Source organism: Staurois parvus, unplaced genomic scaffold (assembly GCF_062004578.1).
Source record: "Staurois parvus isolate SC_StPar_1 unplaced genomic scaffold, SC_StPar_1.0 ptg001690l, whole genome shotgun sequence".
Taxonomy (NCBI): domain Eukaryota; kingdom Metazoa; phylum Chordata; class Amphibia; order Anura; family Ranidae; genus Staurois; species Staurois parvus.
In genome coordinates this window covers 5,300-77,388 of record NW_028319486.1, presented here as the reverse complement: position 1 = coordinate 77,388, position 72,089 = coordinate 5,300, and the positions used below count along the sequence as shown (strand labels likewise).

The 72,089-nt window shown below is 49.3% G+C and overlaps 2 protein-coding genes across 2 annotated transcripts; both read right to left on the bottom strand.

The window, feature by feature from the left end:
• Positions 1–12,332: 12,332 nt before the first annotated feature.
• On the bottom strand, positions 12,333–20,341 carry LOC149434735 (uncharacterized). Its single transcript, XM_089663455.1, has 2 exons — positions 20,043–20,341; positions 12,333–16,493 (listed from the first exon to the last, which is right to left on the bottom strand). The coding sequence occupies exon 2, from the start codon at positions 16,313–16,315 to the stop codon at positions 13,997–13,999; it is 2,319 nt and encodes a 772-aa protein (XP_089519581.1). The 5' UTR covers positions 16,316–16,493; positions 20,043–20,341; the 3' UTR covers positions 12,333–13,996.
• Positions 20,342–45,360: 25,019 nt separating this feature from the next.
• On the bottom strand, positions 45,361–68,348 carry STARD10 (StAR related lipid transfer domain containing 10). The gene is made up of 5 exons (XM_089663454.1): positions 68,179–68,348; positions 64,261–64,364; positions 54,780–54,897; positions 49,811–49,863; positions 45,361–46,154 (listed from the first exon to the last, which is right to left on the bottom strand). The coding sequence occupies exons 1-5, from the start codon at positions 68,318–68,320 to the stop codon at positions 45,927–45,929; spliced, it is 645 nt and encodes a 214-aa protein (XP_089519580.1). The 5' UTR covers positions 68,321–68,348; the 3' UTR covers positions 45,361–45,926.
• Between the last annotated feature and the right edge of the window lie 3,741 nt (positions 68,349–72,089).

Genomic DNA, 72,089 nt, shown 5'->3' with positions numbered 1-72,089 from the left:
CGGACAGGAAGTGGTTAAATACACCACCTGCAATCAGCTTCAGATGTTTTGGCTGACTGCAGGGGTGAGTCTCTGATTGCTGAGAGCACCCGCTGGCCAGCCCTGGTACTGCAGCCCACAAGGCAGGTGAGTCCCACCGTTATTGGCAAGTCCATTCCTGACACTATTAGTTGGGAATGGGCAATCTTTTTCCCATCAGCTCCTATATAGCCTCTGAGAGACCATAATACACCATGGTCATACACTGTTCCATAGGCAGATTTAGAATCCGTGTAAATAGTGACAGACTGGTCTTTGTACAGTTCACATGCTCTAGTGAGAGCAATCAATTCAGCAGCCTGGGCTGATTGAAAAGGGATTGGTTTTGCTTCTTGTTTAACTACAGCATAGCCGGCATGATAAGTGTTGTCATTTGGCCTAGTGCAGGAGCCATCTACGAAAACAACATCAGCATTTGGGATTGGAATATTTGATAAATCTAGTCTGGGTGAAATATTAGCCTCAATGGATTTGAGGCAGTCATGAGCCTCGGGTCCTAGATTGTTTGACGATTTGAGACCCAATCATTGCTGGACCTGAGTTGTTTGCGCTATACTTGATATGCAACATGGGGTTGCTCATCAAGTGTTATGATCCGCCAGGTGGTGCCTCTGGCAGCCCACTTGACAGACCTACCCAAAGCGTGGAGTCTAAGTCCCGGTCTGTGCTTTCACCAGGGCCCCTGATGGTGGGGATGGACTTGAAACAGACCAGGACCAGGTCATGACCTCTGAGCAGGCCCACCAGTGGCAGAGGGAACCTCCGGGGATGAATAGGTACCGGGAGAGCCAGATGTGAGGAGGACGGCGGGACCTAGCAGGATAGGTCACGAGCAGTGGTCCCGTGGGGTAGGCGAGGTACAGAATTGGCAGGCGGAGAATCATCAGGTCACACGCAGGGTCAGCAGGATAAGTCAGTCCGTAGGTAGGTCAAAACAAGCCGGGAGTCAGGAGGGGAGAAGGCAGAGTAGTCAGGACAATCCGGGTCAAATAGAGGAGAAGGCAGCGTAGTCAGGACGATCCGGGTCAAACACAGGAGAAGGCAGCAAAATCAGGGTCAATCAGGGTCAATAACTAGGTACAGGATCCAGGAACACAGATAGACCTTGCGGCGATAGTGACAGTGCAGGGCATCTTTAAATATTGCGCCCTGCACTGTCATTGGCCGTCCAGGACACGCCCCCGGGCTGTCATTGGCCGCCCGAGGCGCGCCCGCGGCTCTTACTGTGCATGCGCGGCGTCCTGTCATCTGCAGCTCGCCGGGACCTGGTGCTTGTGTCCCGGCGTGAGCCGTCGCCAGTGCGCGTGCCCCGGCCGACAGGACGCCGCGCTTCCTGACATCAAGATGACCTCAATGCTGAATCGTTGGGAGGACATGTGCCGAGTGTGTATATTTCTTAGTAAAATAGCTACATTATCTGTAGTGTGCAATATCATGGGGTGTCCTAAGGTGAATGACATAGACATCTCCACAGTCATAACGTAAAATGCCAACGCTTTGAGACACGCAGGAATGCCTTGGACCTGAACTGGCACCATTTTGAGAAAAAAGCTACAGGGCGAAGTCTGCCTCCGTGCTCTTGGGTGAGTACACCAGCCATGGTCTTACAATTGTCCCTTGCATACACATGAAACATTTTTACATAGTCAGGAAGGCTAAGGCCTGGGGCAGTTTCCATTGCATTTTTCAAATACACATATGCATCAACCATGTCATTTGACCACTTACCAATTTCTGACATTTCCTGGGTTGTGACTTGTCATAATAGGAACAGTCAGGTGTCCACTGGCGGCAGTAACCAATGGCTCCAAGAAAGGAGAGCATGTCTTTCTTGGTTTGTGGGCGGGCAAGTTTCAGGAGAGCCACAGCTCTCTTTGGACTGACTTTCCTTTCCTCCTTTTGTGAACACAAAACCCAGATATTCAACACTTTTTTTTTTTTAAAGTCCGGAAAACGTGCAACTATAACGAAAAAAACCGTAAGTGAATCACAAAAAAAGTGCAAGTGTAAAACACCACACGAAAAAGTGCACTTAGGGGTGTGCTTTGTCCTACCCCCGAAGGGGTTGGACCACTACCCTGATCCCACGGGGCACGAAGCTCCTGACAGGGACAAGGTTCCCATTTGGTCCTCCTGGCCAAAAGGCCTGATCCTCCTGGCCAAAAGGCCATTTGGCCATTTGGTCCTCCTGGCCAAAAGGCCTGGTGGACCACCGTTCCTTGTGTCCAGCCGAAGCCAGACACCCAGTACTTGGTCAGGGGGCTCTCCCGAAGAGAAAACCCCCTAGGGACAGGGGAGGAAGGAACCAAAAGACCACACATCCTCCCCCTAAACTTCAGGGCAGGCCCGAAGTCTAGGGGGAAGCCATTTGGTCCTCCTGGCCAAAAGGCCTGGTCCTCCTGGCCAAAAGGCCTGGTGGACCACCGTTCCTTGTGTCCAGCCGAAGCCAGACACCCAGTACTTGGTCAGGGGGCTCTCCCGAAGAGAAAACCCCCTAGGGACAGGGGAGGAAGGAACCAAAAGACCACACATCCTCCCCCTAGACTTCAGGGCAGGCCCGAGGACCCACACCCTCCATCCTGTGAGGAAAACACACACATAAGTAAAGAAAAAGTGACAAAACGTGGGAGGTGTTAAATTAAATAAATAAAAAATAAAAAAGTGCACTTAGGGGTGTGCTTTTGTCCTACCCCTAAAGGGGTTGGACCGCTACCCTGATCCCCCGGGGCACGAAGCTCCTGACAGGGACAAGGTTCCCATTTGGTCCTCCTGGCCAAAAGGCCTGGTGGACCACCGTTCCTTGTGTCCAGCCGAAGCCGGACACCCAGTACTTGGTCAGGGGGCTCTCCCGAAGAGAAAACCCCCTAGGGACAGGGGAGGAAGGAACCAAAAGGCCACACATCCTCCCCCTAGACTTCAGGGCAGGCCCGAGGACCCACACCCTCCATCCTGTGAGGAAAACACACACATAAGTAAAGAAAAAGTGACAAAACGTGGGAGGTGTTAAATTAAATAAATAAAAAATAAAAAAGTGGTCGTGCCAAATAGTTCACGGACCAGGCCCTGAGGCCTGTAGCAAAAATTGCCCTGGTCCTAGCCAGAAGGCCTGGTCCTAAGGGCGCTGTGCAGAAAAAGTTTGTAAACAAGTGACCATGTGCCATTCTCACACAGTGGGGTCCCACACCCAGGTGCTACTAGTGGCACCCCTGAGGCAACTACTCAGGGGGCACTGGTTTGCGGACTCTCTGCCTTCCCGACCCCTGGCCAGACAAGGTAGACCCGTCCAAATCAGGAGGTACTGGGTCCTTCAGACGTTCCAACACTTGTTTTACACCATTGTAGTTTTTTCTTTGACACTTTGGGGTTTATTTACTAAAGCTGGAGAGTCCAAAATCAGACTCCCTTCTGCATAGAAACCAATCAGCTTCCAGGTTTCATTGCCAAAGCTTCATTGAACAAGCTGAGGTTAGAAGCTGATTGGTTTCTATGCAGAAGAGAGTCTGATTTTGGACTCTCCAGCTTTAGTAAATAAACCCCTTTGTGTCCACCTTCAAAAAAACATTTCAACAAACTCTCCCCATCCCTCAGGCCGGCCCCCTTTAGTGAGACTGCAGAGGCAGATGACATCCGCGTACTGCAGCAGGACTGACCCATAGTCCGGTGTCCACCCCCTCAGAGTGGCCTGGAGAACAATTGCGTAGACGACAGAGGAATCTACAAAAACCGCGAGGCATTAAACAGAAAACAAAAATGGGCTGTCTCTGCATCAACAGGGACGCTAAAAAATGCATTTGCTAAATCAATTACTGAAAAACATTCAGCATCAGACGGTATGGCTGTAAAAAAAACAGAATGTTAGACACCACACAGTCAATGTCCTCTATTTCCAAACATTTAATTATTAACGTGTCTCCTACAGTGAGAAATGGATATTCCTCGGTCTGTGTCGCCACCTTGTGTCTGGTTCTACCTGCCGGTCCGGGACTGAAAATTTTACCTATTCCTGCTTTATTTGCCAAGTCTACTAATAGGGACCCTGATGTCTCTTTTAACCACTTGAGCTCCAGAGGATTTACCCCCCTTAATGACCACGCCTCTTTTTGCTACTCGGCGCTGCACTAATTCAACTGATAATTGCGCGGTCATGCAACGCTGCACCCAAACAAAATTTACGTCCTTTTTTTCACACAAATAGAGCTTTCTTTCGGTGGTATTTGATCACCTGTGCACTTTTTATTTTTCACGCTATAAACAAAAAAAGGCCAAAATTTTTGAAGAAAAACAATATTTTTTACTTTCAGCTATAAAAAATATATAGTAAACTCAAAGTTGGTTATAAATTTAGGCCAAAATGTATTCTGCTCCATGTTTTTGGTAAAAAAAATCCCAATAAGTGTATATTGATTGCTTTGTGTGAAGTTATAGCGTCTACAAACTATGGGAGAGATACTGCAATTTACGCCATTTTTCTGCTATACAGCGCCGCGCTAGTTTAACGGACAATTGCGCGGTCATGCAATACGGTACATAAATGAAATTTACATTTTTTCCCCATAAACTGAGCTTTATTTGGTGGTATTTGATTGCCTGTGCGGTTTTTATATTTTGCGCTATAAAAAAAAAGGCTGACAATTTTGAGATAAAAAAAATATTTTGGACTTTTTGCTATAAAACATGTCCAGTAAAAAAAATGCAAAAATCAAATTTAGTCATAAATTTCTGCCAAAATGCATTCTGCGACATGTCTTTGCTAAAAAAAAAATACGTGTAAATTAATTGGTTTATGTGAACGTTATAGCGTTTACAAATGGCGGGAAAGATACTGGGATTTTTAGGGTTTTTTTTATACTAATAATGGCGGCGATCAGCGACTTATGGCGGCGATCAGTGACTTATGGCAGCGACTTATGGCGGGACTGCGGCGCACATTCTGACATTGGGGGGTACTGACTTGGGGTCACTGACATCCCCAAAAACACTAATACAGTGATCAGTGCAAAAAAAAAAAACACTGACACTGTACTAATGGCACTGGGGAGGAAGGGGTTAACTTTATTTTGCAGGGAAGGGTTATCTGTGTGAGGGGGAGTGTTTTACTAGGGGGCGGGGTGTGTGCTGCACGGGACACCGCTGATCGAGAGAGAAACTCTTCTTTCTCAATCAGCTCATCCTCGAGCTGTCAGGGAAGTGACAGGCATCTGTCACTGTTTGCCGCCGATCGCCAGGAAACAGCCGGTAAGGACCGGCTGTGACCCGGCGACTGACATCCGCGGCGGTGATCGGCGGGACAGATAGGGCGGCGGCGCGCCTCGGGCGCACCCCCTATCTGTTTACAAAACACACATTTTAAAACGTGGTTTTGCCTGCCTGTGCCGCCCTGCCGCCGTATTTCTACAGTGGCAGGGCGGCAAGTGGTTAATCCTTCAGCAAAAAAAGGTTCCCTCATCCTGTGTGGAATCAGGGATTGGCTGCTGTGTCCCTGGGGATTCCTTGGGTGGGGGTTCAGGTTGGTCTTCTACCGCGTCCTGGACTGGGACGGGGGATGGGGCTGTGGGTTGGATTTGCTGCTGTGCTGCAATGGCTGCAAGGAAAAATTCACATCCTCTTTGGAGAAGGAGGGATATATTCTGACAGTACGGAGCGGGTCTAGTGACACGTGACCACTTATCACTCTCAACAAAAGATAGACAATAAGAACTTGAATATTGACTCGATTTCAATGACTTCGACCCGTTCACTTACCAACCGGGTTCACTTATTTTCATAAAAAAATTATCTTATACTGATAATAGATAATAATAATAGAAGCAAAGAAAAGAAAGTTGGTTACCCACAACAGACTAGTTAAGACCCTGTAATTACACCTAGACCCCGTCTAGGTATTTGAAATGTAGACCCCGTCTACAGAAATCACCTTTCCTTATCTGAGTCTCCCGGAGACTCAATGAAGTATTCCCAGAATACTCCTGTCAGTTCAGAGATCGAGAGTTTAGTCAGAGCCCACGGACAGCCGGACAGACAGACAGATTTTGTATATCTTACCGGGTGACCGCAAACGGGTTGACCTCCCGATCTCGGTGGGACCTCCAATTGAAAGGTTGTCGCTAGCCCCTGGCTATCAGTCTTGATCAGTCTGTTGAAGATACGGACGCTTCCGGAGGATTGACTTCATCTCAGAAACAACAGACAGACACATACACACAGTGATAGGTGAAATCAATCTCACAAGTTTATTAGCGGGAAGAAAATTAATATAACAGAAAAAAGAAAGGTGGGGGGCACAGAGTATCAAAAAGCTGAGTTGTCAGTAATTGATTGGCTGAATACACATAATACAAGCATTGACGTCAATTCTGAAAAATAATGAGAAGCCGAGTTTCATTTTCCCAGGAATAAGGAAAGTTTCTACATTGTTTTAAAACACTTATCTACTACCATGGCAACAGGCTAAAACAATGTTTTAATAATGGTCCCATTATTCAGGACTGGGCATGGCCAGCATGGGGGGTCACCTCTGTATTCTTTTACATTAGGAGTCACGCATTGACTGCGAACACCAAGGGGCAGTTAACCGCCATATGCCTCCTTTTTATTAAGCTTCTCCCGCAACATAGAATTGGGAGGTCCTTGCACAATGCAGGCATCCTATTGGCCGGGAGAGGTGGGTGTCACCTCCATATTTTTTTAAATTATGAGTCTGATTGGGAATACAGAAGGAAAGATAACCGTTTCGCCCTTTTTTAAAAATTTTTTTTTACTAAGCTCCTCCCACAACATAGAAGTGGGAGGTCCTTGCACAATGCAGGCATCCTATTGGCCGGGAGAGGTGGGTGTCACCTCCGTATTTTTTTAAATTATGAGTCTGATTGGGAATACAGAAGGAAAGATAACCGTTTCGCCCTTTTTTAAAAAAAAATTTTTTACTAAGCTCCTCCCACAACATAGAAGTGGGAGGTCCTTGCACAACGCAGGCTTCCTATTGGCCGGGAGAGGGGGGTGTCACCTCCGTATTCCTTTACATTATGAGTCTGATTTGGAATACAGAGGGAAAGATAACCGTTTCGCCCTTTTTTAAAATTTTTACTAAGCTCCGCCGACAACATAGAAGTGGGAGGTCCTTGCACAACGCAGGCTTCCTATTGGCTGGGAGAGGGGGTGTCACCTCCGTATTCCTTTACATTATGAGTCTGATTTGGAATACAGAGGGAAAGATAACCGTTTCGCCCTTTTTTAAAATTTTTACTAAGCTCCTCCCACAACATAGAAGTGGGAGGTCCTTTCACAACGCAGGCTTCCTATTGGCCGGGAGAGGGGGGTGTCACCTCCGTTTTCCTTTACATTATGAGTCTGATTTGGAATACAGAGGGAAAGATAACCGTTTCGCCCTTTTTTTTAATTTTTACTAAGCTCCTCCCACAACATAGAAGTGGGAGATCCTTGCAGAACGCAAGCATCCTATTGGCCAGGAGAGGGGGGGGTGTCACCTCTATATTTTTTTTACATTATGAGTCTGATTGGGAATACAGAGGGAAAGATAACCGTTTGACCTTTTTTAAAAATAAGCTCCTCCCACAACATAGAAGTGGGAGGTCCTTGCACAACGCAGGCATCCTATTTGCCAGTTTTCGTGGTCAACGCAGAGCCCGCCGTCAAGAATATAAGATTTTATTGATGATTTATACAGATCAGCATTCAGAGAGATTCCTCGCCGTTCGCCGTGTGACATCACATCTATCATACATTGGGAGGAGAAAGCTTAAAGGGCATGTACAGCCCACATTTTTTTTTTTAATTTTGTTTTGGATGGAGCAGGAAAGGGTTTAACCCCATCGGTTTATGTTCGCCGCGTCTCTTCGGAGAGATTTTCCTTCACTTCCTGTCCTGAAGATGCAACAGGAAGTGAGAAAACGGAAATTCCCTTGTTACCGGAGCGGGTGTCCCCCATTGGAAGGTTTCCTCTCTCTTCCTGTTCTGGTGACAACTGTTTCCCGTCACTTCCTCTCTCTCTGTGGTCGCCAGGACAAACGAAGAGGGGAGATTTCTCCAGACAGAGGTCCTCCTCCTCCCCACGTTCCATCCAAAACTTTGCTGTACGCACGTTAAAGTGGATGTGATGGTCCTGTTGTGGGTGGAGTATTGAAGGGTTGTCACTGATGAGATCTCCCCTCACTTCTCTTCCAGGGACGCTGCAGGAAATAGGAGGAAATCTCCCTGTGATGTCAGAGGAGGAAACGGTCACCGGGACAGGAAGTGCTGGAAAATCCAGGAAAAAAATGGCTGAAGGTAAAACTAAAAATATAGAAACAACCGACTTGTACCTTTTATGGCGAAAGAGTCTCCCTATTGGATGAACAGGCCACACCGCCCTCCCACATGTAGACTAACATGTTACAGGCACTGGGGGTCTAGAAGGGGAGGAGCCTAAAAACACCAGGATTTGATGCACATGACACTGGGGGTCTAACATGTTTCAGGCACTGGGGGTCTAGAAGGGGAGGTGCCTGAAAACGCCAGGATTTGATGCACATGGCACTGGGGGTCTAACATGTTTCAGGGACTTGGGGTCTAGAAGGGGAGGTGCCTGAAAATGCCAGGATTTGATGCACATGGCACTGGGGGTCTAACATGTTTCAGGCACTGGGGGTCTAGAAGGGGAGGAGCCTAAAACACCAGGATTTGATGCACATGGCACTGGGGGTCTAACATGTTTCAGGGACTTGGGGTCTAGAAGGGGAGGTGCCTGAAAACGCCAGGATTTGATGCACATGGCACTGGGGGTCTAACATGTTTCAGGCACTTGGGGTCTGGAAGGGAGGCGCTTACAAATGTCAGGATTTCATGCACATGGGCCAAACCACTCTTCCACATGTAGATTAACATGTTTCAGGCACTGGGGGTCTGGAAGGGGAGGCGCCTTAAAACACCAAGTTTTGATAGATATGGCACTGGGGGTCTAACATGTTTCAGGCACTGGGGGTCTAGAAGGGGAGGTGCCTGAAAACACCAGGTTTTGATAGACATGGCACTGGGGGTCTAACATGTTTCAGGCACTGGGGGTCTAGAAAGGGAGGCACCTAAAAACACCAGGTTTTGATAGTCATGGCACTGGGGGTTTAACATGTTATAGGCACTGGGGCTCTAACATGTTTCATGCACTGGGGGTCTAGAAGGGGAGGTGCCTATAAACGTAAGGATTTGATGCACATGGGCCAAACCACTCTTACACATGTAGACTAACATGTTTCAGACACTGGGGGGTCTGGAAGGGGAGGCGCCTGAAAAGCCAGGATTTGATGCACATGGGCCAAACCACTCTTACAAATGTAAACTAGCATGTTTCAGGCTCTGGGGGTCTGGAAGGGGAGGCATCTAAAAACACCAGAATTTGATGCACATGGGCCAAACCACTCTTGCACATGTAGACTAACATGTTTCAGGCACTGGGGGTCTGGAAAGGGCGGTGTGGAGGCAGCATTCAGGAAAAAGGAGAACACAGGATGCTCACAGTTCATCTGGAAGACGGATGACACTGGGAGCTGCAAAACTGCAACAGGAAGCAGCGGTGTCACCCTGGCTAGAGGATGTGAACCTCAGCGCTGTTCCAATGTATTGGATTTGGAATTTGTGATGACTTTGTAACGTAAAGCCGCCATTTTTAAGAAAAATGCACAGACGGGGGGAAAAGTTCATTTTAATTTTTTTTTCCATTGGGGAGATTTGCCCTCACTTCCTGTCCTGAACGTGCAACAGGAAGTGAGAGGAATTGTCTGCAAAGTGAAGCGAATTCCCAACTTGTCACTTCCTGTTGTGGGGTCGGCTGTCACATTTCCCCCCCCCCCCCACTTCCTGATCATGGTCACCAGGACAAGCAGAGAGGAAGAATCGCAGAGACCTGGCAGAGGCTGCAACCCTTCCCACTCCACCCGCAACTAGAACACAAAGCTCCGCCCTCCGGAGCCCCCTTACATCAGTGTCCCCATCAGAGCCCCCCTTACATCAGTGTCCCCATCAGAGCCCCCCTTACATCAGTGTCCCCATCAGAGCCCCCCCTTACATCAGAGCCCCCCTTACATCAGTGTCCCCATCAGAGCCCCCCTTACATCAGTGTCCCCATCAGAGCCCCCCTTACATCAGTGTCCCCATCAGAGCCCCCCTTACATCAGTGTCCCCATCAGAGCCCCCCCTTACATCAGAGCCCCCCTTACATCAGTGTTCCCATCAGAGCCCCCCTTACATCAGTGTCCCCATCAGAGCCCCCCTTACATCAGTGTCCTCATCAGAGCCCCCCTTACATCAGTGTCCCCATCAGAGCCCCCCTTACATCAGTGTTCCCATCAGAGCCCCCCTTACATCAGTGTTCCCATCAGAGCCCCCCTTACATCAGTGTCCCCATCAGAGCCCCCCTTACATCAGTGTTCCCATCAGAGCCCCCCTTACATCAGTGTCCCCATCAGAGCCCCCTTTACATCAGTGTCCTCATCAGAGCCCCCCTTACATCAGTGTCCCCATCAGAGCCCCCCTTACATCAGTGTTCCCATCAGAGCCCCCCTTACATCAGTGTCCCCATCAGAGCCCCCCTTACATCAGTTTTCCCATCAGAGCCCCCCTTACATCAGTGTCACCATCAGAGCCCCCCTTACATCAGTGTCCTCATCAGAGCCCCCCTTAGATCAGTGTCCCCATCAGAGCCCCCCTTACATCAGTGTCCTCATCAGAGCCCCCCTTACATCAGTGTCCCCATCAGAGCCCCCCTTACATCAGTGTTCCCATCAGAGCCCCCCTTACATCAGTGTCCCCATCAGAGCCCCCCTTACATCAGTGTTCCCATCAGAGCCCCCCTTACATCAGTGTCCTCATCAGAGCCCCCCTTACATCAGTGTCCCCATCAGAGCCCCCCTTACATCAGTGTCCTCATCAGAGCCCCCCTTACATCAGTGTCCCCATCAGAGCCCCCCTTACATCAGTGTCCCCATCAGAGCCCCCCTTACATCAGTGTCCCCATCAGAGCCCCCCTTACATCAGTGTCCTCATCAGAGCCCCCCTTACATCAGTGTCCCCATCAGAGCCCCCCTTACATCAGTGTCACCATCAGAGCCCCCCTTACATCAGTGTCCTCATCAGAGCCCCCCTTACATCAGTGTCACCATCAGAGCCCCCCTTACATCAGTGTCCTCATCAGAGCCCCCCTTACATCAGTGTCCCCATCAGAGCCCCCCTTACATCAGAGCCCCCTTACATCAGTGTCCCCATCAGAGCCCCCCTTAGATCAGTGTCCCCATCAGAGCCCCCCTTACATCCGTGTTCCCATCAGAGCCCCCCTTACATCAGTGTCCCCATCAGAGCCCCCCTTACATCAGTGTCCCCATCAGAGCCCCCCTTACATCAGAGCCCCCTTACATCAGTGTCCTCATCAGAGCCCCCCTTAGATCAGTGTCCCCATCAGAGCCCCCCTTACATCCGTGTTCCCATCAGAGCCCCCCTTACATCAGTGTCCCCATCAGAGCCCCCCTTACATCAGTGTCCCTATCAGAGCCCCCCTTACATCAGTGTCCTCATCAGAGCCCCCCTTACATCAGTGTCCCCATCAGAGCCCCCCTTACATCAGTGTTCCCATCAGAGCCCCCCTTACATCAGTGTCTCCCCATCAGAGTGCCCCCTTACATCAGTGTCCTCATCAGAGCCCCCCTTACATCAGTGTCTCCCCATCAGAGTGCCCCCTTACATCAATGTCCTCATCAGAGCCCCCCCTTACATCAGTGTCCCCATCAGAGCCCCCCTTACATCAGTGTCCCCAACAGAGCCCTTCCTTACATCAGTGTCCCCATCAGAGCCCCCCCTTACATCAGTGTCCCCATCAGAGCCCCCCTTACATCAGTGTCCCCATCAGAGCCCCCCTTACATCAGTGTCCCCTTCAGAGCCCCCCTTACATCAGTGTCCCCATCAGAGTGCCCCCTTACATCAGTGTCCCCATCAGAGCCCCCCCTTACATCAGTGTCCCCTTCAGAGCCCTCCTTACATCAGTGTCCCCATCAGAGTCCCCCCTTACATCAGTGTCCCCTTCAGAGTCCCCCTTACATCAGTGTCCTCATCAGAGCCCCCCTGACATCAGAGTCCCCCCCATTATATAAGAAGGCGGAGACCATAAGCAGCCCCTGCTGACCTTAATGCTCACTCAATCTACATTGAGGATACCCCACTGACCAGAAAAAACTCTTGCCCCCCCCTCCCCCCCGGGCCGTACCACGGAGACCCCTGTTTTATGTGAACAGAAATAAAAGTTTGGGGCTTTTTTTTTGTACAGATTATTTATTTATTTATATTATTAATTTCCTGAGTTCCGTGTGATGGGATCATGGCGGGTTCCGGCTAGGGGCGGGATACCCGGATCTGTGCAACTTCATTGTTATAGAAGAGTCCTTCACATGTAACATAGGAAGCAATGCCATCCGAATTGTCGTTCCATCATGTGTGTACCATTCACAGTGCAACCACCACTCAGCCCCTGCGTCCTGAACTAGAAGCCCCACCCTCGCAGAGCAGCAGCAATTCCAAGGTCCATTTTATGGCATCCTCACTGCATCACATGGCTTTGTTGGCACAGTCATGTGACCCCCGTGTCCCTGTAAGCACATGGCTTTGTTGGTGCACATTCATGTGTCCCCCCCCCCGGATCCCAGTAAGCACACTGCGTTGTTAGTGCACGGTCATGTGACCCCCGTGTCCCTGTAAGCACATGGCTTTGTTGATGAACAAAGCCACTTGATGAGCAAAGTCAGTGGTCTCCAAAGTGCGGCCCTGGGGCCAGATACAGCCCTTTGCTTGCTTTTCTCTGGCCCTTGGGGCACTCTTCCATCCACTGACACCAACAACGGGGCATAATTCCTGTCACTGACACCAGTAATGGGGCACTATTCCTCCCACTGACACCAAAGAAAGGGCACTATTCCTCCCATTGACACCAATGATGGGGCACTATTCCTCCCACTGACACCAAAGAAAGGGCACTATTCCTCCCATTGACACCAATGATGGGGCACTATTCCTCCCACTGACACCAAGGACTGGGCAGAGTTCTTTCCATTTATACCAATGATGGGGCACTATTCCTCTCATTGATACCAACAAAAGTGCAAAATTCTTCTCACTGACACCAACAATGGGGCAGAATTCCCTCCTTCAATTCTAATGATGAGGCGCTATTCCTCCCACTGACACCAATAATGAGGAACTATTCCTTCTATTCCAACTATGGGGCACTATTCCTCCCACTGACACCAGTGATGGGGCACTATTCCTCCCACTGACACCAATGATGGGGCACTATTCCTCCCACTGATACCAATGATGGGGCACTATTCCTCCCACTGACACCAATGATGGGGCACTATTCCTCCCACTGACACCAATTATGGGGCACTATTCCTCTCACTGACACCAATGATGGGGCACTATTCCTCCCACTGACACCAATGATGGGGCACTATTCCTCCCACTGACACCAAAGATAGGGCGTTGTTTACTTTCACTAGCCACCACTTTCTACTCCCACTGGCCATAGCTCGGCCCCCATTAGGTCTCAAGGACAGTAAACTGGCCCTTTGTTTGAAATGTTTGGAGACCCCTGAGTATAGTGACCACACGGCTTCGTTTATCATCAAAGTCATGTGACTGCTGTGTCTGGAATTACTTTTTGGGTATCAGAACAGATAAAAGGAGCTTTCACAACAAACTGAAAAACTTTTAAAACCCAATTTTTCCCATCTCCCATTTCACCAATTATAAAATGCCCGATCTTAGACCCCAGATGTCATACAGCCAATCGAATTTCCTAACTAAGTCTATTATTTTTATGGTCCAGCATAAAAAGTGACCCCCCCCCCCACACCAGAACAAACGGTGAGAAGTTTGGCCAGTTGTGCCAATAGTGTACCAGTCACGTTCCCTAACTTTGCCGTTTCACTGGTCTTCTAATCGATCGTTCACATGTGCCGATCCTCCACCAGATATCCTTATATACCCCTCCCATACACACATTACAGCATGGAGGGGCTCGATGAAGGTGGCGGTGAATGTGTGAAGGTGTCGGATCGGGTCACTCAGCTGGTAAAACGACAGCTGCCCGGCCTCGTAATCTAGATATATCCTGATTGTGTCACCGGAGATGTGGTAGGGTAACTGGGTCACATTACCGGCGTGTCTCACCGAATGCTGAGAACCATCCTTGTCCAAGCACCATGACTTGTCATTATTTCCAACCACTGACTCAGGCGTTCCTGCCCTCTCTAAGCTGGGGTAACAAATGCCGAGTCTCCAGCTATAGGTTTGCGCCACATCCACATCCCAGAAGTGTCGTCCTGAGTCGAAGCTCTGGCTGCTTAACACTTGTGGGCAGCCCTGAAATCTCTGTGGGGTTTCGGGACGATTCTGGTCTTCATAGGACCAGGAGGCCCATTTCCCATCATCTGATATATCTAGAAGATTACTGGCTGTGTCCACATCTAGCAATAGGTCTGCCTCCTCCAACCTCTCCAACATCTGCTCTAAGGCCTCTGAAGATACGCTCCAAGGTATCATTATGCAACCCAACGATACCCATATTGCAGCATGGAGGGGTTCAGTGAAGGTGGCAGTGAAAGAATGCAAATGGCGGATTGGTTCATTCATGGAATAAATGGAGAGCTGACCGGCTTCATAATCTAGAAATATACCGAATCGATTACTGGAGATATTCATGGCCAACTGCGTCTCATTGCCATCGTGCATTACCGAATAGCGATCCTTCAACCTCACCAAGCACCATGACTTATGGTTGTTTCCGATTACCGCCTGCCATCCTGACCTGTCTATACTGGGATAGCACATTCCAACTCTCCAACTGTCCGATGCTCCCACATCTACTTCCCAGTAGAGTCGTCTCGAGGAGAATGTCTGACAGCTTAACACCTGAGGATGGCAGAACCTCTTTGGATTATTTGGCCGATTTTGCAAATGATACGACCAAAAGGCAGCATTCCTGTCATGTGATAGAAATAGCTGGTTAGAAGCCGTGTCCACATCTAGTAATAGGCCTTCAACTCCCATTGAGTCCAATGTTTGCTGCACTTCCTCCATATTTTGTCCTCCAGATGTGGTCACACAACCCTCCCATACACACAACACAGCATGGAGCGGTTCCGTGAAGGTGGCGGTGAAGGTGTGTAAGTGGCGCGTTGGGTCACACAGCTCATAAAACGAGATCTTTCCGGCCTCGTAATCTAGATAGATCCTGACTTTATTACTGGAGATCCTGCCTGGTAACCATCGATCGTGCTTGTTATGTATCACTGAATACTGTTGACCATAGCTGGCCAAACACCATGATTTGAGGTTATTTCCGATCACCGACTGCCATTGTGTCCGGTCTGTGCTGGGGTAACACATCCCGACGATCCAGCTACGGGAATGCAGACTAACTTCCCATATGTGTTTCCCAGAGGAGAAACTTTGACTGCTTAGCACCTGAGGCCAATGGAATCTGCCTGGTGTCTCCGGGCGGTTGTGGTGTATATAGGACCTGGATGCAGTTTTCTGGTCATCTGAGATATCTAGAAGGTTGCTTGCGGTATTGCCGTCCAGTTGCAGTTCTGCAATCTCTGACAGTCCTTCCTCCGTGCACCATAAATTTTCCATGTCTGATTCCTCTGAGACGTTTGTGGGATATCCAGATATCCTTATATACCCCTTCCATACACACATTACAGCATGGAGGGGCTCGATGAAGGTGGCGGTGAAGGTGTGAAGGTGTCGGATCGGTTCACTCAGCTGGTAAAACGACAGCTGCCCGGCCTCGTAATCTAGATATATCCTGATCTTGTCAAAGAAGAAGTGGTAGGGTAACTGGGTGATATTACCGGCATGTCTCACCGAATACTCTGAACCATCCTTGTCCAAGCACCATGACTTGTCATTATTTCCAATTGCTGACTCAGGCGTTCCAGCCCTCTCTAAGCTGGGGTAACATATGCCGAGTTTCCAGCTATAGGTTTGCGCCACATCCACATCCCAGAAGTGTCGTCCTGAGTCGAAGCTCTGGCTGCTTAACACTTGTGGGCAGCCCTGAAATCTCTGTGAGGTTTCGGGACGATTTTGGTCTTCATAGGACCAGGAGGCCCATTTCCCATCATCTGATATATCTAGAAGATTACTGGCTGTGTTCACATCTAGCAATATGTCTGCATCCTCCAACCTCTCCATCATCTGGTCTAAGGCCTCTGAAGATACGCTCCAAGGTATCATTATGCAACCCAACGATACCCATACAGCATGGAGGGGTTCAGTGAAGGTGGCAGTGATCCATCACGGTACACAATTTGTCAGTGTGAGGTGTCATTGTGGACAATTGCTGGATCAGATCAATGAGAGTGGGCCCTCATCTCGCTTGGGGACTCCCTCCTCCATGGCTCGCTGGAGATTTCTGTAAAAATACATTTTTTTTGTTACTTCAGTATTTCATTAATCAAATAAAATGTGCAACACAGAACAAAAAGCTACATTTCCAAACAACAGTAACGAAGGCTTCAAAGACATTTCAATCCAAACATATCCTAGGACAGTGGTGGCCAACTTCCTTGATATTTAGGGACTCAGGAGTGGACCTATACATCACCAAAAACAATTCAGTGAATATTCTGTGTCAGAGACACTGGCTACAATCAAATGAGTATGAGCATGAAGACATGGTCAGAGACTGTGGACATATTACAGGAGATGGTCAGAGACTGTGGACATATTACAGGAGATGGTCAGAGACTGTGGACATATTACAGGAGATGGTCAGAGACTGTGGACATATTGCAGGAGATGGTCAGAGACTTCACACATACTACAGGAGATGGTCAGAGACTTCAGACATACTACAGGAGATGGTCAGAGACTTCAGACATACTACAGGAGATGGTCAGAGACTTCAGACATACTACAGAAGATGGTCAGAGACTGCAGACATATTACAGGAGATGGTCAGAGACTGTGGATATATTACAAAAGATGGTCAGAGACTTCAGACATACTACAGGAGATGGTCAGCGACTGCATGCATACTACAGGAGATGGTCAGCGACTGCAGACATACTACAGGAGATGGTCAGAGACTGCAGACATACTACAGGAGATGGTCAGAGACTGCAGACATACTACAGGAAATGGTCAGAGACTGCAGACATAGTACAGGAGACGGTCAGAGACTGCAGACATACTACAGGAGATGGTCAGAGACTGCAGACATGAGATGGTCAGAGACTGCAGACATACTACAGGAGACGGTCAGAGACTGCAGACATACTACAAGAGATGGTCAGAGACCGCAGACATACTACAGGAGATGGTCAGAGACTGTGGATATATTACAAAAGATGGTCAGAGACTTCAGACATACTACAGAAGATGGTCAGAGACTGCATGCATACTACAGGAGATGGTCAGCGACTGCAGACATACTACAGGAGATGGTCAGAGACTGCAGACATACTACAGGAGATGGTCAGAGACTGCAGACATACTACAGGAAATGGTCAGAGACTGCAGACATAGTACAGGAGACGGTCAGAGACTGCAGACATACTACAGGAGATGGTCAGAGACTGCAGACATGAGATGGTCAGAGACTGCAGACATACTACAGGAGACGGTCAGAGACTGCAGACATACTACAAGAGATGGTCAGAGACCGCAGACATACTACAGGAGATGGTCAGAGACTGAAAACATACTACATGAGATGGTCAGAGATTGCAGACATACTACAGGAGATGGTCAGAGACTGCAGACATACTACAGGAGATGGTCAGAGACTGCAGACATATTACAGATGATGGTCAGAGACTGCAGACATAGTATAGGAGATGGTCAGAGACTGCAGACATACTACAGGAGATGGTCAGAGACTGCAGACATACTACAGGAGATGGTCAGAGACTGCAGACATACTACAGGAGATGGTCAGAGACTGCAGACATACTACAAGAGATGGTCAGAGACCGCAGACATAGTACAGGAGATGGTCAGAGACTGCAGACATACTACAAGAGATGGTCAGAGACTGCAGACATAGTACAAGAGATGGGCAGAGACTGCAGACTGCAAACTTTACACTTGGCACAATGCAGTCAGGCAAGTACCGTTCTCCTGGCCTCCGCCAAACCCAGACACGTCCATCGGATTGCCAGACAGAGAAGTGTGATTGGTCACTCCAGAGAACATGTCTCCTCTGCTCTAGAGTCCAGTGACCAATCACACTTCTCTGTCTGGCAGTCTGATGGACGTGTCTGGGTTTGGCGGTAGCCAGGAGAACGGTACTTGCCTGACTGCGTTGTGCCCAGTGTAAAGTTTGGTGGAGGGGGGATTATGGTGTGGGGTTGTTTTTCAGAGGTTGGGCTTGGCCCCCCTAGTTCCAGTGAAGGGAACTCTTAAGGCGACATTTTGGACAATTTCATGCTCCCAACTTTGTGGGAGAGTTTGGGGATGGCCCCTTCCTGTTCCAACATGACTGCCCACCAGTGCACAAAGCAAGGTCCATAAAGACATGGAGGAGCCAGTTTGGGGTGGAGGAACTTGACTGTCCTGCACAGAGTCCTGACCTCAACCCCATAGAACACCTTTGGGATAAATTAGAGCGGAGACTGCGAGCCAGGCCACCTCCCCCGACATCAGTGCCTGACCTGACAAATGTACTTCTGGAAGAATGGTCCAACCTTCCCATAGACACCCTCCTAAACCTTGTGGACGGCCTTCCCAGAAGAGTTGAAGCTGTTATAGCTGCAGAGGGCGGGGCCAACTCAATATTGAACCCTACGGACTAAGACTGGGGGGCCATTAAAGGTCATGTGTGTGGAAAGGGCGGGGCCAACTCAATATTGAACCCTACGGACTAAGACTGGGAGGCCATTAAAGGTCATGTGTGTGGAAAGGGCGGGGCCAACTCAATATTGAACCCTACGGACTAAGACTGGGGGGCCATTAAAGGTCATGTGCGTGGAAAGGCCGGCAGCCCAATACTTTTGGCAATATAGTGTATTAAGGAATACTGAGAGTCATTTATGAGGGCCAGTGACTAGTGTCAACATTAAATTGGATCTAATCTTAATAAAACAGAACGGAGAAGGATTAGAACACCTGTCAGGTTTTGTTTTGTTTTTTTTGCTGTCTGTTCCCCTATTAGTGAGAATCACCCTTCTTTATTTGCCCTTTTTACCATAATCACCGAACGTGAAAGTAACAGAAATTTCCAAATTTTGAGTTGTCACAAGAACACGAATATCTTCCAATGGGGACACTAGTTCCAGTGACTCTGGTGACAACCAAGGATTCCTTCAATTTGGAGGGCTTTCCTTTCATTTCCTGTTTTGTCTTTGGGACAGGAAGTGGAAATCTTCCCAACGGGACACGGATGTCAAAAGAAAATTGCCAGAAGTTATACCTTCCCTTACTCCATCCCAAATGATAAAAAAAAGGTTTTGCTTTTGGATCTACTTGGTCCGAACTCTGCACTGTACTGAGTTGGACTCCACTTAAGTCGTTTTTAAAATGTTTTAACCCTTTTAGGTCTGTTTTATAATATATTTATCTTCTCTTCTTTCTATATTTTCTATAATGTTACCTAGTATATGTTTCTTGCACCGTTTCCTTTTCTTCTTCAGTAATACGATATTTAAAAATCTGCCCTAGGGTACAGTCTGTTACATTCCTCTCTGGGCGTGACAGGGAGTGATACAAATACTAATAAAGGTCAATGTGTTACATAACTCTCTAAAATGATTATACTCAATAGGTAATATAAAGGTACAATTAAATATTAAAAGTTACATTTCTGAGTACAATATCATAGATGCAGGGGCGCCCCTAGGGTTGGCGATAACACTTGGTGACACCCCCTCCTACGATCCCCGCAGAATGAATCCGATCCATTATGCTCAATCCGCAGATCCGATCCATCCTGCGGGGATCGTCGGCTTTCTTTACAACTTACTGTTTCGTGGAGCGGGTCCGGTGTCATCCCGTGCGGTAGGTGTCACCCGGTGTGGCGCGCGCCCCCCTCATCTGCCTCGGGTCGCCACTGCATAGATGTTCAGGGTAGCTGGAATTGTACAGATAGATAAGGTGTAAGATGTGTCAGTTCACCTCTGCTTTAGTACACTTCTCCCAGGTCTTCCAGGGGGGTAACCTCACAGGGAACCCCTGGCGTGGCCCAAAAGGCCTTTTGCAACCTGCTCTAGCCTCCAACACCCTGTGGTGGGGAGGAGAGGGACTGGGAGTGGAATACCTGCATCCTCCCCGACACACTGTGGTTTCACTACAGGACTATGAGTCAGTGGGAGGAACCACTGTGGGTGTATTCTTCCTATCTGATTGGTGGAAAGCTTAGAAGACCCAAAGGGGAGGTTCTTCAAATAAAAGGGTCACCGGAAAGGTAGGTATATTGCCCCATTTATTACAGGTATACTTTTATATAAAGTCACCCTGTGCTAAGAGGGTCACCATAGGAAGATAGGATATAGTGTGCAGGATACCAAACATACTTAGAAGTGGATTTGGGGCCTACAGACTTATTGATATAAATTTTAGGAAAGTATTATAACAAAATGAACCTAAACTGTTATCATTTTAGGATGAAGTTTAGTTTAATATTTTAATTCAGTAGCTTCTAGAAATTACCCATTTCTGGGTCATTTGAGAATTTGGAACAATATACTTGCCTTTAACAAACCCAAGACCACCATCAGCTTCGTTCTCATGAAGGCATTAGAACTTGTTTAGGAACATCTCAAGGACCGTTTGACTGCACCGTGCCCAGCAGATGTTGATCTCTTATCTCACTTTCTGGTTTCTTCAGTTGGCAGTTTGCAGCTTTTATTTAGGGGCCCTTTCTGGTGCTCCCTCAGGGTTGTGATGTCTTAGGATCTCCTTCTGGATTTTCTGTTCTCCAGAGACTTCTGTTGTATTGTGAAGGCAGTGATACCCTATTTTCTCCTGGATTGCCTGGTCTCCAGAGGCCTCTGGTGTTTCCTCAGGCAGTGATTCCCCAGAATCTCCTTCTGTTCTCCAGGGATCCCCTTTGGTTCTTCTTCAGGGTGGTTATACCTCAGGACCTCCTACTGGATCTACTGTTCTCCAGTGGTCCCCTCTAGTGCCTCCTATAGGATCCTCCTTCTGGATATTTTGTTCCCCAAGGATCCCCTCGTTTGTTTCCTCAGGGTTTGTACCCCAGGACCTCCTTATGGATCTATTGTTCTCCAGGAATTACTTCTGGTGCTTCTTTAGGGCAGTGATACTCTACAATCTCCTTCTAGAACTTCTGTTCTCTTGGCATTCCTTCTAGTGTTTCCTCAGGGCAATGATACCTCAGTATCTTCTGTTTTCTGTATACACCTTAGTGTGTTTCCTCAGAGCAGTGACACCCCAGGATCTCCTTCTGAATATTTTGCTCTCTATGGGGCCTCTGCTACTACCTCAGGGGCACCTTATAGATCTTATGTACTCTTGGCATTCCCTCTGGTGTTTCCTCAGGGCAATGATACCTCAGTATCTTCTGTTTTCTGGATACACCCTAGTGTGCTTCCTCAGAGCAATGACACCCCAGGATCTCCTGAATATTTTGTTCTCTAGGGGGCCTCTGATACTACCTCAGGGCACCTTCTAGATCATCTGTTCTCTTGGCATTCCCCCTGGTGTTTCCTCAGGGCAATGATACCTCAGTATCTTCTTCTGGACCTTCTGGATACACCCTAGTGTGCTTCCTCAGAGCAATGGAACCCCAGGATCTCCTGAATATTTTGCTCTCTAGGGGGGCTCTGATACTACCTCAGGGCACCTTCTGGATCTTCTCTTCTCCAGGTATCCGCTCTGTTAGCGCTTTAGGCAGTGATATTTCAGGATCTCCTTCTAAATCTTCAGTTCTCCACAGATGTGGTGGATCCCATAAGATTTGTCAGCTCGCTATGGACTTTCATGTGATCAAAGCAGAGAAGTTTCAGTAAACAGGAGCTAACCCTCCGTACAGTCATGGTAGTTAGCAGAAAAGATGACACTTTCTTCTGAAGCAGGAAATTTTTCTCAATGTCTTTTTAAATTCCTTTGTAGTGCAAATCACCGATCAAACTCAGGACAAGAACAACCTCCATGCATCCAGTCCCTGATGGCCGCAGAAATAGGGTAGGTCCACCACTGAGGGTTACAGATCCAAATAAATCTTCAGGCAGATGGAAAAATCCAGGAGCACAATTGTCCTTCCTTGCTGAAGAAATAGGAAGCGAAACTAAAAACCTTCAGAAAAACTTTTTTTTTGCACACAGCAAGGCTGTTGGGCTCCGCCCTCTTTTAACCTCTTTTCTACCAGGACAATTTTTTCACACACTTTAAAACTTTTTTTTTTAACTGGAAGTTACACTAAACGCCAAACAATTATATAATTTCTGAAAGCAGAGGTCCTTTAGAATAAAATGGCGGCAGGTGCAATTTTTTTAAAATATTTGCGATATTTCCGCAATTGTTTATCGAACGCATAATTTCAAGAAAAAAAATGAACTAAAACAAATTTTAGTGCAAACAAACACAAAATAATATCCAATTTTTGGCAAAATAATAAAGATGTGATTGGATTAAGAAAACAGATACCAAACATGTCAAGATGTAAAATTTTGTGTGAATTGTGGAAAACGGAATCATGCCCCACATGCACGTTTGCATTGGGGAGTGCATGGGGGTGACGGGATGCTCTTGAATGTTATTTTTATACTTTTTATTTATTTTATAGCTATTTTTTTAACACTTTATTAGACTTTTGTTTCAATTTTCATTTCGGATGCCTTTGTTCATTGAAGAATTTTGCTTGGTCGTATTAATTATGTTTTCTTTGGAATTCGTTTCATATATTCGGCATTTGTTTTGTCTATTCGTTGGTCCGGATGAATTCGAAAAATGTTGTAGTTTTTCGGGAAGACGGCTCTATACAGCGCATCCAGAAAGTATTTCCAGCGCTTAACTTTTGCCACATTTCGGTATGTTACAGCCTTATTCCAGAATGGATTAAATTCATATTTTTCCTCAATATTCTACATACAATACCCCATAATGACAACGTGAAAGAAGTTCGTTTTGAAATCTTTGCAATTTATTAAAAATAAAAAACTAAAAAAAACCCACATGTACTTAAGTATTCACTGCCTTTGCTTGAAGCCCCTTTAGCACCCATTCCGGCCTCGAGTCGTTTGGAGGATGATGCTACAAACTTGGCACACCTATTTTTGGGCGCTTTCTCCGATTCTTCTTTGCAGTACCTCTCAATCTCCATCAGGTTGGATGGGGAGCATCAGTGCACAGCCATTTTCAGATCTCTCCAGAGATGTTCAATCGGGTTCAAGTCTGGGCTCTGGCTGGGCCACTCCAGGACATTCACAGTGTTGGCCCGTAGCCACTCCTTTGTTATGTGGGCTGTGTGCTTAGGGTCGTTGTTCTGTTGAAAGATGAACCGTCACCCCAATCTAAGGTCCAGAGCGCTCTGGAACAGGTTTTCATCAAGGATGTCTCTGTACATTGCTGCATTTATCTTTCCCTCCATCCTGACTCGTCTCCCAGTTCTTGCCGCTGAAAAACATCCCCACAGCATGATGCTGCCACCACCATGCTTCACTGTAGGGATGGTATTGGCCAGATGGTGAGCAGTGCCTGGTTTCCTTCAGACATGACACTTGGCATTCAGGCCAAAAAGTTCAATCTTTGTTTCATCAGACCAGACAGTTTTGTTCCTCGTGGTCTTAGAGTCCCTCAGGTGCCTTTTGGCAAACTCCAGGCGGGCTGCCATTTGCCTTTTACTGAGTGGCTTCCGTCTGGCCACTCTACCATACAGGCCGCATTGGTGGAGTGCTGCAGAGATGGTTTTTCTTCTGGAAGGTTCTCCTTCTCTCCACAGAGAAACACTGGAGCTCTTTCAGAGTGACCATCGAGTGCTTGGTTACCTCCCTGGCTAAGGCCCTTCTCCCTCGACTGCTCATTTTGGCAGGGCGGCCCGCTCTAAGAAGATTCCTGGTGGTTCCAAAATTCTTCCATTTACAGATGATGGAGGCCACCCTGCTCATCGGGACCTTCAATGCTGCAGACATGTTTCTGTACCCTTCCCCAGATCTGTGCCTTGATACAATCCTGTCTCGGAGGTCTACAGACAATTTCTTGGACTTCATGGCTTGGTTTGTGCTCTGACATGCACTGTTACCTGTGGGACCTTCTATAGACAGGTTTATGCCTTTCCTAATCATGTCCAATCAACTGAACGTCCCACAGGTGGACTCCAATCAACTCAATGTTCCACAGGTGGACTCCAATCCACTGAATATCCCACAGGTGGACTCCAATCAAGTTGTGGAAATATCTCAAGGATGATCAGTGGGAACAGGATGCATCAGAGCTCAACGTTGAGTGTCAGGGCAAAGGTTGGGAATACTTATGTACAGTACATAGGGGGGGGGGGGTTTGTTTTTTATTTTTAATAAATAGCAAAGATTTCAACACAAGCTTCTTTCCCGTTGTCATTATGGGGTGTTGTTTATAGAATGTTGAGGAAAAAATGAATTTAATCCATGTTAGAATAAGGCCGTAACATAACAAAATGTGGCAAAAGTTAAGCGCTGGGAATACTTTCTGGATGCACTGTATTATCAAAGTGGATGCTAGTCAAACCCATTAAAAGAAATGGCATGAGCCAATTGGACAATACTGACTATCATCAACTGCATCCGATTTAACCACTTCCCGTTTGGCCCATGTATATAAACGGCCAGACGGGAGCATTGCAGGAGCAGGTGGCCATTTATAAACGTCCTCCCCGCTCCCCTGCCTGTGCGCGCTCCCTAGGAGCGTGCGGCACCGCAATGCGGTGCCCGCTGTGTCCTCCAGAACACCGATCGCTGTACAAGACCTCTGTGTGAAGTCCCGATCATGTGATCACTGATTGACCAATCAGTGATCACATGAATATTAGTAAGCAAGATGTCATTTCTGACATCATTGCTTACTACGTGTGAAATCTGTGAATGATCACAGGGATCACATGGTACAGGCTAGTCACAACAGCCTTGTACCATGTGACAATCTGTGGCCAATCACAGCTCACACAGTAGTTTTCAATGGCTGCAAGAATGCAGCCAGAGAGGAGAAATTATTGCTTTTACAGCCTTTATGGGTGTAAAAGCAATCAGTGTAAAAAAAAAAAAATCTTTATCACCCCCCACAAGTAGTACAGTGTCACAATGGTGACACTGTACTGCTAGGGTGACCGTATGTTAAAAAAAAAAAAAAAAAAAACAAAGATATAAAAAAAAATAAAAATGTAAAAAAAAATGTTTGAAAAATTATCATTTTTGGTTATAAACTAATTTGGGTTATTTTTTTTTTTTACTAAAAAGATAACTGAATATATTTTGGCCAAGATTTATAAAGAAATATTATTTATTTGCAAAATTTTATAAGAAAAACACTTTTTTAAAAAAAAAAAATCCCAGTAGTGAAGAAATACCACCAAAATAAAGCTTTAGCTGTCTCGAAAAAAATGCTAAAAAATTCATATGGGTACAGTGTTGCATGACCGCGCAATTGTCATTCAAAGTGTGATAGCGCTGAAAGCTGAAAATTGGCCTGGACAGGAGGGGGGGGGGAAAGTGTCCGTACTGGAAGGGGGGAAAGTGTCCGGACTGGAAGGGGAGAAAGTGTCCGGACTGGAAGGGGGGGAAAGTGTCCGGACTGGAAGGGGGGGAAAGTGTCCGGACTGGAAGGGGTGAAAGTGTCCGGACTGGAAGGGGGGGTGAAAGTGTCCGGACTGGAAGGGGGGGAAAGTGTCCGGACTGGAAGGGGGGGGAAAGTGTCCGAATTCGAAGGCGGGGAAAGTATCTGGACTGGAAGGGGGGGGAAAGTGTCCGGACTGGAAGGGGGGAAAGTGTCCGGAATGGAAGGGGGGGAAAGTGTCCGGACTGGAAGGGGGGAAAGTGTCCGGAATGGAAGGGGGGGAAAGTGTCCGGACTGGAAGGGGGGAAAAGTGTCCGGACTGGAAGGGGGTGAAAGTGTCCGGACTGGAGGGGGTTGAAAGTGTCCGGACTGGAAGGGGGTGAAAGCGTCCGGACTGGAAGGGGGGGAAAATTGTCTGGACTGGAAGGGGGTGAAAGCGTCCGGACTGGAGGGGGGTGAAAGCGTCCAGACTGGAAGGGGGGGGAAAGCGTCCGGACTGGAAGGGGGGAAAGTGTCCGGACTGGAAGGGGGGAAAGCGTCCGGACTGGAAGGGGGTGAAAGTGTCCGGACTGGAAGGGGGTGAAAGCGTCCGGACTGGAAGGGGGGGAAAGTGTCCGGACTGGAAGGGGGGGTGAAAGTGTCCGGACTGGAAGGGGGGGGAAAGTGTCCGGACTGGAAGGGGGTGAAAGTGTCCGGACTGGAGGGGGGTGAAAGTGTCCGGACTGGAGGGGGGGTGAAAGTGTCTGGACTGAAAGGGGGGGGGGGAAAGTGTCCAGACTGGAAGGGGGGGTGAAAGCGTCCGGACTGGAAAGGGGGGAAAGCGTCCGGACTGGAAGGGGGAGAAAGCGTCCGGACTGGAAGGGGGTGAAAGCATCCGGACTGGAAGGGGGGGAAAGTGTCCGGACTGGAAGGGGGAGTGAAAGTGTCCGGACTGGAAGGGGGGAGAGAAGTGTCCGGACTGGAAGGGGGTGAAAGTGTCCGGACTGGAGGGGGGTGAAAGTGTCCGGACTGGAGGGGGGTGAAAGTGTCCGGACTGGAAGGGGGGGAAAGTGTCCGGACTGGAAGGGGAGCAAAGTGTCCAGACTGGAAGGGGGGGAAAGTGTCTGGACTGGAAGTGGGGGTGAAAGTGTCTGGACTGGAAGGGGGTGAAAGTGTCCGGACTGGAAAGGGGGTGAAAGTGTCCGGACTGGAAGGGGGGGAAAGTGTCTGGACTGGAAGAGGATGAAAGTGTCTGGACTGGAAAGGGGGGAAAGTGTCCGGACAGGAAGGGGGTGAAAGTGTCCGGACTGGAAGAGGATGAAAGTGTCCGGACTGGAAGGGGGGGAAAGCGTCCGGACTGGAAGGTGGGGAAAGCGTCCGGACTGGAAGGGGGTGAAAGCGTCCGGACTGGAAGGGGGGAAAGTGTCCGGACTGGAAGAGGATGAAAGCGTCCGGACTAGAGGGGGGGGAAAGCATCCGGACTGGAAGGTGGGGAAAGTGTCCGGACTGGAAGGGGGGGAAAGCATCTGGACTGGAAGGTGGGGAAAGTGTCCGGACTGGAAGGGGGGGAAAGTTTCCGGACTGGAAGGGGGGGAAAGTGTCCGGACTGGAAGGGGGGGAAAGTGTCCGGACCGGAAGGGGGGGAAAGTGTCCGGACCGGAAGGGGGGGAAAGTGTCCGGACCGGAAGGGGGGGAAAGTGTCCGGACCGGAAGGGGGGGAAAGTGTCCGGACCGGAAGGGGGTGAAAGTGTCCGGACCGGAAGGGGGGGGAAAGCGTCCGGACTGGAAGGGGGGGAAGCGTCAGGACTGGAAGGGGGTGAAAGTGTCCGGACTGGAAGGGGGGGAAAGCGTCCGGACTGGAAGGGGGGGAAGCGTCAGGACTGGAAGGGGGGGAAAGCGTCCGGACTGGAAGGGGGGGAAAGTGTCAGGACTGAAAGGGGGGGGAAGTGTCAGGACTGGAAGGGGGGGGGAAGTGTCAGGACTGGAAGGGGGGGGAGTGTCTGGACTGGAAGGGGGGAAAGTGTCTGGACATGAAGTGGTTAAAGAATGAGACGAAATTCGGATCCATTTGTTATCTGATTTATTGAACAAATTCTAAAACTGAATTCATTTCCCCATGGGCCCGAACTACTGTCGCGCTGCCTAGGGCAGCACAAAACCTAATACATCACTGCATCTAATTCACCTCAACTATATTCGTGTTCATCACATAAACATTTTCCTCTTCTGTTGATCATTCATTTTTCTACCCAACTCTCTTTCCCATCCCTCCAAGAACGACGGGGATTCAGCTCCCACCAGTTCAACCGGGATCTCAGAAATCCTAGATATTATATGTTCACAGCCAGTCTTAGAGCTCAACAGTTTTTTCAAATGGGAGCATGTCCCCCGGATGTAAACAGATGAAAAACAGATGTAAACTGATGAAAAATGGATGTAAGACGGATGTAAACAGATGAAAAACGGATGTAAACGGATGAACAACGGATGTAAATGGATGCAAGACGGATGTAAATGGATGAACAACGGATGTAAATGGATGAACAACGGATGTAAGTGGATGAACAACGGATGTAAATGCATGTAAGACGGATGTAAATGGATGAACAACGGATGTAAATGGATGAACAACGGATGTAAATGGATGTAAGATGGATGAACAACGGATGTAAATGGATGTAAACAGATGAAAAACGGATGTAAATGGATGAACAACGGATGTAAATGGATGTAAGACGGATGTAAACGGATGTAAATGGATGTAAGACGGATGTAAATGGATGAACAACGGATGTAAATGGATGTAAGACGGATGTAAATGGATGAACAACGGATGTAAATGGATGTAAGATGGATGTAAACTGATGTAAATGGATGTAAGACGGATGTAAACAGATGAAAAACGGATGTAAACGGATGAACAACGGATGTAAATGGATGCAAGACGGATGTAAATGGATGAACAACGGATGTAAATGGATGAACAACGGATGTAAATGGATGAACAACGGATGTAAATGCATGTAAGATGGATGTAAATGGATGAACAACGGATGTAAATGGATGAACAACGGATGTAAATGGATGAACAACGGATGTAAATGGATGTAAGATGGATGAACAACGGATGTAAATGGATGTAAACAGATGAAAAACGGATGTAAATGGATGAACAACGGATGTAAATGGATGTAAGACGGATGTAAACAGATGAAAAACGGATGTAAACGGATGAACAACGGATGTAAATGGATGCAAGACGGATGTAAATGGATGAACAACGGATGTAAATGGATGAACAACGGATGTAAATGGATGAACAACGGATGTAAGTGGATGAACAACGGATGTAAATGCATGTAAGACGGATGTAAATGGATGAACAACGGATGTAAATGGATGAACAACGGATGTAAATGGATGTAAGATGGATGAACAACGGATGTAAATGGATGTAAACAGATGAAAAACGGATGTAAATGGATGAACAACGGATGTAAATGGATGTAAGACGGATGTAAATGGATGTAAATGGATGAACAACGGATGTAAATGGATGTAAGACGGATGTAAATGGATGTAAGACGGATGTAAATGGATGAACAACGGATGTAAATGGATGTAAGATGGATGTAAACTGATGTAAACGGATGTAAATGGATGTAAGACGGATGTAAACTGATGTAAACGCATGAAAAACGGATGTAAATGGCTGAACAACGGATGTAAATGGATGTAAGACGGATGTAAATGGATGTAAGATGGATGTAAATGGATGTAAGATAGATGTAAATGGATGAACAACGGATGTAAATGGATATAAGACGGATGTAAATGGATGTAAGATAGATGTAAATGGATGAACAACGGATGTAAATGGATATAAGACGGATGTAAATGGATGAACAACGGATGTAAATGAATGTAAAACGGATGTAAATGGATGAAAAATGGATGCAAGACATATGTAAACGGATGAACAATGGATGAAAAAACTGCTGAAAATTTGTAAACTGATCCGTTCTTGCGTGGAAAAAACGTGACTGAACTGATGAAAAAATTGAAACGCCCACGTGAAAGTGGCCTTATGCTCCTAAACGCTTCTAAGCGCTACTAAAATGCTACAAAAAAAACTCTACAAAAAACCGCTATTGGGCCTCATGCACACAGGACATTAGAACAAAACTCTCCTAGAAGCTGTCCTCCTGGCAGCACCGTTTTTGCAGAAAAAAACGCCTGACGCTTGTAAAAGTAACGCTTTTACAAGCTTTTAGGCACGTTTACAAGCGCCATGGGCCCCTGAAGAAGAACCCTGCAGAGGAGGAGGGTTCTTCTTCAGGGACCCACGGCGCTGCCTGGGCATAGGGGGCACATCCCAGTGGCAGGGTCACTCGGGTCCTTAAGGTTGCAGCAGAATGATGATGTCACAAGGAGATGAGGCAGCAAGACTGGCAAGCAGTTGGGACTTATGTCCAGAGATGGGCTTTAAAGAGACCCTGTCGCCAAATTAAGAAATTGCAGGTAAAAGCAGAAACAAACAAATATTATAAATACTTGCAGTAATTTTTCTTTCCATATTTTTTTTTTTTCGCTTACCATGCACCTCTGGACTTGCTAGAAAAGGTGACTAGTCAGCACATGCCGCTCCTTCCTTGCATGTCATAGTCTTCTCCTCTTCTAATTAAGGTCTGTGCTGGCCCAGCACCTTCAATCCTACCCTTGACTCTCCTACATACCCTGCTGGGGGAGGGGAGGGGAGAAGGAAAATACGATAGAACAGATATTCTCTACCAGGGATCCTCCAAAGGTTTCTTGGGGTTTCTTGAGCTGTGGCTTATTGACCTTCGTTCTGATGGTGTCAGCATGGTTCTAGGACCAACTACACTTGGAGGAGTTATCTCCATGGACCCAATGATCTTTTTAGCTGTCAGTATGGGGGGCATTCTTCCCACTGACCCTCAGTAACCTTTTATGTAGCTACTGGAGGAGAGGAGAAGGAAAATAGGATAGAACAGATATTCTCTACCAGGGATCCTCCTGAGGTTTCTTGGGGTTTCTTGAGCTATGCCTTATTGACCTTCCATCTGATGGTGTTGGCATGGTTCTAGGACCAACTACACTAGGAGGAGTTATCTCCATGGACCCAGTGGTCTTTTTAGCTGTCAGTATGGAGGGAATTCTTCCCACTGACACCCAGTAACCTTTTATGTAGCTACTGGAGGAGAGGAGAAGGAAAATACGATAGAACAGATATTCTCTACTAGGGATCCTCCTGAGGTTTCTTGGCGTTTCCTGAGCTGTGCCTGATTGACCTTCCATTTGATGGTGTCGGCATGGTTCCAGGATCAACACCACTTGGAAGAGTTATCTCCATGGATGCAATGATCTTTATAGCTGTCAGTAAAGGGGGCATTCTTACCACCGACCCTCTTTAACCTTTTATGTAGCTACTGGAGGAGGGGAGAAGGAAAATACGATAGAACAGATATTCTCTACCAGGGATCCTCCTGAGGTTTCTTGGGGTTTCTTGAGCTGTGGCTTATTGACCTTCCATCTGATGGTGTCGGCATGGTTCCAGGACCAACACCACTTGGAAGAGTTATCTCCATGGACCATTGGTCTAATTAGCTGTCAGTATGGGGGGCATTCTTCCCACTGACCCTCAGTAACCTTTTATGTAGCTACTGAAGGATGGGAGAAGGAAAATACGATAGAACAGCCATTCTCTACCAGGGATCCTTCAAACGTTTCTTGGAGTTTCTTGAGCTGTGCCTTATTGACCTTCCATCTGATGGTGTTGGCATGGTTCTAGGACCAACTACACTAGGAGGAGTTATCTCCATGGACTCAATGGTCTTTTTAGCTGTCAGTATGGAGGGAATTCTTCCCACTGACACCCAGTAACCTTTTATGTAGCTACTGGAGGAGAGGAGAAGGAAAATACGATAGAACAACCATTCTCTACCAGGGATCTTCCTGAGGTTTCTTGGGGTTTATTGAGCTGTGGCTTATTGACCTTCCATCTGATGGTGCCGGCATGGTTCCAGGACCAACACCACTTGGAAGAGTTATCTCCATGGTCTTTTTAGCTGTGAGTAAGGGGGGCATTCTTCCCACTGACCCTCAGTAACCTTTCATGTAGCTGCTGTAGGAGGGAAGAAGGAAAATACAATAGAACAGATATTCTCTACCCGGGATCCTCCTGAGGTTTTTAGCGGTTCCATGAGCTGCGGCTTATTGACCTTCCATCGGATGGTGTTGGCATGGTTCTAGGACCAACTACACTTGGAGGAGTTATCTCCATGGACCCAATGATCTTTATAGCTGTCAGTAAGGGGGGAATTTCTCCCACTGACCCTCAGTAACCTTTTATGTAACTACTGGAGGAGAGGAGAGGAGAGGAGAAGGAAAATACGATAGAACAGATATTCTCTACCAGGGATCCTCCTGAGGTTTCTTGGGGTTTCTTGAGCTGTGCCTTATTGACCTTCCATTTGATGGTGTCGGCATGGTTCCAGTATCAACACCACTTGGAAGAGTTATCTCCATGGACCCAATGATCTTTATAGCTGTCAGTAAGGGGGGCATTCTTACCACCGACCCTCTTTAACCTTTTATGTAGCTACTGGAGGAGGGGAGAAGGAAAATACGATAGAACAGATATTCTGTACCAGGGATCCTCCAAAGGTTTCTTGGGGTTTCTTGAGCTGTGCCTTATTGACCTTCCATCTGATGGTGTCGGCATGTTCCAGGACCAACACCACTTGGAAGAGTTATCTCCATGGACCCACTTTATTTATTACAGATACTTATATAGCGCCATCAATTTACACAGCGCTTTACATATATATTGTACATTCACATCATATTACATTCATATACTAGGGCTAATTTAGAAAGGATCCAATGAACCTCCCAGCATGTCTGTGGCGTGTGGGAAGAAACCCACGCAGGCACAGGGAGAACATGCAAACTTCAGGCAGGTGGTGCCATGGATGGGATTTAAACTAACGACCCTAGTGCTGTTAGGTGGAAGTGCTAACCATTTAGCCACTGTGCTGCCGTGTTGATGGTGCTGACATGGTTCCAGGATCAAAACCACTTGGAAGAGTTACCGGCACGGACCCAATAATCTTTTTAGCTGTCAGTAAAGGGGCTTTCTTCCCGCTGACACCCAGTAACCTTTTATGTAGCTATTGGATAAGAGGAGAAGGAAAATACGATAGAACAGCCATTCTCTACCAGGGATCCTCCAGAGGTTTCTAGGGGTTCCTTGAGCTGTGGCTTATTGACCTTCCATCTAATGGTGCCGGCAAAGTTCAAGGACCAACGCCACTTGGAAGAGTTACCTGCACGGACCCAATGGTCTTTTTAGCTGTCAGTAAGGGGGCATTCTTACCACCGACCCTCAGTAACCTTTTATGTAGCTACTGGAGGAGAGAAGGAAAATACGATAGAACAGATATTCTCTACCAGGGATCCTACAAAGGTTTCTTGGGGTTTCTTTAGCTGTGGCTTATTGACCTTCCATCTGATGGTGCCAGCATAGTTCCGGGACCAACACCACTTGGAAGAGTTATCGCCATGGATGCAATGATCTTTGAGCTGTGGTTTATTAACCTTCCATCTGATGGTGCCAGCATAGTTCCAGGACCAACACCACTTGAAAGAGTTATCTCCATGGACCCAATGGTCTTTTAGCTGTCAGTAAGGGGGGCATTCTTACCACCAACCCTCAGTAACGTTTTATGTAGCTGCTGGCAGAGGGGAGAAGGAAAATACGATAGAATAGATATTCTCTACTAGGGGTCCTACAAAGGTTTCTTGAGCTGTGGCTTATTGACCTTCCATCTGATGGTGTCGGCATGGTTCCAGGGCCAACACCACTTGGAAGAGTTATCTCCATAGACCCAATGGTCTTTTAGCTGTCAGTAGGGGGGCATTCTTGCCACCAACCCTCAGTAACCTTTTATGTAGCTGCTGGAGGAGGGGAGAAGGAAAATACGATAGAACAGATATTCTGTACCAGGGATCCTCCAAAGGTTTCTTGGGGTTTCTTGGGCTGTGCCTTATTGACCTTCATTCTGATGGTGTCGGCATGGTTCCAGGACCAACACCACTTGGAAGAGTTATCTCCATGGACCCAGTGGTCTTTTTAGCTGTCAGTTTGAGGGGCATTCTTACCACCGACCCTCAGTAACCTTTTATGTAACTACTGGAGGAGAGGAGAAGGAAAATACGATAGAACAGATATTCTCTACCAGGGATCTTAGAAAGGTTTCTTGGGCTGAGGCTTATTGACCTTCCATCTGATTGTCCTGGAACCATGCCGGTGCCAACACCACTTGGAATAGTTACCTGCATGGACCCAATGATCTTTTTCTTCCCATTGACCCCAAATGACATTTGTTTATGCAGGGATTCCCCAACATCTGAAAATTATTTCAGTGGTTCCTCTGGAGTAAAAAGGTTGGGAAAATCTGCTATAAAAAACCACTTGGATAACAAATCTGAGTCTGCTGGGGCTGCATACATCACATCCAAGATGGCGGCACACAGCTGCAGTCTCGGGGCCATTGGATATCTGCACAGGGGAGGCTTTTCCAGGCAAAGAACATTAATAAAATGTTACATGCACAAAAAAACCTTATAGGATGATTTCTGTCTGGTGACAGGGTCTCTTTAACCCCTTTTCTACCAAGGTAGATTTATAAACATCCTGGTATTTGAGGCATTAGAACAAGTTCACAGCTGATGTTGGGAGTTGCCTGACAATTACTGACCACTTGATTCGGCCCCTTCTTTTTTAATAACGTGGTGACGTTACGAAACGTCACCATGTCTCCGGAACTGAAAGTTTGAAACGTGTCTCTATTCAAGATATAAATAGAATGCGCCAAAACTTTTTTTTAATAAAAAAAAATCCTCTTGTTACATTCTCCTGCACCCTTTGGTTATTTGATCCGAACAAACATTAGGAAAACTCTTCAGATAAGAACATCATAGCAGGACGTGTGTTTGCTGAGGGTGTCGCTGAATTCCAAAACTTCTTTTGCAAAATTTTTTTTTTTTTACAGGACAATATGCAAAACATTTTTTTTTTGTTAAACCCCTCCCCCACCAGAGGTTCCAGACATTGTTCAGTAGAACAGCGTACCTTGATTAAAACGTTGATTGGAGAGGGGAAAACATATAAAGAAGTGCAGAAAATGATCGGCTGCTCAGCTAAAATTATAGCAAATGCTTTAAAATGGCAACCAAAACCTGAAAGACGCGGAAGAAAGCGTAAAACTACCATTGGAATGGATAGAAGAATAGCCAAAATGGGGCAGACTCAGCCAACAATCAGCTCCAGGAAGATGAAAGAAGGTGTGACGTTCCCTGTGAGGACTGTTACAATTAGAACACGCCGATGTGAAGCCAAGCTATCTGCAAGAAGTCCCCGCAAAGTCCCACTGTTGGGAAAAAGACATGTGCTGAAGAGGTTACAATCTGCCAAAGAGCACATTGATGGCCTAAAGAGAAATGGCGCAACATTTTGTGGACTGATGAAAGTAAGATTGTTCTTTTTGGGTCTAGTGGGTGGAGACAGTTTGTCAGACGACCCCCAAACACTGAATTCAAGCCACAGTACACTGTGAAGACCGTGAAGCATGGTGGTGCAAGCATCATGATATGGGGATGTTTCTCATACTACGGTGTTGGGCCTATTTATCGCATACCAGGGATCATGGATCAGTTTGAATCCATCAGAATACTTGAAGAGGTCATGCTGCCTTATGCTGAAGAGGAAATGCCCTTGAAATGGGGGTTCCAACAAGACAACGACCCCAAACACACCAGTAAACGTGCAACATCTTGGTTCCAGACCAACAAGATGGACGTTATGGAGTGGCCAGCCCAATCCCCGGATCTTCATCCAATAGAAAACTTGTGGGGTGACATCAAAAATGCAGTTTCTGAGGCAAAACCAAGAAATAGAGAAGAACTGTGGAATGTGGTCCAATCATCCTGGGCTGGAATACCTGATCACAGGGGCCAGAAGTTGGGTGACTCCATGCAACACAGATGTATAGCAGTTCTCAGAAACAGTGCGACTACAACCAAATATTCATGAAGTCATTCAAAGGAAAGCAAAATCTTCAAACATTTCTCAGTTTATATAGTGAATGTTTGAGTTTGTAAAGAAGAATACAAACACGGCGATTTTTTTAACCGTCTAATATTCACTTTTCTTCCATTTTTTTAGAGGAACAACACAAATTTGATGTATTTTTCTTCATGTTGTGATTTGGAATAGAATGTGTCGTGTTCCCAATGCATTTGTGTGGATGGAAATAAAAGCTATTAGAAGGATTTTCAGCTTTAGTCACTTTTTTCAACACACTGCTATTATTTTGAACACAACTGTATATATACTAGTAATGGCGGCGATCAGCGACTTATAGTTGGACTGCGGCGGACATTCTGACACTGGGGGAGAACTGACTTGGTGTCACTGACATCCCCAGTGACACTAATACAGTGATCAGTGCTAATAAAAAGCACTGACACTGTACTAATGGCACTGGACAGGAAGGAGCTAACATATGGGGCAATCAAAGGGTTAACTGTGTGCTGTGTGTGTTTTTACGAGGGAGTCATCAGTGCAAAGAGATACAAAGCAGCATGTCCTTGCTGGTAGGAGAGAGACCTGTGTTGTCTGCACACAGGTCTCTCCCCTGTCAGCTTTCCCCGGCGATAGCCGGGTACCGGTGAAGAATCACCAGCCAAAACCCAGTGATTGACAATTCTAGCTGCCAAGGGCGGTGCAGGCAGGGTAGAGTGCACACACCCCCTACCCAGAAATGCGTATGTGTATATATATATATATATATATATATATACACGTGATTTTGCGTAGCCCTGCCACCCTGTAGCAGTATTTCTCCAATAGCAGGGGTCTTGAATTAAAATTTACGGAGGTTCGGTCAGCTAAATTTCCTTCCAGCTGAGGTCCGAATCTTGTTAGCGATAAATCACATCACAGTCCCCCAGTACATTATGATCTTTAGTGTACCTTTCACACTGTAGTCCCCTCCACATCACAGTCCCCTCTTTACAGAAGTCCCAAAGTGTCCTCTTTTCCCTTAACATCACTGCCCCCCTTACATCACTGTGCCCCTAAACACAACACAGCACCCCTAACATAACACAGTAAATATATAAAAAAGACAGAATGTCTCTTTGCTGGACAGGGATGTCTCTTTGATGGATAGGGATGTCTGTTCTTGGACTGGGCTGTCTCTTTGCTGGATTGGGATGTCTCTTTGCTGGACCCAACTGGGCAAAGAGGCAACCCCTCCAGCAAAGAGACAGCCCATCCAGCAAAGAGAGAGCCTATCCAGCAAAGAGACAGCCATCCAGAAAGAGACAGCCCATCCAGCAAAGAGACAGTCCGCCCAGCAAAGAGACAGTCCCTCCAACAAAGAGACAACCCATCCAGCAAAAAGACAGCCCCTCCAGCAAAGAAACATCCCATTCAGCAAAGAGACAGCCCGTCCAGCAAAGAGACAGCCCGTCCAGCAAAGAAACAGCCCGTCCAGCAGACGAAGCGAGCTGTGACCTGGAAGGAAAAGAAAATTCTTGGCCACGAAAATTATTTTCTGTGGTAACATGAGGTGAAATGAAAGGCTTGGTCGGTCAAATTTCGAAATCAATGGTGGCGCCATCGAATGATAAAACGCATGAAATTTCCGATTTTCTAAAGAAAATTAGTTTGGAATCTGACTCGTGTATGGCCTGAATTACACATCCAATGTAAAAATAAATCCAGCACCGATGCTGCCACCATTGATTTCAAAATTCGACCAACCAAGCCTTAAATTTCACGTCATGTGGCTACAGAAAAGAATTTTCATGGCCAAAAATGTTCTTTTCTTTCCAGGTCACAGACACATGAAAGCGAACGCATTAGTAAGGTACGTTGGGATGCCATAAAGAACTGTTGGCTCCACAGGGATGTGCAACGTTTTTGTGCGTTGCGGGAACACGCACAATTTTGCATGTGTTCCCGAAATGCACAAATATGAACCTAGCCTAGCGAAGTGTGCCCATGTCTCCAAGCTGCGGTGTTATGCACCGCTCTGACTGACGTCCACCTGCAGGATTCAGATTGCAGTGAGTCACTCACACTCCATCTCCTCCGATCAGTAAACATCTTCTTTTTAACGGATGGAAAGCGCTTTGTCATTGGAGGAGGGGTGGATGAAAGTTGCGATCTCCCCTCCTCCAATCACAGAGCACCTTGCATCTGCTGAAGGTTTATACTGAACGGAGGAACTGGACTGCAAGCGACCTGCTATGATCTGGGTACTCCAGCTCCTCAAGCTTCCAAAGCAATCTATGCCCCAGTTCTCCAGTGGCGAAGGAACTTCGTGGAAAAAAAAAAGTGACAATACCGCATCATTCCAGCAGAGAGCGACGTTGGTCTATCGTTGATTCTTTCCCTTCAGAGAAAACTAGATTTATGTTGGGTGATTTTTCAGAACAGGAGATAGTTAAAGTGAACCCGTCATCACATCGAACAGCGTAATGGTAATTAAGGAGTTGAGTGAAGCTTCTCAATAAAGAATATGGGCCCCTTTCTTTGATGGCTGACCACCGTGCAGTCGATTAGTGTTGGTATGCTATTGTTATATTGATGATGGCTGTTGGTTGGGTGTTATGGCTGCACCACTTGTACTACTTTGTTGCCCTCTTGCTGGTTGCAATACTCCGTTCCTCTCTGATGAAGTATATCTTCTCCTACACAAGGTGTCCTCAGTCTTTTGGGTTGAATAAGAACCAGAGTGATTCAATACGGAAGACTGAGGACATACTGTGAGTGCAGGTCATTATTTATGGACCCCGCCAATCATCTTTCCCATTGCCAGAGGTCATCTGAAGAAGAGGTTCCTGTACATCACCTAACCAACCTGATCTGGAAGTAGCACAGAATAGAAAAGTAAATCATACATGCAGGGGTATGGGGGAACTTTAGGAGGGGACTGGAGCTTTTATGCTGGCAGGACAGTTGCGCCTTTTTTCCAAATATCCTTTAATCAATTTTTCCAACCACCTAGTGCAGCACGCCAGGACAATTACTCACCTTCCTTTCCATTCCCATGATCTTCACTGTGAAGCCCTGCCTGGCGCCGCACAGCCTTTCCAGTGAAAGCATCTCCATCGGGTCCAATTCACATTGCATTGCATTAGTGTGCACGTGCTCCACAGCCTCCTTCGTTCCTACGAGTACGCTGTACTGTACTGGACCACTGAAGACCACCAATGAATCCAACTTGCCCTTAGGAATGAATGGGGCTGCACAAAGAGGAGGACCCAAAGGAGGACACAGTGGAGACAGCTTCAGTTGAAAGGCTGTGAGGTGATAGGCAGGGCCACACAACAAGGAGGATTGAGGAGGAGGGTACGGGGAAAGTATCTGAGCTGGTGGGTTGTACTGTACTGGACCACTGAAGGCCACCAATGAATCCAACTTGCCCTTAGGAATGAATGGCGCTGCACAGAGAGGAGGACTCAATGGAAGACACAATGAAGACAGCTGCAGATGAAAGGCTGTGAGGTGATAGGCAGGGCCACACAACAAGGAGCGCTGGATTGAGGAGGAAGGCACGGGGAAAGTATCTGAGCTGGTGGGTTGTACTGTACTGGACCACTGAAGGCCACCAATGAATCCAACTTGCCCTTAGGAATAAATGGGGCTGCAGAGAAAGGAGGACACAATGGAGACAGCTTCAGATGAAAGGCTGTGAGGTGATAGGCAGGGCCACACAACAAGGAGTGCTGGATTGAGGAGGAAAGTACGGGTAAAGTATCTGAGCTGGTGGGTTGTACTGTACTGGACCACTGAAGGCCACCAATGAATCCAACTTGCCCTTAGGAATAAATGGGGTTGCACAGAGAGGAGGACTCAATGGAAGACACAATGAAGACAGCTTCAGATGAAAGGCTGTGAGGTGATAGGCAGGACCACACAACAAGGAGCACTGGATTGAGGAGGATGGTACGGGGAAAGTATCTGAGCTGGTGGGCTCAACTCAGAAGAGTGTGGAGATTGAAAAGGACAATTGTTTCAAATGTACAGCTGGGGTCCAGAAAGGGGTCCACCTTGTGATAACCATTTATCCAGTTGTTTAAAGATTTCACACGGGGACATTTTGCTGCTTATTGTCATTATTGGTGGCACGTATTTTGTGGCATTTTTGGCTTAGTAGCGCATTTTATATTTCTTTGTAGCACATTGTGTCATTTACTTTGTGTCACATTTGATGTGTTTGTATCAGCACAAGTAGTCCCAATTACGGACCGGAGCGCGTTATTTGTATTCGTTTATTTAAAATGTATTTTTTGGTCACCTATCACAATTTTGAAACACATTTATGTGGAAGGACTTTGTGTGGTCCTAAAGTCTCGTCTTGAGCGTCTATCACTTTTTCTATTTGTGATTTATGTCACTTTTTGCACTTTGTTAACCACTTCAAGTCCAGACACTTTTCAGCTTTCAGCGCTATCACACGTTGAATGACAATTGCGCGGTCATGCAACACTGTACCCATACGATTTTTTTAGCATTTCTTTGAGACAGATAAAGCTTTATTTTGGTGGTATTTATTCACAGCTGGGATTTTTTTTTTTGCTATATAAATAAAAAAGTCCAAAAATTTTGAAAAAAAAGTGTTTTTCTTATAAAATTTTGCAAATAAATAATATTTCATCATAAATCTTGGCCAAAATGTATTCAGTTATCTTTTTAGTAAAAAAAAAAATAGCCCAAATTAGTTTATAACCAAAAATTATAATTAAAAAAAAAATTGTTTACATTTTTATTTTATTTTTTTATATAATTATTTATGGGGGTTTTTTTTACATACTGTCACCCTAGCAGTAGTATCACCATGGTGACACTGTACTACTTGTGGGGGGTGATGAAGATTTTTTTTTTACACCGATTGCTTTTACACCCATAAAGGCTGTAAAAGCAATCATTTCTCCTTCTCTCTGGCTGCATTCTTGCAGCCATTGAGAACTACTGTGAGAGCTGTGATTGGTCACAGCTTGTCACATGGTACAAGGCTGTTGTGAATAGCCCTGTACCATGTGACCTCTGTGATCATTCACAGATTTCAAACATAGTAAGCAATGATGTCAGAAGTGACATCTTGCTTACTACTCTGCATGTGATCACTGATTGGCCAATCAGTGATCACGTGATCGGGACTTCGCACAGAGGTCCCGTACGACGATCGGTGTTCCACTGTGTCCGGAGGACACTGCGGGCACCGGATCGCGGTGCTGCATGCTCCCAGGGAGCGCGCACAAGCAGGGGGCGGGGAGGCTGTTTATAAACGTCCACCCGCCCCTGCACTGCTACCGTCCGGCTGTTTATATACATGGCCAGACGGGAGGTGGTTAAGGGACGCATGTGTATTTTTTCACCATTTTCTTTAGTTTTTTGATGTGCATTTTTGTCTTTTATATGTGTGTTTTCTTTGCACATTATCGCATGAGATTGCTCAATATTGATGTTTTAATATCTCACACAGTAGAGGTTTATAAGAGATTTATTACATTTATGCATTTATCATGTCATTTGAGTTTATTTAGTATATATTATTGTGTATGGGAGTGCAGCACCATTTTTTCCCTTATTTGCAATTTCTTCAGGTGTGTAGCCAGGTGATAGCAGCTTCCTTATTTTAGTTTCTTGGTAGCTCAGGTGGTTTATACACTACTATCTTCTGGATCATCTTCACCCATTAATGGGAATGCTGGGGTGGCCCACATTTAGGCTATGAAGTGGGGTAGGGGGGGAGCTGGGGGCGCCTATCTTGGTGGAGCAGTAACAAGACTCTCTAGGATGCGTTGGCCAGGAGTTCCTTCATCCAACTAGCAATCTATCACAGAAAAATGACTAGTATGGGTACAAAAGAGGGGAAAAGCTACAACTCAATACTAGAGTCCAGCCAACAGTGTGAGAGGAGCTAGGGATTCTATAGTGCCATGTACACCGATCATCCATAACATCATAACCACCCACCACAAAGCGCCAAGGCATGGCCTCCACTAGATATGCTATGGTACCTGGCACCGAGCCATCATTTTTGTAAGCTCTGAGGTGGGGCCTCCATGGATTGGACTTGGGTATCAAGCACATCCTACAGATGCTCGATTTAAGATCGAAAGAATTTTGAGGCCAAGTCAACAGCTAAAACTTGTCGATGTTTTCCTTCAACCATTCTTGAATTCCTCAGACCACCTTCTTCCATCGCTCTGTGGTCCAGTTCTGATACTCACATACCCCTTGTAGGCACTTTTGGCTATGGAAACCGGTCAACAAAGGCACCCTGGCTTTTCAATTCCCATGTAAACATGCGGGCAGTGATACATTGTAACATGAGCACAACAGCGGTGTATTTAGGTTTTGTGCTGCCCTAGGCAACACAAAAAAATCTGAAGCACAGAGGAAAAGTTATACAATTATGGCCAAAAATCTTAGCACCACTGCATTTCCTTCAGATGTTGCACCACTTCACCCAGAAAATTGTTGCAATGGCAAATGTTTCTCCATTTTCATGTTTATTTGGTTATTTTTTTGTATTGGTATGACACAAAAAAAAGTGGAGAAAAGAAAAGCCAAATCTGACACAAAAAGCCAAATCACAACACAAAAAAAGTGGAGAAACAAAAAGCCAAATCTGACACATTCCAGGCAAAACCCCAAAAATGGACAATTATTGGCACCTTCTCAAAATTGTCAGAAATAATTGCATTCCAAGTCTGTGATGCTCCTGTAATTTGTCATTAAACTCCCCTGTATCCATGATCAGGCGCTGACAATATAGAAATCACACAGACAACCGGGGACAATGGTGAGAAATGGCCTCCACCTTTCTGTTGTGTGTCACATGGAGCATGGAGGAGAGAAAGAGCAGCAAAGAATTGTCTGAGGATTGGAGAACAAAAATTGTGGAAAATCATGGACAATCTCAAGGTAACAGGTCCATCTCCAGAGATCTCAATGTTCCTGCGTCCACTGTGCATAACATTGTGAAGACGTTTATAGCCCATGGCGCTGTAGCTAATCTCCCTGGATGTGGACGAAAGAGAAAAATTGGTCAAAGATTGCAACAAAGGATTGTTGGAATGGTGGCTAAAGAACCTCAATCAACTTCCAGACAAATTCAAGCTGACCTTCAGGCACCGGGTACAACTGTGTCCACTTTTACTATATGTTGCCATCTGAATGAGACACTATGGTAGGAATCCCAGGAGGACCCCACTGCTGACACAGAAATATGGTAGGAATCCCAGGAGGACCCCACTGCTGACACAGAAATATGGGAGGAGACCCAGGAGGACCCCACTGCTGACACAGAAATATGGGAGGAGACCCAGGAGGACCCCACTGCTGACACAGAAATATGGTAGGAGACCCAGGAGGACCCCACTGCCGACACAGAAATATGGTAGAAGACCCAGGAGGACCCCACTGCCGTCACAGAAATATGGTAGGAGACCCAGGAGGACCCCACTGCTGACACAGAAATATGGTAGGAAACCCAGGAGAACCCCACTGCTGACACAGAAATATGGGAGGAGACCCAGGAGGACCCTACTGCTGACACAGAAATATGGTGGGAGAACCAGGAGGACCCCACTGCTGACACAGAAATATGGTAGGAGACCCAGGAGGACCCCACTGCTGACACAGAAATATGGTGGGAGACCCAGGAGGACCCTACTGCTGACACAGAAATATGGTAGGAGAACCAGGAGGACCCCACTGCTGACACAGAAATATGGTAAGAGACCCAGGAGGACCCCACTGCTGACACAGAAACATAAAAAATCCAGATTGCAGTTTGCCAAAACTTACGTGAAGGAGCCAAAATCCTTTTGGGAGAATGTGCTATGGACAAACTAAACAAAATGGCAGCTTTGTGGTGAAGCCCATCATTCTACTGTTTTCAGAAATAGCAATGATGAGCCCTTTAAAGAAAAGAATGCAGTCCCTCCAGTCACACATGGTGGGGGGGTCACTGATGTTTTGGGGTTGCTTTGCTGCTTCAGGCACGGGATGTCTTGGCCGTTTGCATGGCATTGTGAAATCTGAAGACTACCAAAGAATTCTGGCGTGCAATGTAGGGCCCGGTGTCAGAAAGTTGGGTCTCCGTCAGAGATCATGGGTCTTACAGCAGGACAACGACCCAAAGCACATATCAAAAAGCCCCCAGAAATGGTTTCAGACAAAGCGCTGGAGAGGACTGAACTGGCCAGCAATGAGTCCAGATCTCCATCCCATAGAGTTCCTGTGGAGAGATCTCAGAACAGCAGTTGGGGAAAGGAACCCTTCCAGTCTGAGAGACCTGGAGCAGTTGGCGGAAGAAGAGTACTCCAAAATTCCAGTAGAGAGGTGGAAAGAAGGTTGAAGGTGGAAAAAACTCATTGATGGTTCCAGGAAGCCATTGATTTCAGTAATTTTTTCCAAGGGGTGTGCTACCAACTATTAAATTGAGGGTGCCAATAATTTTGTCCACTCCATTTTTGGGGTTTTTTTTGTGCACAATGTGTCAGATTTGGCTTTTTGTCTCCACTTTTTTGTGTCATACCAATACAAACAGAAGAAATAAACATGAGAATGCCAAAACATTTGCATTTCAAACTATTTTCTGGGCAAAGTGGTCCATTATCTGACATAAATGCACGGGGGACAAGATTTTCGGCCGTGACTGTAGCTCAGAATTAGCAATCTATCATGAAGAAGTGACCCCAAAGCCAGACAGTAGTATGGGAGATGGTGGAAGAGCCCTTGGTTCTCCATGGTGGTCACCCATCAACAACACAGAGTCGCCTTTCTGCTGCTTTGCCATGAAAATGCATCTCCTCTGCTTCTTCCAGGTAAATAGCGGAAGGGGCAGACGGCTGGCCTGGGAGGACTTTGTATGTTGCGGTTTTAGTCAATTGTTTTATTCTTCTTGTTGGCTCCAAACTAACCCTGATATAAAACTCTTCATAGTTATGTAGCGGTATGGTAATTTGGTAAGATGTAGACCTGGTGCAGGTCTACAATTTTGTTTCTGGTGTCCTTCGACAGCTCTTTGGTCTTCACCATAGTGGAGTTTGGAGTGTGACTGTTTGAGGTTGTGGACAGGTGTCTTTTATACTGATAACAAGTTCAAACAGGTGCCATTGATACAGGTAATGAGTGAAGGACAGAGGAGCCTCTTAAAGAAGAAGGTACAGGTCTGTGAGAGCCAGAAATCTTGCTTGTTTGTAGGGGACCAAATACTTATTTTCCACCATAATTTGCAAATAAAATCTTTCCAGATCAGCCAATGTGATTGTCTGGATTTGTTTTCTCATTTTGTCTCTCATAGTTGAGGTCTCCCTATGATGCCAATTACAGGCCTCTCTCATCTTTGTAAGTGGGAGAACTTGCACAATTGGTGGTGACTAAATACTTTTTTGCCCCACTGTATTAATAATGTTAATGAAAGTAGAGAAAAAAGGAAGAACAAAAACATAAAAAGAAAAAAAAAATACAACACACCGAAACAAGTTGAAAAACGTTTTAATATTTCTATGGCGAACAGATCTGAGAACGTCACCTTGCTCTGTGTCTTCCGATATCTCTCAGGCGTCCGGTCCGTCACCGAGTCACTCTCTCCGATCCCAGCTCACACTCCTTCGTTAAAACAAACAGCGCCACAAAGTCCCCACTAAAAATATTCGTTTTTCGAGGTGCCGAGGTTTCAAAAACTCAGACAGCAAAATAGAATTAAATTACAATCTCATGGAATGTTGTTTGCCATGGGCGATGCCTAGGGTTGATGCTTAGTCTCTAGTGAAGGCCCTAGTCACCAAATCTGTAGGCAACAGTTCTCGGTCGTTGAACAGTTCACTGAAAAGGAGCAAAACAAATGCCAGAACCCTTTAGATTTGTATTAAAAGAAAAAAAAAAATCACCTTCTTCCCAAATAAAATTTTCTACACTCCCAACCCCCCCCCCCCCCCCCTACTTCTCAGTGTCCTTCTCCACCAACCCTACATCGTAGGATGAAGACACTGTTTTTTTGGTCCTCAACATGCCACCAAGGGTCTGGCAAAGGTTCTGTGCCCCTCAGTTGACACTGTCTTCATCACTGGCATCTCCTCGGTCATCCTTGGTTTCTGTGACACCGCTCTCGTCGATGTTCTCCAGCGAATCGGCGTGCTGGACCAACACCTCGGACAGACTGATGGTGGGCAGGCAGCTCTGCTCTGGGTACAACCAGGGCTTGTGCTGGGGGTTGTGTTTCTTTTTCCAGTCTGGGTACTTCAAGCAGGCTTTGTACATCTTCTTCATGGCCTGTGGAGATGAAAAACATTGAAGATTTTTAGAGGACGCCCAAGCTCTCTGCATTCTCTTCTTTGTGGAATTCGTATGGTACCTTTAATGTTTATGGCTCCCTCATAGATGGGCAACAGAAAACTAACCCTTAAAGACCAACTCCAGGAAACCTAAAAACCCTGCCCCACCCCAAGGGTTAACTGCTTGTTCATGTCTATAGCAGGGGTCTCAAAACGTTCAAAACAAAGGGTCAGTTTACTGTCCTTCCAACTTTAGGGGAGGGTGGCAGAGGGAGTAGAAAATGCCTTGGCATCGGTGGGAATAAATGGGGTAATAGGCTTGGTGGTGAGTGGAAGTAAAAAAATTACTTAATTGGTGTTGGTGGGAGGAATAGTGCCCCATCATTGGTGTCAGTGGGAGGAATAGTGCCCCATCATTGGTGTCAGTGGGAGGAATAGTGCCCCATCATTGGTGTCAGTGGGAGGAATAGTGCGCCATCATTGGTGTCAGTGGGAGGAATAGTGCCCCATCATTGGTATCAGTGGGAGGAATAGTGCCCCATCATTGGTATCAGTGGGAAGAATAGTGCCCCATCATTGGTGTCAGTGGGGGGAATAGTACCCCATCATTGGTGTCAGTGGGAGGAATAGTGCCCCATCATTGGTATGAGTGGGAGGAATAGTGCCCCATCATTGGTATCAGTGGAAGGAATAGTGCCCCATCATTGGTATCAGTGGTAGGAATAGTGCCCCATCGTTGGTGTCAGTGGGAGGAATAGTGCCCCATCATTGGTATCAGTGGGAGGAATAGTGTCCCATCATTGGTATCAGTGGGGGGAATAGTGCCCCATCATTGGTGTCAGTGGGAGGAATAGTGCCCCATCATTGGTATCAGTGGGAGGAATAGTGTCCCATCATTGGTATCAGTGGGGGGAATAGTGCCCCATCATTGGTGTCAGTGGGAGGAATAGTGCCCCATCATTGGTGTCAGTGGGAGGAATAGTGCCCCATCATTGGTATCAGTGGAAGGAATAGTGCCCCATCATTGGTGTCAGTGGGAGGAATAGTGTCCCATCATTGGTATCAGTGGAAGGAATAGTGCCCCATCATTGGTGTCAGTGGGAGGAATAGTGCCCCATCATTGGTATCAGTGGAAGGAATAGTGCCCCATCATTGGTATCAGTGGTAGGAATAGTGCCCCATCGTTGGTGTCAGTGGGAGGAATAGTGCCCCATCATTGGTATCAGTGGGAGGAATAGTGTCCCATCATTGGTATCAGTGGGAGGAATAGTGCCCCATCATTGGTGTCAGTGGGAGGAATAGTGCCCCATCATTGGTATCTCTGGGAGGAATAGTGCCCCATCATTGGTGTCAGTGGGAGGAATAGTGCCCCATCATTGGTGTCAGTGGGAGGAATAGTGCCCCATCATTGGTGTCAGTGGGAGGAATAGTGCGCCATCATTGGTGTCAGTGGGAGGAATAGTGCACCATCATTGGTGTCAGTGGGAGGAATAGTGCCCCATCATTGGTATCAGTGGGAGGAATAGTGCCCCATCATTGGTATCAGTGGTAGGAATAGTGCCCCATCATTGGTGTCAGTGGGAGGAATAGTGCCCCATCATTGGTATCAGTGGGAGGAATAGTGCCCCATCATTGGTATCAGTGGGAGGAATAGTGCCCCATCATTGGTGTCAGTGGGAGGAATAGTGCCCCATCATTGGTGTCAGTGGAAGGAATAGTGCCCCATCATTGGTGTCAGTGGGAGGAATAGTGCCCCATCATTGGTATCAGTGGGAGGAATAGTGCCCCATCATTGGTGTCAGTGGGAAGAATAGTGCCCAATCATTGATGTCAGTGGGATAACTAGTGCCCCATCATTGGTGTCAGTGGGAGGAATAGTTCAACTCATTGGCGTCAATGAGAGGAATAGTGCCCCATCATTGATGTCAGAGGGAGGAATAGTGCCCCATTATTGGTATCAGTGGGAGGAATAGTGCCCCATCACTGGTGTCAGTAGAAGGAATAGTGTCCTATCATTGGTATCAATGGCAGGAATAGTACCCCATCATTGGCATTAGTGGGAGGAATAGTACCCCATCATTGGTGTCAGTGGGAGGAATAGTACCACAACATTGGTGTCAGTGGGAGGAATAGTGCCCCATCATTGGTGTCAGTGGGAGGAATAGTACCCCAATATTGATGTCAGTGGGAGGAATAGTGACCCATCATTGGTGTCAGTGGGAGGAATAGTGACCCATCATTGGTGTCAGTGAGAGGAATAGTGTCCCATCATTGGTATCAGTGGGAGGAATAGTGCCTCATCATCATTGGTGTCAGTGGGAGGAATAGTGCCTCATCATTGATGTCAGTGGGAGGAATAGTGCCTCATCATTGGTGTTAGTGGGAAGAACAGTACCTCATACCAGTGGAAGGAATAGTGCCCCAAGGGCAGGATAAAGGCAAGCAAAGGGCCACATCTGGTGGAGTTTTGTAGACCCCTGGTCTAGAGGATGGAAAACCAATTTTACTTACCTGATCCTCCACTTTTTCTGCTGACGACGCTCCCCCTTAGTCCAGTGGTGGACTTTTCCTTAGTTTACTCACGTCTATTGCAGGGCTATGTTCTCTTCATCAGTCTTGATGACATCAGAGGACCTTAGGCCGCCGGAGCATAGGGAAAAGGAGGCTGCAGGGACCAGTCTAGCACCGCAGAGCAGTCAGCAGGAGCAGAGGGTCAGGTAAGTAAAAGTGCATTACCAAGTCCCCTAGACAGAAACAAGCAACCAAACCTTGCAGTACAGGCAAAGCCTCGCTGCAGGACTTGATTTTTAGGGTTCCTGGAGATAAGCTTTAACCCCTTCCCTCCCAGCCCCAGTGTGCCTTTTACTAGGTCTTTATGCTGGGGGGGGGGGGGGGCAGGAAGGGCTGCCTGATCACATGACCACTGTGATTGTCACATGATTGACAGCCAGTCCTACTGGCTCCCCACCATTGCTAGAGACTGGAAGATGTCTACAACAGCTCACTGTGCTGGGAGTGTGCACTCTCGACACGAGACCTCAGCCGTCCATATGTGAGGCATGTGGGCATTAAAGCCCACCCTCTTCACTGCCACACATATTACCTGGGCAGCAAGAAGTTAATGACCATCTTATGACCAAAGCACATTTAGAAGCCTGCAGGGCACTCCTCTTGCCTTGTTTCCCCCTAGCCCCCAGGAGATACTGACCTTCTCCTATGGAGCTGGAGGCTACAATTGCAGCGACGTCATCACCCTTCTGCTGGCACAGTGCTGAGTCTCTCGGCCTCGGTGACAGATGGGACTTGTAGTTCTGCTGTTTTTTTTTTTACATACCTTTTGCAGATGTTACATGACATGCAGGGACTCTTTCAGATCTTCTCCTCCAGAGGTGAATGGCGCCCAATGATGCAGAAAGGTGCACTGCCTGCGTCATTACAGTGCAGGGTGACATAGCGACACCCCTTTAGTGGGCGGATTCATGAAGCCCTGCACTCACTGGATGTCCTTAGTCTACAGACTGGGTGTCATTCAGCCTGGAAGACCGAGGACATCTGGAGGCAGAAGAGAAATACTGGATAGTGCAGAGTAGTGAAGGGGGACCTTTTTGTTTAATTTTCCAAAAATAAGAATTCAACAAAATTTAATTGACTTACCTTTGGAGCCAAAAACTGTGACGATTTATTCACTACCCATTTGGGCAAGGAACCTGCAGACAGAAGAAAAACAGATCTTCAATTATTGGTTTTCAGATATCATGTGTATTACTGGCTCCCCCAGAACTTTTCTACAGACTCAGCTTGCCAGAGGAGAACCCACTACTGATCTGTGATTTCTGAGGAACATACAGTTCAGTGTTCCAAAAGACATTGTCCCGTGTACATCGGGAGCTGTGCAACTGGTGCTATTCTGACCACAAGCATCTGCTATTTCATCATGGACAGCAAGTTAGAAACAAAGAGCAAACATGAAAAATTCTGTGTAAAACCTGTACTCCCAAGTTTCGTCACCATTAATGACATCAGGCTGGTGGTGGTGGTGTCATGGTGTGGTGGAACCATCCTACCTTGTATCAACTGTTCAGGCTGGTGGTGTCATGGTGTGGTGGAACCATCCTACCTTGTATCAACTGTTCAGGCTGGTGGTGTCATGGTGTGGTGGAACCATCCTACCTTGTATCAACTGTTCAGGCTGGTGGTGTCATGGTGTGGTGGAACCATCCTGCCTTGTATCCACGGTTCAGGCTGGTGGTGGTGGTGGTGTCATGGTGTAGTGGATCCATCCTGCCTTGTATCCACGGTTCAGGCTGGTGGTGGTGGTGGTGTCATGGTGTAGTGGATCCATCCTGCCTTGTATCCACGGTTCAGGCTGGTGGTGGTGGTGGTGTCATGGTGTAGTGGATCCATCCTGCCTTGTATCAACGGTTAATGACATCCTCGACATGAAGGATGGGTCATCCATGGCACGCTGGTAGAATTATTGGCAGACTTTGACGCGGTGCACCTTCTGCTCCTGGGTCAAACTCAGCAGCGACACGGTGCATGTTCAAATCACACGTGAAGATTGCTTGGATTGTTCCGTAATACACACAGACAATGGCAGCGATGTTGTGGATTTCTCTCCGACGATCATCATGCACTAGTCGCCCAATGGTTTCCACATTTTCAGGGGGTTGAGCTGGTTGAAGGTCTTCCTGATCTCTCATCGTCTTCCAGTGATGTTCTTCCACAGTGAGAGCACGCGTGCCACTCAAAACACCTCGAACGACTCATTCCAGCATCGACGTAAACTTGCCAAATCATGCCAAATGTCTATGTGGCGGATTTGCCCAGTCCACGCAGAATTTCACGTTTGCTCTTTGTTCTAACTTGCTGTCCATGATAAAATAGCAGACGTGGTAACACACGTGGGCAGAATAGCACCAGTTGCAAAGCTCCTGATGTACACAGGACAGTGTCTTTTGGCACACTGACTTATGAACGTTGGTGCTCCCTGTGACTGTGCATGCAGCCTTGTGCTGCCATCTGTTGGCGTGTTACAAATTCTTGAAACTTTTCACTGTATTCTGTACACTCACCGGCCACTTTATTAGGTCCACCTGATCAATGGCTTGGTAACACAAATTGCTAATCAGCAAATCACACGGCAGCAACTTAATGCATTTAGGCATGTAGACGTGGTGAAGACGACTTGCTGAGGTCCAAACTGAGCATCAGAATGGAGAAGAAAATGTATTTAAGTGAATTTTTTTAATGTGGTTTAGTTTTTGATGCCAGACAGGCTGTACTGAGTATTTTAAAAACTGCTGGGATTTTCACACACAACCATCTCTAGGGTTTACAGAGAGTGGTCCGAAAATGAGAAAATATCCAGTGTGGACGAAAATGTCGGAGGTCAGAGGAGAATGGGCAGACTGGTTGCTGCGACATTCAGAAGGTAGAGTCAGAATTTGGCGTAAAGAACATGAAAGCTTGGATTCATCCTGCCTTGTATCAACCGTTCAGGCTGGTGGTGGTGGTGTCATGGTGTGGTGGATCCATCCTGCCTTGTATCAACGGTTCAGGCTGGTGGTGGTGATGTCATGGTGTGGTGGATCCATCCTGCCTTGTATCAACGGTTCAGGCTGGTGGTGGTGGTGGTGTCATGGTGTGGTGGATCCATCCTTTCATGTATCAACTGTTCAGGCTGGTGGTGGTGTCATGGTGTGGTGGAACCATCCTGCCTTGTATCAACTGTTCAGGCTGGTGGTGTCATGGTGTGGTGGAACCATCCTACCTTGTATCAACTGTTCAGGCTGGTGGTGTCATGGTGTGGTGGAACCATCCTGCCTTGTATCCACGGTTCAGGCTGGTGGTAGTGGTGGTGTCATGGTGTGGTGGATCCATCCTGCCTTGTTTCAATGGTTCAGGCTGGTGATGGTGGTGTCACGGTGTGGTGGATCCATCCTGCTTTGTATCAATGGTTCAGGCTGGTGGTGGTGTCATGGTATGGTGGATCCATCCTGCCTTTTATCCACGGTTCAGGCTGGTGGTGTCATGGTGTGATGGAACCATCCTGTCTTGTATCCACGGTTCAGGCTGGGGGTGGTGGTGTCATGGTGTGGTGGATCCATCCTTTCATGTATCAACTGTTCAGGCTGGTGGTCGTGTCATGGTGTGGTGGAACCATCCTGCCTTGTATCAACTGTTCAGGCTGGTGGTGTCATGGTGTGGTGGAACCATCCTACCTTGTATCAACTGTTCAGGCTGGTGGTGTCATGGTGTGGTGGAACCATCCTGCCTTGTATCCACGGTTCAGGCTGGTGGTGGTGGTGGTGTCATGGTGTGGTGGATACATCCTGCCTTGTATCCACACCATGACACCACCACAAGGCAAGATGGATCCACCACACCATGACACCACCAGCCTGAACCATGGTGGATCCATCTTGCTTTGTATCCACGGTTCAGGCTGGTGGTGATGGTGTCATGGTGTGGGGAGATTTTCTTGGCACTAGCAAAGTGGCCCTAGTAAAGTTGCCAGTGAGTGTATATATAGTTATATAAAACCAAAACACACACTTGATTGCGTTTTGGTGTTTCCAGTGAAGAGTCCAGGTAATACTATATCCTACATGGACATTGTAGGAGGTTGTTCTCTTCCAACCTTGTAGTAACAGTTTGGTGAAGACTCTTTTCTGTTCCACCATGACTGTCCCCTGTGTACAAAGCCAGCTCTGTAAAGACATGGTGTGACCCATTTGTTGTGAGTGTCCTGTACAGAGCCCCAACCTCAACCCTACTGAACACTTTTGGGATGAACTAGAATGCAGACGGTGAGCCAGGTCTTCTCATCCAACATTACTACCTGACCTCACGCATGGGCACAAATTCCCCCAGACATTCCAAAATGTTGTGGAAAGTCTTCCCAGAAGAGTGAAGGATGTTATATCTACAAAAGGGGCAACTCCATACAGGGCCGGTGCTTCCACTAGGCAAACTAGGCAGCCGCCTAGGGTGCACTGCCACCTAGGGGCACCTGGGTGCAGCACTCTCTCTGTTTGGGACGTCGCCATGGTATGAATGTTCCTTCAGCCGAGAAGAGGGGCGGCAAAGGGGGAGGAAGAAAGGACAGAGGAAGATGCCAGGTGTCTGGCGCCAGTGTAGCAGCTGAGCTGCCGCGCCTTCCAGTGTTCCTCTCAGACTCAGTCCCTTACTGCAAGCCGGTTGGTGGCTGCTGATCACTGTGGAGTTCCAGCCCTTCTCTTCCCATTCATCACTGTAGATGGAGCTGCACCTGCGGAGGAAGGTAATATCTGACTCTGATGTCTCGTGTCTGCGTGAGTGTGGTCGGGCGGGGCCATCCATCACATGTGCAATGTGTCAGTGAGTGATGACATCATCACCATCCCACAGCCTGCTCTTCCAGTGCCTGCTGATCTGTGTCAGTGTTGGTGGTGGTGTGTTGTGTCGGATCTGCCACTGTGTGCGATCGCCCAGTTCAGGTGTGTCTGGGCTGGGCTCTCTGCTGCCACAGCATTTTATCTCCCCCCATTGCCTGGGGAATTCCAGCCAGGGGATTAAAAGAAATGTAACAGTTTCATATTTCGTTGATTTAATATTTACATTTTTTTTTAAGGCTGGGTGCAAGTAGCATGTCTTGCCTAGGGCGCAAAATAGTCTAGACCTAGCCCTGGCTCCATATTAATGGCCATGGTTTTGGAGCGGGATGTCCAGCAATCTCATACAGGCGTGATGGTCAGGTGTCATGGTAAACATGTGCCCCATACACTCAATATTAACGTCTATAAGTGACAAAGGTGTCCCCAACATCTGGTTGATCATCTTATTATCAGGCACCAAAAACCAGAAAGTGGAAAAGTAAAGCAACCCCCACATCCCTGATACCCAACCTGGAGCAGAACATACTGTAGCCGGGGCCTGACACTCTATCCTTTCCTTACTTATGTCCAATATCTAATGTTTGGGTTTTTTATCTGTCTGTGTCTAATGCAGGCCATACACGGGTCCAATTCCAATATATTTTCTTTAGAAAATCGGAATGTTCGGAAATTCAACCAACCAAGCCTTCAATTTCACCCGTGTTGCTACAGAAAAGAATTTTCATGGCCAAGAATTTTCTTTTCTTTCCAGGTCACAGCTTATTTCTTTTTCATTTATATTTCTCGCACGATTCTCCCATCATTGATTCGAAATTCATTCAGTTTTCAAAAAATTTCCAACATGCCCGATCACTCAAATTCGATGGTTACTCAAAATCCGTCCGTTTCTGTGGCCCACTAATGGTGCGAAATTCCAACGAAAAGTCTTAGAAAAACATTTACAAAAGAAATGTTATGTTGTGAAGAATGTAACCAGAGGAGCTGGAACTCATAAAAATGGATGGGGAAACCTCTTTGAGTGGCAGATCACAAAAAGGTGGGCAGGACCACCCCAAGCCCCCAAGAGGACAGAAGAATAGTTGGGAACTATGACAGGGAGATTGCCCAGTTAAGCTAGGTGATGTATATGAGAAGCCATGGGTTGACTCAGCCTACAAGGCTCCACCTGGGAATACGATTTTTGGGTGAAGGACACCTTTAATCTGCTTGAGAGCTTTGACCAGCCAATAGTATTTGGCACTCACCTCTGGGGTCCACCTGGGCCAGATAGATAAGGGTACAGCTGTTGGGTCCTCCTCCTAGTATAAGATACCCGGTCTGTATGGACACAGCTCTTACAAGGTCCTTCTTCGGGGGGTATTTCTGTATTAATACCAAAAGTAGAAGAGAGAAGGTTTAGGACAACCTGGAGACATGGAACAACTATGGGACAAAGGCTGCTCGAGGCCTAACATGCTAACGATCTGCCTTTGTATCAAATGTTACCCTACATGCTACGGACCTATTAATACCAAATGTTCAGCTGTACAACGATCCAACGTATGTCCACCATTACTCATCTGACAGTCATGGGCCAACTATGGGACAAGTAAGGTTACATGAGGCCTACTTTGCTAACGATTGGCCATTGTATCAAGGAATACCCTACAGGATACGGAACGATCAATACCAAGGTTCAGTTTACAATGATCCAAAGTGTATCCATTACTCGATTACCAGTCGTCCCCCCCCCCCCCCCCCACGGTCCTACTTCTAAGTCCACGTTGAGTTAGGTTGTACTATCATCAAAGGGTATGGAAATACAAAAGGTTTGTTTTGGACGGGAATGGAAGAGTTAAAACCTCTGCTAGACTACATTTGATTCCTCTGTAATGATGGGGAGATTTGTTTTAACTTTCTGTCCCAGATACACAACAAGAACGTGGAGGAAATATTTTAACTACCTCATTACCGCGCCATGGCCGAAACACAGCTACAGGACGGTTCTCTTGTTTTGAGAGGGCATCCATAGACAACCTCCCAGAACACACCTCCTACGTTCCCCCTGGGGAGCGCATTGGGCGTGCTCTGTGACCACTGTGTAATTTGGACACAGCTGATCACAGATCGAGGGCCAATTAGTGCAGCCTCACCAGTGCCCATCAGTGCAGCCTCACCAGTGCCCATCAGTGCAGCCTCACCAGTGCCCACCAGTGCAGCCTCACCAGTCCCCACCAGAGCAGCCTTACCAGTGCAGCCTCACCAGTGCCCATCAGTGCAGCCTCACCAGTGGCAATCAGTGCAGCCTCACCAGTGCCCACCAGTGCAGCCTCACCAGTGCCCACCAGTGCAGCCTCACCAGTGCCCATCAGTGCAGCCTCACCAGTGGCAATCAGTGCAGCCTCACCAGTGCAGCTTCACCAGTGCCCACCAGTGCAGCCTCACCAGTGCCAACTAATGCAGCCTCACCAGTGCCCATCAGTGCAGCCTCACCAGTGCCCACTAGTGCAGCCTCACCAGTGCCAACCAGTGCAGCCTCACCAGTGCAGCCTCACCAGTGCAGCCTCACCAGTGCCAATCAGTGCAGCCTCACCAGTGCCCACCAGTGCAGCCTCACCAGTGCCTACCAGTACAGCCTCACCAGTGCCCACCAGTGCAGCCTCACAAGTGCCAACTAGTGCAGCCTCACCAGTGCCCATCAGTGCAGCCTCATCAGTGCCCACCAGTGCAGCCTCACCAGTACCTACCAGTACAGCCTCACCAGTGCCCACCAGTGCAGCCTCACAAGTGCCAACTAGTGCAGCCTCACCAGTGCAGCCTCACCAGTGCCCACCAGTGCAGCCTCACCAGTGGCAATCAGTGCAGCCTCACCAGTGCCCATCAGTGCAGCCTCACCAGTGCCCACCAGTGCAGCCTCACCAGTCCCCACTAGTGCAGCCTCACCAGTCCCCACTAGTGCAGCCTCACCAGTGCCTACCAGTGCAGACTCACCAGTGCAGCCTCACCAGTGCCAATCAGTGCAGCCTCACCAGTGCCCACTAGTGCAGCCTCACCAGTGCCCACCAGTGCAGCCTCACCAGTGCCAATCAGTGCAGCCTCACCAGTGCAGCCTCACCAGTGCCAATCAGTGCAGCCTCACCAGTGCAGCCTAACCAGTGCCTACCAGTGCAGCCTCACCAGTGCAGCCTCACCAGTGCCAATCAGTGCAGCCTCACCAGTGCCCACCAGTGCAGCCTCACCAGTGCCTACCAGTGCAGCCTCACCAGTGCAGCCTCACCGGTGCCAATCAGTGCAGCCTCACCAGTGCCCACCAGTGCAGCCTCACCAGTGCCCACCAGTGCAGCCTCACCGGTGCCAATCAGTGCAACCTCACCAGTGCCCACCAGTGCAGCCTCACCAGGGCCCACCAGTGCAGCCTCACCAGTGCAGCCTCACCAGTGTCCACCAGTGCAGCCTCACCAGTGGAGCCTCACCAGTGCAGCCTCACCAGTGTCCACCAGTGCAGCCTCACCAGTGCCCACCAGAAACTAAGAAACTTTTTTTTTTTTTTTTTTTTTGTTTAGCAAAAAATAAAACCCCAGTGATGATTAAAGCGGAGTTCCACTCACCTGTCAAAAAATAAAAGTCATAAGCTACAAAAACTGTAGCTGCTAACTTTTAAAAAACAGCCACTTACCTGTCCCTCGTCCCGCGGTGTGTCCCCCGCAGCCCGTGTCACCAGCGATCCTGGATTCCAGGAGGCCGGCATCTTCAGTGTGGGCACCCCGCAGTGACAGCTTGCGGCTTCACAGCCGGGTACCCACTGCACATGTGCGAGAAGCGCTGCGCTTCATGAATGGTCCTGTAGTCTTCTGGGACCTGTCACGTGTCCCTCCGAATTGGTTTTTAAGGAAATCTTACCCAAGCAGCTCAATGAGTGAAACTGAGAGTTCCCGGGAATTTTGCCAAAATCGCTCCGCTTATCCCTTCTGAAGAGGTTTTACCAACTAAAATCCACAAAAGGGGCGGAGTAGGTCACTTACAATGAAAAGCCGGGTCTACTTAAATATCATCTTCTGTACAACTGCCCTAACGAATTTTCCCCACTCGATCGATGCTGCGGGCCATAGCCTGCAATGCTGATCCGTGTATTCGGACGGTGGGGGAAGTCTCCCAGCTGTCAGAATGCAATGGCTCAGCGGGGAGGGATTCCCCCATCCACCTCGAATGTGTGGATGAGGGAATCGGGTTGAACGAAAAAAAAACTGATCCATCTATGGGCTGCCTTACACTGGTGGCGGAGGGGGTAGTAAAGGCAGACAGTTGATCCACGTTTTTATTGCCCACCTCCCCTCCCCCTCTAGTACAAGGGGCCCCTGTTAATGGAGCCACTCTGAGGCTGAATGGACATTTCTGGTCTAGTTGGCGTAGAATCGTTCGTTTACGGCTCAGGCGGTATGGTGACACGTGATGCCGACATTTGGCGTGACGCTCTGCGTGTGACACATCGGGCCCATTGTGTCATCAATAATTAGGAATTTTCCAGCACGTGAAGTGGGAGCGGGGGTTGGGAAGAGGCGCCGTTGGTTGATGTTGGAATGGTGTCAGGATTCCTCCAGAGGCTGAGCCCAATATAGAAACACCAATCTTCCCAACCGCAGGATCTCAGGATCTGAATGTGTCCTCCACCAGACGTTCAACCCCTTCTTCACCGCATTAAAGGGTCACTCCACCCAAACCCCTCATAATGGGCACAGCGGGCGTACAGAGCCAGAAACTCAGCACAGGGATGGCGGGAACCCCTCATAATGGGCACAGCGGGCGTACAGACCCGGGAACTCGGCACAGGGATGGCGGGAACCCCTCATAATGGGCACAGCGGGCGTATAGACCCGGGAAATCAGCACAGGGATGGCGGGAACCCCTCATAATGGGCACAGCGGGTGTACAGACCCGGGAACTTAGCACAGGGATGGTGGGAACCCCTCATATTGGGCACAGCGGGCGTACAGACCCGGGAACTCAGCACAGGGATGGTGGGAACCCCTCATAAAGGGCACAGCGGGTGTACAGACACCCCGGATTGGGCGTTTCCCTGCTCTCGGCCTGGAATGATGATATATATGACGCTTCATTTCCCGCTATCTGTTCACTGTAATCATCATTATTCCTGCCAGGATTCTTCTTCCAGATCCCATCCCCCGGCGGAGCAGTACCGAGCTTCCCACCAGTCTGGCGCAGATTCCTCGCATCGTTCTCCTTCGTGCGTTCGTCTCCGGCTGGCGTGGTGACCTAGTTTTATTCAGGGAATTCGGGCCGCCTGCGTGCAGATCAGATCGGACGCAAAAGCGCGTCAGATGGGCTATAAAAAGCCGCCTCAGCGCAGCTGCCCATCCATCTTTGTTGACACAATGTTATCAGTGACAGATTGTTCCGTGACTGATCACCGCGGGGGGGGAGGGGGGGGGCGAGACGCCTGGGATGCGTCAGGTGACACGCCATCTCCCAATGACGCAGGAGGACAAAGAGAACCTGTCAGAGAGAAAACGTTGAACCCGTCACTGCCTGCTGCTCAGCAAATTATTCATTATACAGCTGAAATGCTCGGCGGTCGGAACACGTCTTCGGCGGTCGTAACGAGCGGGACACGTCTTCGGCGGTCGTAACGGGCGGGACACGTCTTCGGCGGTCATAACGGGCGGGACACGTCTTCGGCGGTCATAACGGGCGGGACACGTCTTCGGCGGTCATAACGGGCGGGACACGTCTTCGGCGGTCATAACGGGCGGGACACGTCTTCGGCGGTCATAACGGGCGGGACACGTCTTCGGCGGTCGCAACGGGCGGGACACGTCTTCGGCGGTCATAACGAGCGGGACGCGTCTTCGGCGGTCATAACGAGCGGGACGCGTCTTCGGCGGTCATAACGGGCGGGACGCGTCTTCGGCGGTCATAACGGGCGGGACGCGTCTTCGGCGGTCATAACGGGCGGGACGCGTCTTCGGCGGTCATAACGGGCGGGACGCGTCTTCGGCGGTCATAACGGGCGAGACTCGTCTTCGGCGGTCATAATGGGCGGGACGCGTCTTCGGCGGTCATAACGGGCGGGACGCGTCTTCGGCGGTCATAACGGGCGGGACGCGTCTTCGGCGGTCATAACGGGCGGGACGCGTCTTCGGCGGTCATAATGGGCGAGACTCGTCTTCGACGGTCATAACGGGCGGGACGCGTCTTCGGCGGTCATAACGGGCGGGACGCGTCTTCGGCGGTCATAACGGGCGGGACGCGTCTTCGGCGGTCATAACGGGCGGGGCGCGTCTTCGGCGGTCATAACGGGCGGGACGCGTCTTCGGCGGTCATAACGGGCGGGACTCGTCTTCGGCGGTCATAACGGGCGAGACTCGTCTTCGGCGGTCACAACGGGCGGGACTCGTCTTCGGCGGTCACAACGGGTGGGACACGTCTTCGGGCGGGGCTCGTCTTCGGCGGTCACAACGGGCGGGACACGTCTTCGGCGGTCACAAGGGGCGGGACACGTCTTCGGCGATCATAACAAGCGGGACTCGTCTTCGGCGGTCACAACGGGCGGGACTCGTCTTCGGCGGTCACAACGGGCGGGACTCGTCTTCGGCGGTCACAACGGGCGGGACACGTCTTCGGCGATCATACCAAGCGGGACACGTCTTCGGCGGTCACAACGGGCGGGACTCGTCTTCGGCGGTCACAACGGGCGGGACTCGTCTTCGGCGGTCACAATGGGCGGGACACGTCTTCGGCGATCATAACAAGCGGGACTCGTCTTCGGCGGTCACAACGGGCGGGACTCGTCTTCGGCGGTCACAACGGGCGGGACTCGTCTTCGGCGGTCACAACGGGCGGGACACGTCTTCGGCGGTCACAACGGGCGGGACTCGTCTTCGGCGGTCACAACGGGCGGGACTCGTCTTCGGCGGTCACAACGGGCGGGACGCGTCTTCGGCGGTCACAACGGGCGGGACGCGTCTTCGGCGGTCACAACGGGCGGGACGCGTCTTCGGCGGTCACAACGGGCGGGACGCGTCTTCGGCGGTCATAACGGGCGGGACGCGTCTTCGGCGGTCATAACGGGCGGGACGCGTCTTCGGCGGTCATAACGGGCGGGACTCGTCTTCGGCGGTCATAACGGGCGGGACTCGTCTTCGGCGGTCACAACGGGCGGGACACGTCTTCGGCGATCATAACAAGCGGGACTCGTCTTCGGCGGTCACAACGGGCGGGACTCGTCTTCGGCGGTCACAACGGGCGGGACTCGTCTTCGGCGGTCACAACGGGCGGGACACGTCTTCGGCGATCATACCAAGCGGGACACGTCTTCGGCGGTCACAACGGGCGGGACTCGTCTTCGGCGGTCACAACGGGCGGGACTCGTCTTCGGCGGTCACAATGGGCGGGACACGTCTTCGGCGATCATAACAAGCGGGACTCGTCTTCGGCGGTCACAACGGGCGGGACTCGTCTTCGGCGGTCACAACGGGCGGGACTCGTCTTCGGCGGTCACAACGGGCGGGACACGTCTTCGGCGGTCACAACGGGCGGGACTCGTCTTCGGCGGTCACAACGGGCGGGACTCGTCTTCGGCGGTCACAACGGGCGGGACGCGTCTTCGGCGGTCACAACGGGCGGGACGCGTCTTCGGCGGTCACAACGGGCGGGACGCGTCTTCGGCGGTCACAACGGGCGGGACGCGTCTTCGGCGGTCATAACGGGCGGGACGCGTCTTCGGCGGTCATAACGGGCGGGACGCGTCTTCGGCGGTCATAACGGGCGGGACTCGTCTTCGGCGGTCATAACGGGCGAGACTCGTCTTCGGCGGTCACAACGGGCGGGACTCGTCTTCGGCGGTCACAACGGGCGGGACTCGTCTTCGGCGGTCACAACGGGCGGGACTCGTCTTCGGCGGTCACAACGGGTGGGACACGTCTTCGGGCGGGACTCGTCTTCGGCGGTCACAACGGGCGGGACACATCTTCGGCGGTCACAAGGGGCGGGACACGTCTTCGGCGATCATAACAAGCGGGACTCGTCTTCGGCGGTCACAACGGGCGGGACTCGTCTTCGGCGGTCACAACGGGCGGGACACGTCTTCGGCGGTCACAACGGGCGGGACTCGTCTTCGGCGGTCACAAGGGGCGGGACTCGTCTTCGGCGGTCACAACGGGCGGGACACGTCTTCGGCGATCATAACAAGCGGGACACGTCTTCGGCGGTCACAACGGGCGGGACTCGTCTTCGGCGGTCACAACGGGCGGGACTCGTCTTCGGCGGTCACAATGGGCGGGACACGTCTTCGGCGATCATAACAAGCGGGACTCATCTTCGGCGGTCATAACGGGCGGGACGCGTCTTCGGCGGTCATAACGGGCGGGACGCGTCTTCGGCGGTCACAACGGGCGGGACTCGTCTTCGGCGGTCACAACGGGCGGGACACGTCTTCGGCGGTCACAACGGGCGGGACGCGTCTTCGGCGGTCACAACGGGCGGGACGCGTCTTCGGCGGTCACAACGGGCGGGACGCGTCTTCGGCGGTCATAACGGGCGGGACGCGTCTTCGGCGGTCATAACGGGCGGGACGCGTCTTCGGCGGTCATAACGGGCGGGACTCGTCTTCGGCGGTCATAACGGGCGACACTCGTCTTCGGCGGTCACAACGGGCGGGACTCGTCTTCGGCGGTCACAACGGGCGGGACTCGTCTTCGGCGGTCACAACGGGCGGGACTCGTCTTCGGCGGTCACAACGGGTGGGACAACGTCTTCGGGCGGGACTCGTCTTCGGCGGTCACAACGGGCGGGACACATCTTCGGCGGTCACAATGGGCGGGACACGTCTTCGGCGATCATAACAAGCGGGACTCGTCTTCGGCGGTCACAACGGGCGGGACTCGTCTTCGGCGGTCACAACGGCGGGACACGTCTTCGGCGGTCACAACGGGCGGGACTCGTCTTCGGCGGTCACAATGGGCGGGACTCGTCTTCGGCGGTCACAACGGGCGGGACACGTCTTCGGCGATCATAACAAGTGGGACACGTCTTCGGCGGTCACAACGGGCGGGACTCGTCTTCGGCGGTCACAACGGGCGGGACTCGTCTTCGGCGGTCACAAGGGGCGGGACACGTCTTCGGCGATCATAACAAGCGGGACTCGTCTTCGGCGGTCATAACGGGCGGGACGCGTCTTCGGCGGTCATAACGGGCGGGACGCGTCTTCCGCGGTCATAACGGGCGGGACGCGTTTTCGGCGGTCATAACGGGCGGGACGCGTCTTCGGCGGTCATAACGGGCGGGACGCGTCTTCGGCGGTCATAACGGGCGGGACTCGTCTTCGGCGGTTATAACGGGCGAGACTCGTCTTCGGCGGTCACAACGGGCGGGACTCGTCTTCGGCGGTCACAACGGGCGGGACTCGTCTTCGGCGGTCACAACGGGTGGGACACGTCTTCGGGCGGGACTCGTCTTCGGCGGTCACAACGGGCGGGACACGTCTTCGGCGGTCACAATGGGCGGGACACGTCTTCGGCGATCATAACAAGCGGGACTCATCTTCGGCGGTCACAACGGGCGGGACTCGTCTTCGGCGGTCATAATGGGCGGGACACGTCTTCGGCGGTCACAACGGGCGGGACACGTCTTCGGCGGTCACAACGGGCGGGACACGTCTTCGGCGGTCACAACGGGCGGGACACGTCTTCGGCGGTCACAACGGGCGGGACACGTCTTTGGCAGTCACAACGAGCGGGACACGTCTTCGGCAGGCACAACGGGCGGGACTCGTCTGTAACAGCGTATACCCAGAGATGGACGCGGTTCAACACTTTTGGTTTCAACCTCCATCTTGGCAAAGGGGTTAACTGTCCTGACAAATATATTTCTCCCTTATTCTTCCCCCCCCCCCCTGTGAGAGGCACAGTGACATATGGCAGTATATATGTGTGTTAGAAGTGTCACAGGCCAGATCCCAGCAGGGAGCCACGAGGTGCCTCACTGTTCCAAGAAGCTGTGCCATTTCACACCTCAGAAGAGATAAGACAAGCTTTCTCAGGAGTTGAGGGAGATTCCAACCTAATAAAACCTAACTCCCAGTAGGTGACAGAATCAGATAACCTCTGTTAAAACCATTTTTCCCCTTTGTCTCATATCTTGGAATATGAGAGACTTACATAAAAACCGGACATATCATCAGATGGGCTAAGAGGAGCCGAACATTTTGGTGGGTCACTCGCCTTGTCTCGGACACACAGGAAAGCAGAAAAATAGATCTCGCGAACCGTTCAGTGTACACTTTCATAATTCATGTCTAATCAATCCTCAGACTTGTCTGCATAATAATCTACCCGCGGGTGGAATGTCACTTGTGCAGATGAAAAGTTATAGGCCAAATATGAGTTATGGGAGATTTTTGCTCTAGTTGAGGCATCCACCCATCTCTCCACACCCTAAGCGGAGATTGGTCCTTGACTGCAAAGCCACCCCCTGCTGGGGACCACAAAACAGGCTGTCAGGCCTAAGAGTAGGAAGTTGAAGATGTCTCCCATTTTAACATCAGTACCACCTGGGGAGACCTGTGCCCTTTCGCTCTGAAACTTGGATCTGCTAACCCAGGACTTTGGCAAGTAACTTAACCCTTTCACCTCTCTCTGATATCTCTTTGCTGTGCTGTTGGTCTCTGTATGTTTAAAAATGTTATCTGGTTATCGGGGGAGGGGGGAGGGGATGTATTCGGTGCGTACTTACCGCATGTTTTACAGAATAATTCATGATGATGTAATCTTTCCCCATTGGCAGCCAGGAGCGCAGAGTGATGACATCACGGTTCTTCAGCGGCTTCGGACATTTCCCTGCAGAAAAGAGACGGGGGGGGGGGGTCATATCGGTGTGCAAATAAACTCATGATATGAAATCACAATGCTGGTCCAAGGACCTCCGGCCCCTCCCCTTCAGTCTAGCACAGTTGTACTGGCCCCTCCCCTTTATTCTTGAACAGTTTTACTGGCCCCTCCCCTTTATTCTTGAACAGGTGTACTGACCCCTCCCTTTTATTCTTGAACAGGTGTGCCAGGTCCTTCCCTTCATTCTTGCACAGGTGTACCGGCTCCTCCCCTTCAGTCTTGCACAGGTGTACTGGCTCCTCCTCTTCAGTCTTGCACAGTTGTATTGGCCCCTCCCCTTCAGTCTTGTACAGGTTTACCGGCTTCTCCCCTTCATTCTTGCAGTTGTTCTGGCTCCTCCCCTTCAGTCTTGTACAGTTGTATTGGTCCCTCCCCTTCAGTCTTGCACAGGTTTACCAGCTTCTCCCCTTCAATCTTGCACAGGTGTACTGGCTCCTCCCCTTTATTCTTGCACAGGTGTACCAGCTCCTCCCCTATAGTCTTGCACAGGTGTACCTGCTCCTCCCCTTCAGTCTTGCACAGGTGTACCGGCTCCTCCCCTTCGGTCTTGCACAGGTGTACCGGCTCCTCCCCTTCAGTCTTGCACAAGTGTACCGGCTCCTCCCCTTCAGTCTTGCACAGGTGTACCAGCTCCTCCCCTTCAGTCTTGCACAGGTGTACCAGCTCCTCCCCTTCAGTCTTGCACAGGTGTAGCGGCGCCTCCCCTTCAGTCTTGCACAGGTGTACCTGCTCCTCCCCTTCAGTCTTGCACAGGTGTACCAGCTCCTCCCCTTCAGTCTTGCACAGGTGTACCTGCTCCTCCCCTTCAGTCTTGCACAGGTGTACCTGCTCCTCCCCTTCAGTCTTGCACAGGTGTACCGGCTCCTCCCCTTCAGTCTTGCACAGGTGTACCGGCTCCTCCCCTTCAGTCTTGCACAAGTGTACCGGCTCCTCCCCTTCAGTCTTGCACAGGTGTACCAGCTCCTCCCCTTCAGTCTTGCACAGGTGTACCAGCTCCTCCCCTTCAGTCTTGCACAGGTGTACCTGCTCCTCCCCTTCAGTCTTGCGCAGGTGTACCGGCTCCTCCCCTTCAGTCTTGCACAGGTGTACCGGCTCCTCCCCTTCAGTCTTGCACAGGTGTAGCGGCTCCTCCCCTTCAGTCTTGCACAGGTGTAGCGGCTCCTCTGCTGGACTGAAACGGCTTCCTCTGATTTCACTGTACAATGGGAGCTTCTCACATTAGAAGCTGCAGCAAGTCAGACAGAACTCCGCCTCCTTTCCCGGTTGGAGCATCATCAAGCACTTTCCTCCCCAACCTGACTGTCCCTGGCCCCACCCTTTTTATTCATTGGATTTCAGTTCTTTCAATCATGGAGGCTTACCATCCCCCATGTGGGCGTTATCATGCAAATTCAGCCCTGCCTAGGAACACCCACGCCGACATCCACTTATCACGGTATGTACATATTTGCATAACTCCTCCCACTGCTTGCATCAGGGCTGAGAACTCTTGAGAGGAGCATTAAAGGCAGAGTGCTGTGATATTTTCAGGAAACTACGGACATCACCCTGGCGTCCCCTCCCACTAGCCATGATCTGTCCGCAATTCATAGAGAAGCAGGGAGTCCCAGTGATGACATCAGTATATAATGAAAATGGAAAGGTTCCATTTTAAAATTGAGGGGGGAGGGGGCCAGGCAAGGGAAAACCTAAGAAAATCGAACTTCAGATTATAAATATATAATTTATTTATTTTATTTTTTTGGGGGGGGGGGTGATTGCCCGGCAGCAGGAAGGCTTCACTGACAACAACCTCCTCGATCCCCTACAGTCCGGCTTCCGTCCCCTACACTCCACCGAAACTGCCCTACTCAAACTCTCCAACGACCTGCTAACCGCCAAAGCTAATGGCCACTATTCAGTCCTCCTACTCCTCGACCTCTCCGCGGCCTTCCACACAGTCGACCACCCCCTCCTCCTCAATAAATTACACTCCCTCGGCCTCAGAGACTCCGCTCTCTCCTGGCTCTCATCCTACCTATCCCAACACTCCTTCAGCGTTACCTATAACACCACCACCTCACCCTCTCTGTTGGGGTCCCCCAAGGCTCTGTCCTCGGGGCCCCTTCTCTTCTCCATCTACACCTCCTCCCTCGGCAAATTGATACACTCCCACAGCTTTAAATATCACCTCTACGCCGATGACACGCAAATTTACCTCTCCACCCCCCACCTCACCCCTTCAGTCTCCGCCCGCATCACCCACCTACTGAACGACATATCAGACTGGATGTCACTCCACTTCCTCAAATTGAACCTTTCCAAAACTGAGCTCCTAATTTTCCCCCCAGCCTGTGCCCCCCCCCATCCTCTCCATCACGACCAACAACGCCACCATCAGTCCCACCCCGCAAGCCAAAGTCCTAGGTGTCACTCTAGACTCAAACCTGTCCTTCCAACCCCATTTCCAATCGCTGGCAAACTCATGCAGGCTCCACCTCCGCAACATCTCCAAAATACGTTCGTTCCTCACCCCAGACACTACTAAACTACTCGTACACTCCCTCATTACATCACGGCTGGACTACTGCAACTCCCTCCTCACCGGCCTACCCCAATGCAGGCTATCCCCGCTCCAGTCTATCCTGAACTCAGCGGCCAGACTCATCCTCCTCACCAACCGCTCCACATCCTCCACCCCCCTCTGCCAATCCCTCCACTGGCTTCCACCCCCCTCTGTCATTCCCTCCACTGGCTTCCACCCCCCTCTGTCATTCCCTCCACTGGCTTCCACCCCCCTCTGTCATTCCCTCCACTGGCCTCCACCCCCCTCCGTCATTCCCTCCACTGGCCTCCACCCCCCTCTGTCATTCCCTCCACTGGCCTCCACCCCCCTCTCTCATTCCCTCCACTGGCTCCACCCCCCTCTGTCATTCCCTCCACTAGCTTCCACCCCCCTCTGTCATTCCCTCCACTGGCTTCCACCCCCTCTGTCATTCCCTCCACTGGCCTCCACCCCCCTCTCTCATTCCCTCCACTGGCTCCACCCCCCTCTGTCATTCCCTCCACTAGCTTCCACCCCCCTCTGTCATTCCCTCCACTGGCTTCCACCCCCCTCTGTCATTCCCTCCACTGGCTTCCACCCCCCTCTGTCATTCCCTCCACTGGCTTCCACCCCCCTCTGTCATTCCCTCCACTGGCTCCACCCCCCTCTGTCATTCCCTCCACTGGCTCCCCATTGCCCAACGCATTAAATTCAAACTACTAACACTGACATACAAAGCCATTCACAACGCTGCCCCAAACTACCTCACTGACCTGATACCCAAATACCACCCAATCCGTACTCTCCGCTCCTCACAAGACCTCCTACATTCTAGCTCCCTGGTCTCCTCCTCCCACGCCCAACTGCAGGACTTCTCCAGGACTTCCCCCATCCTCTGGAACTCCCTACCCCAATCCAACAGACTGTCACCTACCCTCCTCACCTTTAGGCGCACCCTGAAAACCCATCTCTTCAGGGAAGCCTACCCCGCCCTCACCTAACAGCTGATCTCCTCTACTCCTCCTACCACTCCATCCCCCACAGCCACTTCCTCCTGCACCACCATCCCCTCCCTCCTAGATTGTAAGCTCCAAGGATCAGGGCCCTCGACCCCCTCGTGTATTGTATTGTTTCTGTCTTGTCTCATGTTCTGTCCCCACTATAATGTACAGCGCTGAGCAAACCTTCTGCCGCCATATAAATCCTGTATAATAATAATATCATCGGCACAAAGCTTACATGCGTAGTATCCAATGTCGGCGTTGACGGTCAGCTTCCCGATGTCGAAGGTCTCGATGACGTTGGTGTCCCACTTCTTGCGATATTCCACGTCATGAAGGACGTCATAGAGGACCTCCGCCGACACGTCTTTACATTCCATCCGACACTGCAGAGATCAGAGAAGGGAGGCGGGTGGTGAGTCTACCGGCACCGGCTGGACACACAGCTCAACAGAAAGGGTTCGAATGAATGGCTAGCCAAAACCTTTGACAGGGGGCCTGACCCCTCTACTCCACCCAAAAAAAAACCAAATCTACAAATCTTATCACACGATAAGACATTTCAGAATTTAAATTCTTAAAAAAATAAATAAAACAGAATTAAAAAGAAATGGAAATGGAAAACACAGCTGCTACAGCAATCAGCTTCAATCCAGAGATTTCCCTCGCAGTACATTTTTATACCACTAGATGTCCACAGTCTGATGGCTGGTGTCATTCAGCCAACCTTCTCTGAGCCCAGGTTGTCCTGGACCTGCCCCCCCCCCCCTCCTCCAGCCTGTGACTGGACAGTGGAAGGAGAAAACAGCTCATCTCTCTGTCACTCTGCTCTCCGCCTATCAGCATTGTTAGAACATGAACTGGTGGGCTTTATGTGCTGCTTCTTCAGCCCTGCTGCACAGGACCCACAAGGGGCTGAGACCAGGATACTTGGCCCGCCTTTGTACCCGATTCACATCAAGGTCCATATACACATAGGCTATGTCTCTGTTGGAAATCACGGGCCCCTTACAACCTACCTTACAGGGCCCCCCCTCCCCCCACTGTTCCTCCAGTCGTTCTCTTTAAGACGTCCCAGCCCCAGCTAGTAAATGGTCAGCGGCTGTCAATCAACCAGAAGGTGTCATTGCCTGCAGCGGGTTGGATGAAAACTCGGGGTGACCCCACACACACAGAGAGCGGAAGCATCGCTGCGGCCATCATAGTGCCCAGACCTTGTGCTGGAGTGGTCTGCATTGAAAAAGTGCCGCAGGTCTGGTTCTTGGTTATTGAAACTTTTTGTGGGGCCCCTGTGGGCAGTAATCTGTGTTTCCTTTATCTCCTGTAGTATGTCCGCAGTCTCTGGTCATCTCCTGTAGTATGTCCGCAGTCTCTGGTCATCTCCTGTACCATGTCCGCAGTCTCTGACCATCTCCTGTACTGTGTCTGCAGTCTCTGACCATCTCCTGTACTATGTCCGCAGTCTCTGACTATCTCCTGTACCATGTCTGCAGTCTCTGACCATCTCCTGTACTATGTCCGCAGTCTCTGACCATCTCCTGTACTATGTCCGCAGTCTCTGACCATCTCCTGTACCATGTCTGCAGTCTCTGGTCATCTCCTGTACTATGTCTGCAGTCTCTGGTCATCTCCTGTACCATGTCTGCAGTCTCTGACCATCTCCTGTACTATGTCCGCAGTCTCTGGTCATCTCCTGTACTATGTCCGCAGTCTCTGACCATCTCCTGTACTATGTCCGCAGTCTCTGACCATCTCCTGTACTATGTCCGCAGTCTCTGACCATCTCCTGTACTATGTCCGCAGTCTCTGGTCATCTCCTGTACTGTCCGCAGTCTCTGACCATCTCCTGTACTATGTCCGCAGTCTCTGACCATCTCCTGTACTATGTCCGCAGTCTCTGACCATCTCCTGTACTATGTCCGCAGTCTCTGGTCATCTCCTGTACTGTCCGCAGTCTCTGACCATCTCCTGTACTATGTCCGCAGTCTCTGACCATCTCCTGTACTATGTCCGCAGTCTCTGACCATCTCCTGTACTATGTCCGCAGTCTCTGGTCATCTCCTGTACTGTCCGCAGTCTCTGACCATCTCCTGTACTATGTCCGCAGTCTCTGACCATCTCCTGTACTATGTCTGCAGTCTCTGGTCATCTCCTGTAGTATGTCCGCAGTCTCTGACCATCTCCTGTACTGTGTCCGCAGTCTCTGACCGTCTCCTGTACTGTGTCTGCAGTCTCTGACCGTCTCCTGTACTATGTCTGCAGTCTCCGGTCATCTCCTGTACTGTGTCCGCAGTCTCTGGTCATCTCCTGTACTATGTCTGCAGTCTCTGACCATCTCCTGTACTATGTCTGCAGTCTCTGACCATCTAATGTACTATGTCTGCAGTCTCTGACCATCTCCTGTACTGTGTCCGCAGTCTCTGGTCATCTCCTGTACTGTGTCCGCAGTCTCTGGTCATCTCCTGTACTGTGTCCGCAGTCTCTGGTCATCTCCTGTACTGTCCGCAGTCTCTGGTCATCTCCTGTACCGTGTCCGCAGTCTCTGACCATCTCCTGTACCATGTCTGCAGTCTCTGACCATCTCCTGTACTATGTCCGCAGTCTCTGGTCATCTCCTGTACTGTCCGCAGTCTCTGGTCATCTCCTGTACTGTGTCCGCAGTCTCTGGTCATCTCCTGTACTGTGTCCGCAGTCTCCGGTCATCTCCTGTACTGTGTCCGCAGTCTCTGGTCATCTCCTGTACTATGTCTGCAGTCTCTGACCATCTCCTGTACTATGTCTGCAGTCTCTGACCGTCTCCTGTAGTATGCCTGCAGTCTCTGACCGTCTCCTGTAGTATGTCTGCAGTCTCTGACCGTCTCCTGTACTATGTCTGCAGTCTCTGACCGTCTCCTGTACTATGTCTGCAGTCTCTGACCGTCTCCTGTGCTATGTCAGCAGTCTCTGACCGTCTCCTGTGCTATGTCAGCAGTCTCTGGTCATCTCCTGTACTATGTCTGCAGTCTCTGACCGTCTCCTGTACTATGTCTGCAGTCTCTGACCGTCTCCTGTACTGTGTCCGCAGTCTCTGACCATCTCCTGTACTGTGTCCGCAGTCTCTGACCGTCTCCTGTACTGTGTCTGCAGTCTCTGACCGTCTCCTGTACTATGTCTGCAGTCTCTGACCGTCTCCTGTACTATGTCTGCAGTCTCCGGTCATCTCCTGTACTGTGTCCGCAGTCTCTGGTCATCTCCTGTACTATGTCTGCAGTCTCTGACCATCTCCTGTACTATGTCTGCAGTCTCTGACCATCTAATGTACTATGTCTGCAGTCTCTGACCATCTCCTGTACTGTGTCTGCAGTCTCTGGTCATCTCCTGTACTGTGTCCGCAGTCTCTGGTCATCTCCTGTACTGTGTCCGCAGTCTCTGGTCATCTCCTGTACTGTGTCCGCAGTCTCTGACCATCTCCTGTACTATGTCCGCAGTCTCTGACCATCTCCTGTACTATGTCCGCAGTCTCTGACCATCTCCTGTACTATGTCCGCAGTCTCTGGTCATCTCCTGTACTATGTCCGCAGTCTCTGGTCATCTCCTGTACTATGTCCGCAGTCTCTGGTCATCTCCTGTACTATGTCTGCAGTCTCTGGTCATCTCCTGTACTATGTCCGCAGTCTCTGACCATCTCCTGTACTATGTCCGCAGTCTCTGGTCATCTCCTGTACTATGTCTGCAGTCTCTGGTCATCTCCTGTAGTATGTCTGCAGTCTCTGACCATCTCCTGTACTATGTCTGCAGTCTCTGACCATCTCCTGTACTATGTCTGCAGTCTCTGACCATCTCCTGTACTATGTCTGCAGTCTCTGACCATCTCCTGTACTATGTCTGCAGTCTCTGACCATCTCCTGTACTGTGTCCGCAGTCTCTGACCATCTCCTGTACTGTGTCTGCAGTCTCTGACCATCTCCTGTACTGTGTCCGCAGTCTCTGACCATCTCCTGTACTATGTCTGCAGTCTCTGGTCATCTCCTGTACTGTGTCTGCAGTCTCTGACCATCTCCTGTACTGTGTACGCAGTCTCTGATCATCTCCTGTACTGTGTCTGCAGTCTCTGATCATCTCCTGTACTATGTCTGCAGTCTCTGACCGTCTCCTGTACTGTGTCTGCAG

Excerpts from the sequence above, each read along its gene's own strand:
- STARD10 (XM_089663454.1), bottom strand. The coding sequence starts at position 68,320 with ATGGAATGTAAAGACGTGTCGGCGGAGGTCCTCTATGACGTCCTTCAT. Across the intron at positions 54,898-64,260 it reads ATTATTCTGTAAAACATGCG|AAATACCCCCCGAAGAAGGA; the intron begins GTAAGTACGCAC and ends GTATTAATACAG. Across the intron at positions 46,155-49,810 it reads CACAGTTTTTGGCTCCAAAG|GCCATGAAGAAGATGTACAA; the intron begins GTAAGTCAATTA and ends TCATCTCCACAG.
- LOC149434735 (XM_089663455.1), bottom strand. The coding sequence starts at position 16,315 with ATGATACCTTGGAGCGTATCTTCAGAGGCCTTAGACCAGATGATGGAG.